This window comes from Pipistrellus kuhlii, unplaced genomic scaffold (assembly GCF_014108245.1).
Source record: "Pipistrellus kuhlii isolate mPipKuh1 unplaced genomic scaffold, mPipKuh1.p scaffold_m20_p_10, whole genome shotgun sequence".
Taxonomy (NCBI): Eukaryota; Metazoa; Chordata; class Mammalia; order Chiroptera; family Vespertilionidae; genus Pipistrellus; species Pipistrellus kuhlii.
Genome location: NW_023425405.1, coordinates 51,192,053 through 51,264,141, shown reverse-complemented (window position 1 = coordinate 51,264,141; position 72,089 = coordinate 51,192,053). Strand labels below are relative to the sequence as shown.

Here is a 72,089-nt window from a genome sequence, read left to right as displayed (position 1 = left end):
CTTCCCACAAAAGTTATCTTTTTAAAAAATATATTTTTATTTATTTCAGAGAGGGAGGGAGAAGGGGAGAGTGAGAGAAACATCAATGATGAGAGAGAACCATTGATTGGCTGCCTCCTGCATGCCCCATACTGGGGTTGAGCCAACAACGCAGGCACGTGCCCTCACTGGGAATCGAACGGTGACCTCCTGCTTCAGTTGATGCTCAACTACTGAGCCACGTGGACCAGGCACAAGAGTTATCTTTGCAGTGCTTTCCCTCACACTTTCCAGTCACTGGTTTCAGATTTTCAGAAGCCTGTGGTATTTTTAAAATCTACAGATACTCAAGTGTCTAAGGCACCAGGCAAAGAGAATAACCTTAAATCGAGGCACTTAAAAGCACGCATGGATTTGGCAAGACTGTACAACAGTAATCAGTACCATAAATATATTTTTTAAATGATGCTATTACTATTTGGTTATACTTTTCCTTTGTATATGACTCATTTATCACATACTATCTGTGAAACTGATAGGATCAGATAACCTCATTTTAGAAATAACAACAGGGAGAAATGAAAGCAGGGAGAAAGAAACTCATTTGTACAGCATTGCTCTTGCCTTAAATTGTGTGTTGTTTTTTTGTTTTGTTTTGTTTTTTTACTCAGCATTTGCAATGAAAAACCAAGCCTGGTATACTATATTAGTGCCAGAGTCTTAGTTCAGGAATAGAAAAAGAAACACCTAGAAAAAAACACACACACAGGAAACACAGTAATTACTATATTAATTTTGTCTCCTCAAAGGAGCTAATCTTAGCTGAAAATCTAACTCCAAGTTGGTCTTAGAGAAGACTGTTGGTTCATGGAGTTGTTGTCAGAACTGGAACAGTTTATTGAAGTACCTGATGGATGTTCCTTTTTTAATGGCCAAAAAACCAGAACCAATTTTCACCTGGTGTTATTACACAGAGGTCATAACTAAAAACAAGAGAGAGAAGTTGACTTAATAAGTTCTTGTTGACTCTTTTGATGTTAAAGTTCAATGATAGGTGCATTGATGTTTCCTGGTATTATCTTTGATTTACTTTCTTAATATAAAGGTTTTATTGAAATATAATTCATATACTATACAACTCAGCCTTTTAAAGTGTACATTGTTAGTACATTCACAGAGTTTTGTAACCATCATCACAATCAATTTTAATACATTTTAATCACCTCAAAAAAGAAGCACCGTACCCACTAGCAGTCATTCTCCATTTACTTCCTACCATTCCCACCTTAGGTTTAGGTAATCACTAATCTACTTTCTGTGTCTATAGATTTACCAAATCTAGATATTTAATATAAAGGAGATTATGAAACATGCTTTTTTTGTTTTGACTGGCCTTTCACATAAACTTAGTATAATGTTTTCAAGGTTCATTCATGTTGTAGTACTTCAATCTTTGTTGTTGTTAATCCTCACCTGAGGATATTTTTTTCCATTGATTTTTTTTTTTTTTTTTAGAGTAGAAGCAAAGGAGGAAATGAAAAAGAGAGAGAAAGAGGAACAGAGAGAGAGAGAAAGAGGGAAACATCAATGTGAGAGAGACACATTGATTGGTTGCCTCCCACTCTCGCCCCAACTAGGGGCAGGAGAAAGAAACTGCAACCTAAGTACATGCCCTTGACTCAGAATTGAACCCACTGCACTTCCATGTGTGGGCCAATATTCTAGCCACTGAACACAGCAGACAGGCGTATACCACATTTTAATCCATTCATCAATTGGTGGATCTTGTTGTTGCTGGTGTTGGGGTTCTTGGGTTCTTCAAGATAGAAATCAAGAGGAAACCCTGGGGAAATTTCCAAACAGATTTATAAGGTTACTAGAGGCCCGGTGGACAAAATTCATGCATGGGGGTAAGGGGATGTGTGTCCTTGAGCCCTCTCCAATCTGGGACCCCTCGAGGGATGTCCAACTGCCCTCTCACAATCCAGGACTGCCAGCTCCCAACTGCTCACCTGCCTGCCTTCCTGATTGCCCCTAACTGCTTCTGCCTGCCAGCCTGATCACCCCCTAACTACTACCATGCCAGCCTGATTGATGTCTAATTGCTCCCCTGTCAGCCTGTTTGCCCTCACCTTTCCTCCTCTGCCAGCCTGGTCACCCTTAACTGTCCTCCCCTGCAGGGTTGATCGCTTCCAACTGCCCTCCCTTGCAGGCCTGGCCCCTTCCAACTGCCCTCCCCTGCTGGCCATCTTGTGGTGGCCATCTTGTGTCCACATAGGAGCAGGATCTTTGACCACATGGGGGCAGCCATCTTGTATGTTGGAGCGATGAACAATCTGCGTATCACCCTTTTATTAGATAGGATGCTCCAGCACAAGGGAGGCAGAACAGAGGAAAGGACAGTCCTCTGAACTGGTTTGGGGGCTGACCCTGTTTGGATGCTTTTATAAGATGGGGACAAAGTGGGCTTGTACGAAAAGGTGGGCTTTTTGAAAATGACAGGCTTGTGGAATTTTCCATGCCAGGGTAAGAAAAGCAAGCCATTGGGAGGGAGATGAAATTCTGCATTTTTTATTTTTCAGCAGGGCGTGGAGGGGTGGTGACATTCTTGCCATCAGCTTATCCCTCTGGCCACCTAGTCTTAACTTGCCTTCCAGGCCACCCGATGTTTTCTATTTCAGGGCCAAGTCCCTATACTGTCTCATTGTGTTGTGCCTATTTTTTGTTTATTATGAATAATGCTGCTATAAACCTTTTTACTAGTTTCTGTGTGGATGTAGATTTCCAATTCTCATATACTAAGAGTGAAATTACTGGATCATAAGGTAACCCGGTGTTTAATCTTTTGAGTAACTGCCAGACTTTGCCAAAGCAGCTGTGCCATTTTACATTCCCACCAGCAGTAGATGATAAATCTGATTTCTCCATGTCCTCAGCAACACACCTTGTTCCCTTATGATTATAGCTATCCTCGTAGTAGAAAGTAGCACCTCACTTTCATTTAAATTTACAATATGCTTTTGATTTACCTGTTCCTGATGGCTAATGATATTGAACATATTTTGCTGTGCTTATTGACTTTACTATTTCCTTTGTAGAAATGTCTATTCAGATCATTTGCTCATTTTTTTAAACTTTATTTTTATTGTTGACACTATTACAGATGTCCCCATCCCCCCCCCCCCGTACACATGCCCCCACCCGCTTTGCCCACCTCCACCCAGGCCTGCTTCTTTGGGTCCTTTGCTCATTTTTAAATTGAATTCCCAATTCTTGTTCATTATTCTACATGTCTATGCTTATTTGAGTATCACATGGTCATGATTACTGTAACTTTGCATGTAGTAACATTTAAAATCTGTGAGACCTTCAACTTTGTCCTTTTTTTGAAATTGTTTCCGTTATTCAGGGTCCCTTGCATTTCCAAATTAGGATCGGTTTGTCAATTTCTACAACAAAGTAGCCAGCTGACATTTAGATGAAGATTGTGTTGATTCAGCAGGTCGATTTGGGGAGTAGTGCCACCTTAACAACATTGTCTTTGATCCATGAACACGGATGCTTCTTCAACTATTTTAAAGTTTCTTTCAATAACGTTTTGTGGTTTTCAGAGTACAAGTTTTATAATTCTGTTGTTAACTTTATTCTTAAGAACTTTATCCTTTTAGGTGTTATTATATCAATAAATGGAATTTTTTCAATGGGGGAAATAAAGGGACATGTGTAATACTTTCAAGAATAAAGATTTTTTTAAAAAAAGAAAAGGAAAAAAAAGAAATTTTTCTTTATATCATTTTCAGATTGTTTATTGAAAATGTATGGAAATATAATTGAATCAAAACAATAATGAGACACCATCTCACACCTTTCAAAATGGCTATCAACAACAAATCAACAAACGACAAGTGCTGGCCAGGATGTGGAGAAAAAGGAATCCTCCTGCACTGCTGGTGGGAATGCAGACTGGTGCAGCCACTGTGGAAGACTGCACATGTGGGATATAATGATCAACATAATTTGATGAACAAGAATAGATGGGTCTAGAGACAAATGGTAGGGGATGGGGAGCTAGAGAGCAACCAAAGGACTTGTGTGCATGCATATTAGCATAACCAATGGACACAGACACTGGGCTGTGGGGGCTTGTTCAGGGCGGGAATGGCCGGAGGGGGGGTGTCAATTGGGGAAAAAGGAGACATATGTAAAACTTTAGATAATAAAAAAGAAATATAATTGAATTCTGTATAGTTGACTTACTAGTACTTTTGTTCTAAGGTTACATGCTAATAACAGAAAACAACCACAAGAAATACTGTTTGTTCTAAATAGATTGTACTCATGAAATTGCACATTGTAGTTCAAGCCGTGGCTTTTTTTTTTTTTTTTTTTTTTTTTTTTTTTTTTTTTTTTGTCTTGAGGACTGAAATATCTGATAAAAAGCAGATGCATAATGTAAAGGTTTTAAAATAATATCACATCAATCTCATAGATGGCTTTTGGTGTTCAAGTACTCCTGGAATAGGTGAATAGCATTGTCTATTGTATTTGTACTTCATTTTCTCTAGCAATAGCTAACAATTAGGTAACAACTGCACCCTAATTCTCTTCCTCCAGGTCTGGACACAGATGTCAATTCCTTGACCCATCTTTGCATGGCTGTCCTTCTGCATTTACTTAGTAACATATCACCTCTTTAATTGCCTTGATCACACATTACAATCTGTAATCACCTCACTTGTTTGCTGTCTATCTCTGCCCTATAGTGTGAATTTATGAGAACAGGGATTTCCCCCTGTATTTTTTTTTTTTTTTTTTTTTACTCCAGAATCTACAATGACTAATATACACTAGTTTTTGGTGCACACGTGAATCAATGGATTTCCCAACTACAAAGATAGAACATAGACAACTATTAAACATGCGAAGCAATAAACAAATGACACTGACATCACACTTATGTGTGAATGTAGAAATCAGTGTCATGCCAATGAATTTAAAAAGAAGGGAAAAAGGAATTATACAGATATGATTATGATGGGTCAGACTCATTAGCTAATGCTTCAACTCCTTACATGAGCCTCAAAGTTAGTTTGCTATAAAAATGATTTGTTAGTCCATACTATGAATCTTAAGAGTTGCCCTTCAATAGTTGAACTTTGTGGTCACTGCAGGAAAGTTCATAAGAGAATTTTAAAAAACCTGACTGCATTTAGGACCTAGGAATTCTAGTTGTCAGAATACCAGTCTTTTGATGATTTAGTCCAGTTAATTAGACACTTTGAAATCTTGCATTTTATTCTGCAGTTTCTATATCCAGATCTGTGTAACTTCAAAATATTCTCAACTATATTAGCATAGTTGGTGAAGACCAAATATTTCAAGAATTCACAATATGACCAACATATTTCACTAACATAAATGTGAAATTTGTAGAGAGTTCCAGGAAATTTGAAGAAAAGGGATACAGCTTTTAATCATGGATTATCAGTATATTTAACTTGTGATTTGCAGAATCACAGGATTGACTTTAGAGGGTAGGGCCACAAAGAAACAAATAAACCTTTATTGAACTTTGTAGGCAAGCAGATGGCTGTTCTTGCTTACAGAAATCCTGCGTTAATTTGGATTGCTGGATCCATTTTCCTTCCAAGACGAGCAAAGGCCTGGAAGCATAATAATCACTCACCAGTGATAAACGTTTTAACAACTTGAACTCTTGTGTTTTAGAAAATTTAGAAAGCCAAGTTGATTCAAGAAAGTTTTTCCTAAATACAATTTTATCCAGATTGATTAGGGAACATGAATTTTCTCTAAAAGTGAGCCAGGAAAAGATACAGGCAGGAGCTAAATTACTTTGTCTCTGAAGGAATTCTGAATTCTAAAAATTTCACATGGTTCCTGGCACATGAATGCTTGATAATCATTGGAAGAGATAGAGAACATGATCTTGAAAGTAAATTGGGTACCTTCAGCTTTGACCTCACGGCATCCTAAGTGTTGAGGATGACCTCAAGTGGAAATGGTCACTGTTTTGGAGGCTTTGCTTAGTAAGGAAGTCTTGAGTAAGTGCTGTTCTGGCTAACATCTCTTCCTATTATCTACCCAAGAGTAGCCAATGTTATAGTTGTACTTCCTGTCGTGACTTATTAAATAGAGTCATGCAATTTCTTCCATATCTTACAACAATCCCCTTCCCCCGCCCCCCATGTGATTTGCTTGATTTTCATCTGCTCTATTGATGTTGGACATGAAGGAGGACCAAGATATTGACCTGATGTCTTAACACATCAAGAGTTTTCCAAGGAAGAAATACCTCCTAAGGTAAGTGTCCTTAAGTTAGGGGCAAATTTTGGAAGAGGCAGGCTGATTTTTTCTTCTTCTTTTTCCCCCTAAATGTATTTTATTGATTTTTTTTGCAGAAAGAAAGGGAGAAGGATAGAGAGCTAGAAACATTGATGATGAGAGAAACATTGACCAGCTGCCTCCTGCACTGGGGATGTGCCCGCAACCAATATACATGCCCTTGACTGGAATCGAACTCGGGACCTTTCAGTCCATAGGCTGACGCTCTATCCACTGAGCCAAACTGGTTTCGGCATGATTTCTTCTTGTTAACAACCCTGGTGGCTGTGGAGATGGAAAGTGGTGGGGACAAGAAGAGGATTGTGAAATGTTGCGGTGGAAGAAGGGGTTATTTAGCTAAACCTAGTGGTTCCTAATATATCCCTTTAAGCCAGCTAGGAATCATTTTCAACTTAGCTTCCATGGCACCTCAGAAATCAAGGTATGGATAATTTCCTAACATTCTGCAAACCTGATAGTTTTGTTTGGCTTGGTAAGCTCACCCCAAAACTGTAAGATTCTACTTATTGAAGAAGATCCTGGAACCGACACCAATATCTATGGCCCCTTTTCAGATCATTTTTATTCTAACAGTAAATTGAGAATTGAGATCTAAATAATTAATAATCAGTAAGCTATCTCCTCTTGTTTCCCAAGGAATTCCCATCACCCATTCTGATATAACTATAGGACTTCCTCCACTTTCTTTGATAGCCAGAACTCTCAAATGCTTCAAAAGATCCCCAAAACCACCTGGGCGCATTTTTCTCATAGGACCAGCCAGTAAGAACTATGATACTAAATTAAACTTAAACAAAATGAGCCCAACACTGCCCTGGGAGTTACAGTTGAGGAGCCTTGGCCTTGACCTTGAAATGGGGCAAGGAAAAATCCCCAGGCTGCAGCTCTTGCTTCTTGAGAAGATGCTTATGCAAGTTTCTTGAGAAAGGTTTCCAAGGAAACCATATAACTTCAATTTCTCTTTTTCTTAACCGTGTTAAGTACACCGGCTATTGCTTGACGTTCTCATTTGAAGGCAGGAACTGCTGAAGAAAAGTGCTTGCCTGAAACACACCCACAGAGCCAGCAATCATTTTTATGCTTCCTTCACTGAATGTCAGCTGCATAATCTGCTGGAGGGAACTCAATGACCTGGGTTTATTTGTGGGGTGAAAGATAGGGACAATTAACTTCTTCACTTGGTTGACTTGCTTTTCTTCCCTGTCATTGGGATGGCTCTTAATGAATGATAGTGATGTTCAGATTGAGGAGTTGTGTCTTATCACTTGGATCCTATGTACATTAGACTATGTAGAAAATGTGAATGAATTTATGTATATTTTTAAACATGCAGAGATATATGTGAGCAAGAAAATCATACAAAACTTGGCCAAATGTTTCCATACCTGTAGGGAACGGCTATAGGGTCAAGCCTTGGATAGACCCTACATGACCCTGGCCACAAGATCTACATCTGCAGTGGGTGATCCCAGTTACCCATGAAGATTCAGCCACCAAACTCTTGATGGAACTGTTGGGCAATAAGCACTCTCTTCTCACAGAGGAGCTTAAGTGAGTGGGATGTACCTCTCCAGCTGGTGATGGCCATCTTTGCCCCAGATGAAGAGAGTCCCCGTGAGAAAGAAGTCAAGGAAGGGAAGTGGAACTGAAATGATATTGTTTGTTTCTAGGTATCAGCTGAGCCTGAAGCTACGTTCGCCTCTTTACGTCCCAGTTCAAATTTCTGTCACTAGCAACCTAAAGCATACTGACGAATGCACGAGCATATCGCTGTTGTTCTTAAAAAGTATTCATGCCCTTCTATTATATTCAGACTAAATCCAACCTCTTCTGCTCAGCTTCAAGACCTTTTATGATCCTGCTGGTTTTAGCCTTTGCTTCCACTCTTTTGCCATAGAGCTGACACTTCTGTTTTGCCTCATTTTGCAGTTTTACAGCTCATTGCCTTTGTCTATGACACTCGTGCCCTCACTCCATCTGGAATGCTCTAACATGTTGAGATCCTATGTATTCCTCAAGACCACACTCAAGTGTTACCTTCGTTAGGAAATCTTTCCTGGTTTCTTAGTCAGAATTAACTTTTGCCACCTTTGTATGTTCTTGATTACTTATACCTCTATTTCAGCACATGGCAATCTGTCTAGTCCAGAGGTCATCTTTATATCCCTGCTCCTACTCCCAAGGCCAGAATAGGAATCAGTAGATCATGGTCCATCATCGTTTTCCTCTAAGACAGTCAAGTGTGAATGTGCTGGTCCCTTCCACTAGATGGTGCTTATTTCTGTTTCCCAGGATCACCGAGTAGGGCTTGAGGGCACACAGTAGACACTGAATAAAATTCCTTTGAACAGAGTGGATCTGCTCTCACTTTGAAATACTTTTTACAGTGATTTCCATATAGATCTTGGTGGTACTCAACCCTTTTCAACTACCAGTTTCAGTGAAAGGCTCTCTCTCATAGCTGCTATACCAGAGTGGCAGCTCTGGACCTGGGACTGTATTCTCTTTAATGTTTCTTGTAGTTTCCATTTGCCTTGAACTTGCATATTTGAATAAACTAGGAGGTAGAAGAGAGGGAACGAGAAGAAAAAGTGGGATTTCCATTTTATGAAACAGAATTCCGTGGGAGCCCCCTTTCTCTTCTTGTCATCTTCATCGTCATTGTCATCATTGCCATCACCATCATCATCATCACCATCATCAGTGCCCTAATGCCTGCTGGGGTACCTGGCACAGCTCTAAGATCCATGAAAAAAACAAGCTTACATTTAAAAGTGAGATTTTCTACATTAATATGTAAAACACACAAGAGCATTAGTTATATCTCTGTATTTGTATATACACGTCAAACTTTTTGGTCTGAGTTTCCCTGATGAGTCTGAAACTAGCCGACTTTGTACACATAGATTATTCACAAATCCTGCTGGTATTTGTGACTCTGCTGATTTTAGATTCAACTAACAACGCTAAGTAGCTACTCTGTGCTGGGCACTATACTAAGCTCTTTCACACATATGAATTTCTTTGTGTTTTATTTTTTAATCTTCAAAACAACTCTAAAATGTATTATCTATTTCTACATAACTAATTACTCTAAAGCATTGTGGCTTAAAATCATAACATTGATTATCTCACAGTGTCCATGGATTGGGATTCTGGGCCTGGCTTACCTGGGTTCTCTGGCTCTGGGTCTTTCAGAGGCTCAACTTGAAAAGATGCATTTCCTAACTCACTTATGTGGTTACGGGCAGAATTCAGTGCTGCTGGTCAGAAATTTTCTCAGGTTCCTTGCCTCATAGACCCCTCCATGGAGCAGCTCGCGATGTGGCAAGTAGCTTGATGATGTTGAGCAAGTGAGAAAGGGGCAGAGAATGCTGTTTTCTTCCAAAATGAGAGGTTGCCTTCTCTGTTTTCCAGAACCATGGGTTGGAGAGAGCAGATACAAGGGCGTGTCAGGGGTTTGCAGTGGTTTGTGGCCAGAGGATTTCTCCTGAAAGCCCTCAGTGGTTACAGGGCTGGTGGTTTTGTAGCACAGGTGCGTGGTGAAGGGAAAGGCGCCAGGTGGGATGTGCCAGGGACCAGTCTGGCTTTGGCTACCAAAACAGCTGGTGATCGAAGGTGCTGTTCAGCCGCAAGCCTTGTACATGGCTGGAAAATAGTGGGGATAATGGTGGGTGCATCTCTGCAGCATAGAGACCCATTTTAACTCGGAAGCACAATCAAAAGAATTCTGAGTTTGATTGTCTGAATATAAAACTTCTCCGATGGCTGTTCATCTGCTGTGAGATAAGAGAAGTGCTGCTGAGATGCTGCAATGGTTCTCCGCTCCTGTCCCTGTTATTTTCTCTAAGTGCATATGGACTCATTCAGAGCCCAGCAGGCAGTGAGACTTAATCTGTACTAAGGAGTGAATGCTAAGGGAAAAAATCCAACATTCGGTAGAAGTGAAAATGAAGCAGTTTGCACCTCCAAAGGGGGTTTTAACTGTGAGTGAGAGAGCTCAGCATGGCCACAGGGGCAGGCGGTAGGAGGTTTGCAGAGCTGTGAAGAACTGGGCCAGGTGAGGCATCTGTCACTAGCTGAACAAACAGCAGCCCTGAGGCCTCCTGCTCCAAAAGCCTGGCCACTTTGGTTGGGGGGGAGGGTGGGTATAGATCAGCCAGCCTCAGCGCACAACAGATCACAGTCCGGTGGGGTCAGCTGAAATAGGAAGCTTCGACAGTCATTTTTATGCCAAGAAGTTACAACAACGGCTTTGATGCCAGTGCTTGATAATTATTGACTTCTCATGGTTAATTTCTCTTTGAGAAACATAATTTTCTGAGCTTTTCATGAGACTTGATGAAAACTAAAGGATCCAGTGAGCATGCAGACTGCATTTCACCAAAAAAAGGCTTATTTTCTTCCCTTGGTAAGAAATTCAAATAGAAAGCCAAGTTTCCCCAAAAACCAAAGAGAAAAAAATAAAAATGAATGCAATGTAAAAAAACCACTATCAACAGTTTAGTGTGAGTATATTCTCCCAGCCTTTTAATGCGTATACAAACCTATATTTTAACTTGAGTGTGACTGTGAAGTAACACTGTCCTAGAACCACCTCGTTTTGCTCCTGCACAGGTCATAGATCTCCATGGTTGTCAATACATTGATGTGTCTGAACTTATCAAGGGCTTCATTGCAGTTCATGGTATACATGTGATTTAATTAACTAGTTCCCTATTGAGGGACTTCTAGGCTGTTTCCAAGTTTTTTAAATATATATATATTTTATTGATTTTTTACAGGGAGGAAGAGAGTTAGAAACATCGATGAGAGAGAATCATCGATCAGCTGCCTCTTGCACACCCCCTACTGGGGATGTGCAGGCAACCAAGGTACATGCCCTTGACCAGAATCGAACCTGGGACCTTTCAGTCCGCAGGCCAACGCTCTATCCACTGAGCCAAATCGGTTTTGGCAGTTTCCAAGTTTTGGTTATTATAAAGACTGCTGGTAACTTTTTGCCCATAAGTCTTTGCATACTTGTCCACCAATCTCTGAAGGATTAATTCTTGGGTGTAGACTTGCTAGATTAGAAGATATATACCTTCTTAATTTTGATAAAATTTTACAAAATGCCATGAACGAATTTTACCAACTTGCTCTGCTTTCATCAGCATGATAGACTGCCCTTTCTTTCAAATTATTAACAACCCCAGCATTACCAATCTTTGCTAATCTGATGGTGAAAGGAATGTAAATTATTTTAATTCGCATTTCTTAAATTAGTAGTGATTTGGGGTCTACTGTCATATACTGACTAGGCACATGAATTTTTTTTGGTGGGAATTCAATATTTTCCAATGAAGTAGCCATCTTTTTCTTGTTGGGTTTTTAGAGCTTTTTGTATATCAAGAATACTAACACTTTGTCATGTATTTTGCATGCAATTAAATCTTTTTGGTAACAGCAGAAAACATCAAATAGGTTGACTTACAAACACTGTGGGATTCCTCCATGCCTCTCACCCAAAAAAGAACCCCACAAAAGTTTTGGTTATTGACACTTAATAATAGGTTTCCTAGGGGAGCCATAACAAAATATCACAACCCAGGTGGCTTAAAGCAATACACATGTGTTCTCTCACAGTCCTGGAGGGCAGAAGTCTGAAAACAAGGTGTTGGTAGGGTTTTGTTCCCATGGAACCTTCTGGTGAAGATCCTCCCTCTCCTGCTTCAGCTTCTGGGAGCCCCAGGTGTTCCCTGTAGACTTGTCGACACAGCTCCGTCACGTGGTTTTCTCCCTCATCCTTTGTTAGGTGTACCGGTCATGTTGGATTAAGGTGCGCCGTCCTGACATCATCTTAACTTAATTGCAGGCGTACCTCAGATAGTGTGGGCTCAGGTCCAGAATACCGCTATCCACTATCCGTTGAGTATCCCAATAAAGTAGGCTCAGTTGGTTGTAACATCTTGTAAACCAGAAGATTTCAGTTTCGATCTCAGTTTCGGTAGGTATGTGTGTGGAAGGCGGCAATGTATGGATATCTCTCTCACATCGATATTTCTCTGTCTCTCCCTCCCTTACCCCTCCTTCTCTTTCTTAAAAAAAAAAAAATCATAAAAACATCCTTAGGTGAGGTTTAAAAAATTGCAACATCTGTGAAGCACAATAAAATAAGAGGTGTATCTGTACTACTGTAAGACCTATTTCCAAACAAGATCACATTCACAGATACCATGGGTTAGAATTTCAGTATATCTTTTGGGGGACACAATTCAACCCACAGCAGCCCCCATTATGAAGTGTCTGTTATTGCTTGCAAACTATGTTGTTAACGACTGGGACTAGATCAGTCCTGTTCCATATTCTGACTTGAAGTACTTTAACCAGTGTCTGGTAGGAAGTGGCCCCTCAAAAAAGATTTCCTGAAAGAATTTGAGTTTCAGGACTATGTGCCCCTTCAGATATTAAAATATGTATACAAGAGAACACAAGACATCAGATTTGATTTTATTTAAATCCACATTCAATAATTTGTAATTAATATGCAAATGTAAGTGGGGATAACTGGATTTCCGGAAGAGGGAACGTCTCAGCTTTCTGAATGGGGCTTGGGCCCGGTGCGTTCTTTAGGCTCCTGGCACCTGTCCTGCAAACAGGTCTAAGAATATGCAGACACACTCCCAGACATGTATGATCCAGAATCGTTAAGCTGGATTAAGTAGAAAATAAGACAGCAGAGCCTTTAACAATAGAAATTTATTTTATTTCTTATTCATATTGTAAAATACAATTGACATTTATGTCATAGTCACATAGAGCCGAGCTCATCAAATGAAGGTCAAATAAAGTATCTTGCTTCAGAAACTTAACTTCCTAAGTTATTTTTTTGTACTTGCTTCCAAAAATAATTTCCAATTACTTAGGACTAACAGCCTCCAAATTATGCTGCAGAATTCCTATATTTAAGGTTTTAAAAAATAATTTACCTCCTGTAAAAGATACATTTAATAAAACACCTATCCTTCATTACCACAGAGGATTATACATTCCATTTCTGGGCATGGTCCTTGTAATGAAATGCATATTCCTCTGTGAGGGACAGAACGTGGTTGTAAAAGATGAGCTGTAAAGAAAGTGTTTAATCAATACCTTATGTGTCAGGGGAAAGGCTCAATGGGCAAGGCAGCAGTTCCACATACGCCTTCAAAGGCATGCAGGGCTTTTCGAACCCTGTATGTTAGAACCACCCAGAATACTTAGAAAAATACTGATGTCTGGGCCACATCCCAAATGAATTAATTCATAGCCTGAGATTGGTGCTCAGGCAGCGTATTTTACTTTATTTATAAAATATATCTTTATTGATTTCAGAGAGGAAGGGAGAGATAGGGACATTAATGATGAAAGAAAATCATCGATCGGCAGCCTTCTGCACTCCCCCAAACCTAGGGTCAAGCCTACAACCCAGGGATATTCCCTAACCAGGAATCGAACCATGACCTCCTAGTTCATAGGTCAACGCTCAACCACTGAGCTACACCGGCTGGTCCAGGCTGTGCATTTTAAAAAGTGTCCCTAATGATTCCTATTTGTACCCAGAGTTAAGAAGCACATAGCATTTGCATACACAGAAGAAAGGTTTGGGTTACACCAAACCAGGTATCTACTTAGAAAAATTGAAATTTTATATATAATTATTTCTAATATAAATAGACACGGTTAACAAAGTTATCCTTTGTAAAGTATTACCTAGAAGTAATTTTAATATATTTTATAAATAACGATCTTTCTCAAAGGTTAACCAACACTTCCAATAAATAGCAAAGTAATTAAGAAATGGTAATAGTTTTTGAAAAAGACATTTCAATTGTGTTTTGAAAACCTGAAGAATGTGTCAAAGTTTAATAGTTCTTTAGACTGAGCGGTGGATAGGGCAAGTAGTGTTCTTCCTAACTCAGGTACTTTTTAGATAGCAAATATCTTCTTCCGTTAAAAACAAAGAAAAAGAAAAAGCTACCCAGACCAAAATTTAAAACCAACATATTTGGAACTAATTCATAATTTCTAGAATGTCTCATTTAATAATATACTTAAAAAAACAAAATAACAACAACAAAAAACTGCTTCAAATATCTTTACAAATAAACGCCAAAAATCCAAGTAACCCTACTGGAGAAATTCTTTCTCAACTAATTTTTGAATCTAGAGTAAAGGGGTTCTTGAAAATTTCACAACTCTGGGTAAAAAGCTGTGGGAGGGAGGCTGGAGGGAGAAGAGAGGCAGGGAGAAAGGGAGGGAAAAAATATGAAAAATGTGTCCCTTTACTTGCTTCTTGGTTCTATGCTGGACAAGGCTAATAATTTACTCTGTGGACGGAGTGGGGACAAAGGGTCTCATCTCTCTTGTTCCTATTTATAATCTTGGAACCAGCCCGCAGAGAAGGGCCAAGGCACAAAGGTTCAGGTTTTCTATTCTGTGTTTGTGCGTCGCAGTTGGATCTCATTGCAAAAGACACTGAAAAGAGGATCTCACTTTCCTTCCTTTTAGTGTCTCCCTGGTATCTGCAGACAACGAGGGGATGTTTGAAAATACTGTTAGGGGTAAGACAAAGACTACAACGAGCGCATTATTTTCTGTAAAGAGCTTGAGGAACACAAGGATAACCAAAATTGAGAGTAAACTCACATGAAAATAGATGTCACAAATTATTCCAAAGAATTTCCAGAAGCACTCAATAATAAGATAGTCAAAACATCAGGCACAACTAGGAACTGATGAGTCTGTGTAAACATAGAATATCCTCCAAAATCACGGAGACAAATGAGATAGAAACAAATCTGCAAATAGGCCTAGAACCAAACTATCCTTAAACAATCAGACATGCCAATATTTTTCTTCAGTGAAGAGCTCAGCTAGGGAAAGAGCTATATATATTGGGAGTGCCAGCTTTCATAATGTCCTATTACAATTTAAATCCAACATTGATGATTGACATGCTAATTTAAAGCTTTGGAACACTAACTTGTTTTTTTTCTAGCCCAGAGCATTAGGCGGAATGTTTCTCTCCTTGCTTGATGCCGAGAACAAGATGCAGGAACCAGTTAAACTGCACAGTCCATCCTTTGTCTCTGCAAACTTCAATCTGATCGAGAAAATACTTCTTAGCATCCTCCTCACTTTTCCCCACGGTCAGGGCATCCCGAATGTACTCAATATCTTCTTTGCTTGTTAGCTGGGGCATTCCCGTCATCAGCATCATGGAGAACAAGATGATCAGGAGGTTTGTGTGATGACGGAGGGCCAGATAAGCCTTAGCACAGACGTCCTGAATAAAGAAAAACATGCTGTTACTGTGGTCACGGTAACTAAAGAGGCTAGCGATAGTGGGTCCTGGAATTCACATGGCATCACACTGTCTGTGGGAAGAAACCAGCATACACAGGTAGGGCCCCTGCCTCCGATGAAAAGTCTGATGAGAACAGAAACTGTTTTTGTAATCTCTTAAGCACCTTCATGTAGATACATATATCCAGGTGTGCTCAAGGAAAACTAAGTGATACGGTGAAGGTTCATCTTATTTCTTACTCTATATTCCCAAGTGCACGGATTTTGTACACCATTCCTCTGGTGTTTAATAAGCATGTAAAAATGTTTGAGTTAAAAATCAGGTATGAAACAACCATTTGGGTAACTGTACACAAAATACTTTTTAAAAAAGAATATAAGTTTGCAGGCCAAAAAGTTAATAGTGATTTTGTCTTTTTACACTTAGATGATCTCTTCTATGTCATTTGCATGTGGCAGGGTAACTGCAGTGATAATGGAGGTCATGCCTGTGTCACTCTGTGTATGCATCACCCTATTCAAAGACAACTCATGGAGTATTCTGGCACTTTTAGGTAGGCGATATCTATAATAATAAAAGCATAATATGCTAATTAAACTGGACAGCCAAACAACCTTCTGGACGTCATTCCGGACGTACTTCTGACAAAGCTGAGGTGGTGAAGGCTGAGGCAGAGGTGGTTAGGAGCGATCAGCCAGGCAGGTGAGTGGTTGGGGCGACCAGGCAGGAAAACGAGTGGTTAGGAACATCAGACAGGCAGGCAGAGTGGTTGGGTGATCAGGCATGCAGGTGAGCAGTTAGGGGTAATCACAAGTCAGGCAAGTGGTTAGGAGTGATCAGGCAGGCAGGCGAGTAGTTAGGGGCAATCAGGCAGGCAGGCAAAGGTGGTCAGGGTGATCAGGCAGGCAGGTAGATGGGTTAGAGGTGATCAGGCAGGCAGGCAGAGGTGGTTAGGGGTGATCAAGCAGACAGGCATCCCCTGAGGGGTGCCGGATTGTGAGAGGGTGTAGTCCTGGCTGAGGGACCCTTCTCTATCCTGTGCACAAATTTTGCGCACTGGGCCTCTAATATATACCTCTCTTTTCCCTACATGGAGGGTAGATGGGCTCTGTGGGAGACTCCACAGACAGAAGATAGCGGTTCCTGCCGCAGCCCAGACATCATTTGTCCCCTGGAAGTGGCCCCAGTGCATTAGGCTCTTGCATTCTTAATGATTCCACCGACAGGCAGGAAATCATCTTGTCTTGCTCATTTATAGGACTCACTGAGGTCTCTCTCCTTTTTTGCTAATTACACAGGTTAACGGCAGACTTCACCCCAGGCAACATACTCATTAATTTGCCAATTCGCACAATTTTCGCAAAAGCGTAGATGAGAATGCCTTTTGATTTTGAATTAAATTACATTCTGATTTTTAATTACTTTCTATCCTTCTATACACAGGAGCTCCAAGCAATTCCCCTCTCCCCGCCACCACACACACACACACACACACACACACACACACACACACACACCACTATCTGAGACCTCTGTGTGACCAAACAGAAATTTTTTGAGGAGGATAATTAACCTGGGGTGAAGTTATTATAATGCCAATCTACAGGTGCCCAGTAAGGATGTGTTAAGTGGCAACACAGTGATTCACCAATCGCAGTAGCAGTGCAGGAAGAAACAAAGGAACTGCCTTGCCTCTCTTGAAGGCCATCTCACCGAGATGAGGAATTTCTTCTGGCTCTAATTTATTTGGTTAGTTCTGATTTTTATATACAAGAGTCAGTTCTATGAGAAAAAAATGTCATCCTACACTTGTCAGACGCAATGTTTAAATTCTGACTGGCTATGCAGACTTAGATACTTGGTGCAGATTTACTTATGTTTTATGCAAAGGTAGTGTGGAGCAGTGGTTAAAAGTAGATACTCACACCTCGCTGCCTGGATTCAAAGCTTGGCTTTATTTCGGACAAGTTTCTTGTCACAGAAGTTACTTAACCTTTCTTAACATCAGTTTGCTCATCTGCGGAATAATAATAATAATAATAATAACAATACCCCTTACATATGGTTGTCGTGATATTTAAGTGCTATGTAAGTGGTTGGCCATCCTATATAATAAAAGCCGAATATGCTAAGTGTCCGACCGTTCATTCATCTGGTCAGTTGCTATGACATGCACTGACCACCAGGGGGGCAGTCACGCTGACCAGTAGGTTAGCTTGTCGCTGGGATCCGGCTGCTCAGGACTGGGTGAAATGGGTCAGACACGCCCTGGAGTCCTTACGCAGTGCCCCCCCACCCCCACCCCCGGCCCTGATTGTGCACTAGTGGAAACCTGGCCTGTGGGAATCAGGCTGAAATCGGCTGTCCAACAACCCCCGAGGGATGCCAGATTGTGAGAGGGTGCAGGCCTGGGCCTCTAGTTATTAATAATGTGAGAAGTTGCATTATTGGTCACATACTTCTCAAGGCTGAGAGGTCACCATCCCATCTGGACCACCTGTGAGAAATGCCTCCTCAGGCAGTGAAGACCTAGGAGGTGAGGTGGGTTGGAGTAGGAGACAAGCCTCACTCCAACCAGGGGGTTATGCTGGCCCATTGAAGTGGGAAAGAAGATGGGCACACAGAGCACAAAGGCTGCATATGCAAGTGGTTGCATTGCTGTGAGGGGCACAGTGAGTGCTTGCTCCAACCACTCAAGCCTCAGAGATATCGTTTCTGCCCCTTGTACTCAGCCTTCCTCCTGTGAGAACGTCCTGGCCATGCTGCTCCAGCCCAAGGCCTGTGGTCTGAGGGACCACGAGGATGTGGGCTGGGGAGCTCGAGGGGAAGCCCAGAAGAGAAGTTACTGGCTGTAGCAACAGACTTTTCCCTTCTGCCTAAGCTGGCCAGCACTGACCTCACACACCCTCCTTTCTGTCCTTCTCAGAGGCCTGTTGAAGGCTTTCTGTTATTCAGTAGAGAAGAAGGGGTAGAGGATCAATCTGATGTCAGGGACATGGCTAATGTACTTGCTGATGCGTGTGAATGTGGGGAACACTGTAGTTTTGTTAGTGTCCTTAGTTGGAACACTACCCTTTAGGAGCTAATAGATTGAGCTTACATCGTACACCTGTTCTTAATTCATAGTTGATTCAAGTGCATCTAGTACCAACGGAACAATTGCTTTTACAAACCACTGCTCCCACCATTCTTGAGGACAGAGGCACTCCTTACCATTTCAGTGTTAAAACATTGACTTGATTTGTTAACTGGCCCAACGTATCGGTCCACTAAATTGAAAAGAAATGACTTTCCATGTACAATCTACTCATTTCTTAACAACCAGCTGTGGTTGCCTTGGACTGTGGGGTCTTCAAACTACGGCCAGCGGGCCACATGCGGCCCGCAGAGGAGTCTGATCCGGCCCGCCAGGTTTTTTGGGCAGTGAGCGCAGCCGAGGTGTTACAGTAGGAATTAGTAGTTCATATAGTCCGACCCTCCAGCTCTCTGAGGGACCGTGATCTGGCCCCCACTTTAAAAAGTTTGAGGACGCCTGGACTTTACGGTCATGTGGAATAGGCCTATTTTTTCTTTAAACTCCTCCATTCTCATCTCGAAATATAATTACTGCACAAAAATGAGGAAGTAATCTCAGAATCATAAAACAGAAACCCCTGGAGCCGATTCTAGGGCTGAGGTGAGAGAGACAAGAAAAACAAATACTCATCAATGAAAAGAAATGTTCTCACCCATCGACCTTTCCTTAAATAATCATGTTGCCTCTGTCTGTAGAGGATGGAGAGAGTGGAGGAAAATAGTATTTCAGGGGATTTTATTTCCATTTTTATAAAAACCAATGAATTGGTGAGGACTAGGCAATGTCTTTTTAGAAGTTATTTTGGCAAAATAGAATAGGTCACTAATTAGCAGACCTAATAACACTTCGGTAAATCTGAAGTAAGAGCGTATCTGACTCTCGGCCATGCATTTTTCAGTGTGAATTAGGATTCTTATCTTTAAGGACTTCTTAAAAATGATTCTCAGACTAGCTCTGTCTACTAGAGGAAGGGCTGAACTGCCATCTTCTCAAATATTTAGCTAGAAGCTCATTATAAAGGTAAAGGTTACAATTAAACTGTTCTATTTTAGTCAAATACTCTAAATAGACTAGACCGTCTGTGGAGGTGTGTGCTATTTATCTTCTAACCTTGTTCCAAAAAAGGATTGCAGGTGGATTATTTGGACACCTAAGCATCAAAACAACATTAATTAGAAGTGGGTAAGAAAATGAAAGGGACTAGCAAAGGAAATGACCTTCAATGAGTTTGGGAAAGAGACTAAACCTATATGTCATAAATCCTATACACTTGCTATGAGTGGTCAATCTTCAAATATATCTGCAGCCAAAAGAAAAATTGAATTTGTTACTACATCCAGTGTTCAGAAGATAAAAAAAAAAAAATGTTTGTTTAGCTTTCCTAGAGACTGAGACCTGACAGAAAATTTGTAAGAGGAACTTTATGAAAGTACACTCTGTAACGTAGTGAACAGTGTCCTCAATGATATCCCGGTGGTAGACAAAACAATTCTCTAGAAGAAACTAAACATTGAGAGAATGGTGCCGGTTGGAAGGTTATTCTCGATAAATGTTGCAAGTATCAGGGGTCTAACGTCTTATTTACTGACATGGCGTGCTGTTCAACACGTAGCCAGTCCAAGGCCATCTCTCAGCGATACGTTTATATCTTCCCAGAAGAGTGATAAAACTCAGTGAGCTTATCCAAGTCCTAACAACTCTACAGCCCCAGGCAAGCCTGCATCAGGCGAGCGGTCCCACCAACACAGCTGAACTCCTACAGACGGCTGATGCCGGACCCTTCTCTGAGCACATCTTCCGATGCTGGCACAGAGTGAAGCGCAGATTCTCAGCCCTGGATGGCGGAGGCTGAGCTTGATGGTGGGCTAGGGTACAAATCCCGGGAGAGAATCCTTTGTCAAAGTCATGAGCACTTTGACAGATAAACTGTAATTTCTCTGTTGACCTGTATGAGGCCTTTATTACGGCATCTTGTGATTAATCAACTGTGCTCCAAAAACCTTTTTGCTTTGTTCTCTACCCACCCGAATCCAGCCCAGGCACTGCTTCAGATTGGACCCACATCTCCTTACTTGATGCCAATTCCAATACATACTCCCATGTATCCTATGTTCCATCCACACTGGACAACTGTGCTTTTGTTCCTTAATACTGATACTAAATACCAACTTCACCTCCTTGCTCATGTTTTGGTCATGATCCAGAGTGGGGAAGGAACACCCAGGTAGAAAGAATAACATGAGCAAGGGCATGAAGTTAAATGTGGAATATTCCTATAGTCCAACATAGGACAAAATGAAATTAAACCCAGCCCTTACGGCCCATTTTCTATCCCCTAGGATTTAATTGCTAGTCTCATCCATCTCTGACCGATGCAGGATTTGCCCTCTACTGTTCATTTCTTCATTCCCCAAGTTCCCTCCCGTGTGCTTATATGTCTCGGGCTCCATGGGAGGGATGCAGGCAAGATTGGTCCCTGTTGCACAGAGCTTACTCTGGGAAGGGCTAGGTGAAGAGCAGGCTAGCACAAATAATTACATGCTGTGACAGATGCTATGAAGGCAACAGGCAGGGGGCTGTGGCAAAGAGTAACACGAGGAACCTAATTTAGAAGACTGCTCTGACAAACAACATTTAAGCTGGGCCCTAAAGGGCAGCGAGGAACAGCTGGATGGGGAAGGTGGGCAGGAAGGCCACTGTGACCGGAGTGAACGTAGGGAGGGTGCCATGGCACAGGGCCCTGCGGGGCAAGATTAGACAGACTTTATTCCAAGTGAGATGGGAAGTCACTGAGCGATTTAAGGGAGTGATATGGTATTTACTTCTTATCTTGAGTTTTTAGCCAAGTTTTGGTCAATTTGCAACCTTCTAAAACACCAGATATTTAGTACAATGAAAGAAAAACTCTAAAATGTTGCCAATGTTTTGTTTTTTTTTGAAAGTGGGACCCTGGTGTGGGTTTTTTTGTTTGTTTGTTTGTTTGTTTTTTTTAATCCCCCTGATATTTTCAATGTTAGTTTTTAAAGAAGCAGTTACTATGTTTAAAATAAGACAAAACTCACTATGACTGTTCAATGAAATTGAAAACAAAATGGTTCTAAAATAAATTACCAGTGGACAAAACACTGTGTGTGTTTTGTTTTTAAAATCCCTTCAGAAAGGGAGATATTTTTCTAAGGAGAATTTACTTTTCAAATTGTCGTCGTTGAAATATATCTGTTTAGCTCCCTGGTGTAGGCTGCTTCTCCAAAGGCTAACAGACATTCTTGGTTTTGTGTCTCCTTGTCCGTATGGGATAGTTTGTTCCTGAACGCTCCACTAGTCTAGAAATAAATGATGAGTGTGGTCCTTGGCCAAACAGGCTCCCTTGGAAAGAAGAGAGAGATGCAATAAAGGAGCACCGTCCCCTTTCAGCCCCTCTGACTGCCCCCCCCCCTTCCCCCCTTTGCTGGCCACTTGCTGGGAATATTTTTAAGACTTTGTGGAGAAGGTTCACCTTTGTCCTTAACAAAAGTGGGTCAACTTTCCCCGACCCTTTCTAACAAGTTATTCAGATGCGCTGCATGCATTAATCAACCTTGTCCACTCAAAATTAGCGATTCGCTGGAAATGAGGACACCTCTAATTCCAACGTAAACATATACAACGTTTCCCAGCTCACCTAAAAATGGCAGCTTTATTACCCAGGATCCTGAGGTGCTATTGAGAGAGTTTAGAGATGTGCTTCCTGAGCCTGAAGGACTTCATCTCAGGAAGGGAACGTAACATGAAGATACGGAAGATGTTCCAAGAGGCTTAGTGGTACGTGAGGAAAAACTGTCAAAGGGTCCGAGTTAGTTAAAGGTGAAAAAACTCGCTGCTCATCTTTGTCAGGCTGGAAGCTTTAGAAATTCAGCATACTGGATAACTGTACACGTACATGTACATGTGTCTGGCTTCTTTCCTACTGTGAGTGAGGAGGGTGGGGACCAGTGCAGAGAGGAGGCGCAGACAAGGAGGCAGGCAGAGCAGGGACCCTCGCTTGCTCCTTAACCAGAACAAGCATGTGTTTTCATGGTTTATATGTGTCATGCCAGGAAGGGCTCCTTCACTTGAAAGTGTTCAGAGTGTGTAGACCTGCTGTGATGTGTTTGACTTCCTTCGACAGTCCAGGCGCTGGGGTAAGCATTCTACACATTTCATTTAAATAATCCCTAAAAAATAACATGACACAGGTCCTAGTATTCCCACTTTACAGATGAGCAAACAGGGGTTCTGAAAGGATAAATAATTTGTATCACACAAACAGCTACTAAATAGCAGGGCCGGGACTCAAATTCAAGTCTGTCTGCTCCAAAGCCCATCCTTCCAACCACAACGCCACGCTGGATCTGTGCTTAAGGCTCAACGAGCACATGTTCACAGGCCCTGAAACAGCGCGCCAATAGCCAAAGCACAGATCTCAGCAACAGAGTCCAACGAAATGTATGAAAGTGTGTTTTCAGTGGGGCCCGCCGCCAAGATGCCACTTTTCTTAAAGAGGCTTTCACGGTGTAAGAAACAAGTTTTGGCCACAAAGGATGGAAAGAGGCTTCCAGACAGAGAGGAGAGCTTGTGCAAAGGATCTCCGCAAAGATCTCTTGGTCTGGGTGGAAGCTGCCTGGAGGGGAGGCAACCTGCTCTTGGCCTCTCCACACCCCAAATCTTTTCACCAAGGAACGTTTTAAAATGCAAGACAACGATAAAGAGGACTACTCAGAGGGAGGGTGGGGATAAAAGGGAGAGACCAACCAAAGAACTTATGGTCATACATAGGAGCCTAACCAGTGGTGGAGGACAATAGGGGGATGGGGGCATGAGTGGAGGGGGTTTGGAGATTGGAATGGAGAGGCTGAGGACAAATATGGGATACCTTAATCAATAAAGAAATTAAAAAATAATAAAATAAAGAGGACTAAAGGGGAAGTTTTCCCGGGATTTGAGGGTTGACATGGGCACTTTGGGGTCTACAGGGTGTGATCAGCCAGGATAGAGGGACAATCACTGGGGGAAACCATGAACAAAAAGGAAGAGAAACAAGGAGAGCCAGCCAGGGAGGTCAATCCCTAGTGCCTACTTCTTTAAATGGCACTATGGCTGCCTTGTTTGTTCAAAGCTAGTCATAGAAACCTCTTCAAAGAGGTGATGTGCCGTGTTTTCCCTCCTTTAAATGGTAAAATTCCTTCAGGTACCCTATTCTTTTCTTCCTTTCTTTTGTCATTTTTGTGGAACCATTTTTCTCTTCTAGGAAGTTGTCAAAACATAGGATTTTTTAACTTTAAAGAAAAACAGGACTGCAACTTGTCAAATCCCTGGAAATAGTCTGAACCCAGAAGAGTTTACACAGAAAAACACACCTTGAAAACCCCGAGACCATCTGGCCAGGAGACCTCCGTCTCTCTGACAACACTCCCGCAACGGTGGGAGGGCTAGTCCTGTGATCACTGAAGTGAAAACCGGGCAGGAGAACAAACAAGAGCGGGCAGGTTTCAAAACAACATAGTCTAGTTCCTGTTTTACTGAGCTTCAGACCCGTGTCACCTCCCAAGGATAACATGGGCCTGAGAAGGGACTCAGGAAAAAGGCTTGTTCCTAAAACGCTGACTACAAATCGAGACACGCTAAGGGAGGGGGCTATGTGAGGGGAGCCCAAGACGTACACTGGAAGCGATCACTCACGGCCTCTTGTTCCATTTTGTGTTTGCGTGGCTACAGCATCGGCCTATTACAGCAGTAACCACAATTTCTCTGAGTTATGCGCATTTGCGGTTATTAGGTTTGCAAGCATGAGAATCGTCCTCCTCAGGCACTGAAAATACCTGATGGTCAGAAGTGGGTGCAGCCCAGGAAGGGATGGAAAAGAAGCTGGAATGTCCACGCCCCCAGGGAGCTGGGTAGACCCAGGTAGAAACTTATTTGCAGGTCAGCAGGACAAGCCAGCACTCTTCCCAGGACCTGTAGTCAAGCTGACAGGATTTCAAATGAGAGAAGGGACCTTCTTTTACAAAAATGAGAAAAGCACACAGTGGTGCCACAAGAATTCCTGTGTGAATAAAGTGATAAATATTCACCTGTAGCAAAAATCAAGAGAAGTCTCCAATTGCCCTGACCGGATAGCTCGGATTGGTTAGGCGTAGGGGTGTCGAACTCAATCAGAGAAGGGGCCAAAATCTAAAATCCAGCCTAAATCGCGGGCCGAATGGTTTACTGAACAGTCATAAACTGTCATTGTGATGGAAATGCAGCGGAGTGCAGTGATGACAGCGCGGTGTGGGCCACATTGCAAGGCCTGGCGGGACGGATTTGGCCCGCGGGCCTTGTGTTTGACACATGTGGGTTAGAGCGTCATCCCAATACTCCAAGGTTGTGGGTGTAATCCTTGGTCAGGGCACATACAAGGATCAGCCAATGGCCTTGGCGGGTGTGGCTCAATTGGTTGAGCATTGCCCCATGGACTGAAGAGGCGCCAGTTTGATTCCTGGTTGGGGCACATGCCCAAATTTTGGGTTCTGTCCCTGGTCAGGGTGTGTATGAGAGGCAACTGATTGGTTTCTCTCTCTCTCTCTCTCTCTCTCTCTCTCTCTCAAGTCAATAAAAATGTATTTTTCAAAAGAATCAACCAATGAATGCATGAATGATGCATAAATAAGTGGAATAACAAATCGATGTTTCTCTTTTCCTCTTTCTTTCTAAAAATCAGTAAATAAAAAAAGAGAAGCCTGCAATCATTTGAGAATCCTGAAAAATCTATGTAAAATTTGGACTTTCTCGGCAATATCTTGGATAGACAAACATTCAACCAAACCGGCTTGCTCTTCCTTCCAGCGCCTCCCCCTGCAGGTGCCAGTTCCTGCTGATGTTCTCCAGCTGCCAGCCCCCGGGATTGCGGAACATGTTTACTTGCTGTTTGGTTTTAGGTAGGAGGGTTACTGAGAAGCGTCATTTTGCACTTGGGGAAGGAATGAAGAAGACGGGTGGGGGGTTGGGGGTGGGTCATGCCAGAGAGGGTGGGCAGAGGTGAGAAGAGCCTCAAAGTGGAAGGAAAGCCGAGGGCAGCTGTGCGCTGCAGGCACCACCTGCTTGTTTACGGTAGGTGATCATCATGAGGCCAATTACCTGAAATTTCTGGAAGTGTAGGCTTGTCTTCTTTCCAGAAGTCCCCATCACAAACAGGAAGTCCGGGGTTAGCACAAATGGCACTCTCTCCTTATTAATGCCCAGGAAGCTTTTGTAATTCCCAAGAATGTGCCCAAAGTCAATATGAAATAGATTTCCTTAAAAGAAGAAAATGTCTGACATCATTACACTGGCATAAGTGCTTGTAACAATACTCTGGCTTGTTTACTTCTCAAGACGTGTTTTTAAGTTGCCTGACAATGAACTATCTTGGGTGACAGAGCTATTTTTACACTGTTTTATCAGCTGGTGATATTTTTCGTTTCAGCAGGTGTGTGTAGTTAATGGCCACAAAGCACTCTTTGAACCAAGTGTGTTTTCTTTACCCTTCCTGTGTTCTTTAAATGAGAGTCAAATGTTATTAAAAAAAATTCTTGCCTCAGAATTATTCTTAGAAATATAAATCAAAACTCTGGTTAATATGACTTCATTATGCCCAAGACTCTCTTAGACACTTTGTGTAATTCAAGATAGACTGATGTTTCAGTCCACTTGGGGGAGGGACATTACCTTTTACTTTTGAGTAGCATGTTAGAAGTAAATCATTTGAATTTCCTTTGGGTCAATTTCTTCCATCACAATTGTCACCATCACCATCACAATTACCATCATCTCTTCTCATTTGTATAGCTTTTTCATATGTAGGATCAATACATTATTGATTCTCATAGAAAGAAAAGTGGTTTACCCAGATATAGTGCTTTGTCCAGACTCTACTCTTAAGTTGGTCCAAATTTCCTTTTTTTTAAAAATCTTTATTGTTGAAAGTATTACATATGTTCTTCTTTTCCTCTATTAACCCCTTCTAATCCACCCAAGCCCCCTGCCCCAGGCCTTCACCAACCTATTATTCTTGTCCATGGGTTATGCATATACACATACAAGTTCTTTGATTAATCTCTTCCCACCTACCCACCCATCCACCCCTGCCTTCCCTCTGAGATTAGACAGTCTGTTCCATTCTTCTATGTCTCTGGATCTATTTTGTTTATCAATTTATTTTATTCATTAAATTCCACACATGAGTGAAATCATGTGATACTTATTTTTCTCTGACTGGTTTATTTTGCTTAGCATAATACTCTCCAGGTTCCTTCATGCTGTCACTAAGAGTAAGAGAACCTTCTTTTTTATTGCTGCATAGTATTCCATGATGTAAATGCACCACAGTTTTATTGATCTGAATTCCTTAGACAAAAATTTCTTGGCATGGTAGCCAATACTGACCACTGTCAGAGTGGACAGTGAACTAGTGAGCAGAGGTAGGTTGGGGAGACACAGCATTTTAGATTTAAAGGTCTATATCTGCCGAAACCCGTTTGGCTCAGTGGATAGAGTGTTGGCCTGCGGACTGAAAGGTCCCAGGTTCGATTCTGGTCAAGGGCGTGTACCGTGGTTGTGGGCACATCCCCAGAAGTGGGTGTGCAGGAGGCAGCTGATTGATGTTTCTCTCTCGTGGATGTTTTTAACTATCTCTCTTCCTTCCTCTCTGTAAAAAATCAATAAAATTAAAAAAATAAATAAAGGTCTATATCTGTGAGTTCTTTTGTTTGCTTTTCTATAACATTTGACACTGTTGATCGTGCCCACCTTCTTCACTAGCTTCTGGGATATGATCTTATCCTAGCTACTCTCTGACTTATATTTCTTAAGTCTCATTTCCTACATTCCTCACTCCTGTGCAATCTAGGGCGACCACAGAATCCGTGTCCCTGTATGATAATGACTTCTAGAAATGTGCTCCAACCTTGCATTCCATTTGAAAAAATCCCTCTGTGCTGGGGGAGGTGGAGTTAGTGCTCAGTGGGTACAGAGTTTCAGTTGGGGAACATGAGCAAGTTTTGGGAAGGAATGGTGGTGATGGCCGCACAACAATGCAAATGTACATAATGTCACTAAAGTGCATTTACAACAGGTTAAAGTGGCATATTTCATGTTATATGTATTTTACCACAATTTTTTTTTAAAAGGTTGTAATAAATAAACTCACCTGTCTCTGTAATCATAATGTTGTCGTTGTGCCGGTCGCCTATTCCAAGAACAAAGGTTGCCACACAGTAGCCAGCACAGGAATAAACAAATCTCTCCACAGCTGCCTGAAACTAATTCAGATGCATCTGAATGTTAGTTGTGTTCTAACCACAGAGAGCAGCATGAACCTATCGCAAATGGCTTTCCACAAGACCTCATTCTGGGAACCATTTTCAGAGAGCAAACTAGTTGTGTGTTGTTCCATCAACATTATACCTGTTAAGTGCCAACTTTCTCGTCGCTCTACTTACATCTTAGGCAAAGATTCAATGATTCACAAGAGCAGGAGGAGAAAACAAGAGAGGCAAAGGGCAACATCAATGTAATCAAAGGGGTCACTTCCCCTCCAGGTGTCACTTGTCAACAACTACACAGAACTCGGGATTTCTTCGTCATTGGTGAACATGTGTTAAAATGTGACGGGGTCACAATCCATATGTAGAACAGACTAATAAGTTAAGGTGACCAGACGTCCTGCTTTTGGTGGGACAGCCCCGATTTTTAACAATTTGTCCCGTGTCCCAGGACGCGGGACAAATTGTTAAAAAGTGGGATGTCTGGTCACCTTCTAATAAGTGCTATACTAATTACATTGCCTTCCCCAAAGCCTGCTAACCATGTCAATGAGAAGCACTAATAAATCCTGTGCAGAACTTTTATTAAACGACAGCCCACGGCTTGCGAAGGATTCAGCACATGTACTTCAGGGGAATGTGAAACTCACATGTTCAGCATCCACAATTTGCCATTTAGGTTAGACTGACGTGCTAAATGAGTAAGCGCTTTATAGGGTGTGTGCTGTTTCCCAGGTAGGAAGACGTTTATGCATGGTAACTAATTTTTTTTTCTGCTGAACAACAAACATGGACTGTCATAAAAAGGGCTACTACATTATTTCACAGAAACCAAATTGGACGCAAAGCGTGCCTGATAACCAAATGAAAAGCACATGCTCGTGGAGTTCTGAACAGAGCCTGTCTGCTTTACACCGCGACGGTAGGCCACCACGGGGAGGTGCCTGCAACCCTCACGGCCTCACGGACAAAGCGCCTCACGACATACACCAGGAGGCATGCCGCTGGCAGATCCTTTAGAAAACGTGACATCGATATTGCCACGTAAAAGGACAACTTCAAGAGCCTTCGGAGTGGGGAGAAGCGGGAGCCCACCTTTTCTTCGATGGGGCATTTTTCTTTAAGCCAGTGGTTCAGGACTTCATCTTTAAATGCTCCCGTGTTGCCCACGGTGCTCTGCTGGATTTTGGCAATTGTTGTGGCATCTTTCACAATCTCGATCATTCCTACAAGAGGAGGCACACCGTTGGATGGAGACTGGGGCCTCGTGCCGGGCCAAGAGGAAAAATGGCTATGTCTTTTTGTTGACTGGAGGGCAGAGAGCTACTTGCCAGGCTTATGCTGTTGTTTTTCTTAAGAAATAAGAGGAAACAAAAGGAGGAGAATGTGGAAGCTGGGTGGCACAAGCTTAATATTACTGCGTGAACAGAGGAAAGGGTTGGCTTTGAAAGGTATTAAGTAAAAGCATTTATGGGCTGAGCATATCCCTCCTTTTTTGGCAACCTGTGCCTTTTCCTTTATTTTTTTAAGTTATAGGCCAAATGAAATGATTTTGTATCGTTCTCAAATCAGAAACTTGAATAAAAATGTTTGATTGGCCCAGCTGTCGTGGCTCAGTGGTTGAGCGTTGACCTATGAACCAGAAGGTCAAGGTTCGATTCTCTTAACAGGGCACATGCCCTGATTTCTGGACCTAGCCCCACTGTAGGACTTGCAGGAGGCAGCCAATCAATTATTCTCTTTCATCATTGATGCTTCTATCCCGCTCTCCCTCTCCCTCCCTCTCAGAAATAAATATAAATATATATGAAAAAATGTTTGATTGAAATAAAATGTTAAATATTCATAAAAGTGTCTAAAAGTAGAGTATGTAATAGCTTTAATAATGTGAATTCTGGGATATTAAAAGAAGTGACAGAATTTCTATTTTTAAATGTTATATGTGAGGGAGAAGTTCAGTGTGCCATGTAACAGTTAAAGTTTACAGGTGGAAAAGTAAAGAGGGAGGAGCAAGTTCTAACTAAAATCATTTCCATGTATAGTAACAAGGCTTTGAATCATGCATTCATTTATCTTCAATATATCCATATTAAATTGAGAGTCACATTCACCAGCCTTGGAACACTTTCTTCCTTTTTATGGATAAAGATTGTAGTAGTAATTTGTCAGTTAGCAAATGCCTACACTGAAGGAATTATGATCTTTTAAAAGTAACTGAGTGATACACCCACCTCCTGAAGTAAGCACATACCTATTTTGTCACCAGTTGAAATGCAACCATATGGCAGGAGGCACAAATCCAAAGATTCAATCTCCCAGATGGACTCCATGATTCGTAGAATCTGGGTATCAAAACACAAAAAGGTTTCCATTATAAATGTATATATTTATTCTTCTGGAAAAAATCTTATCTGATAACACATTTTTTACACAAAATATATTAAAAAAAAACATTTTTATTTATTTATCAACCTGGTACTCTGAAGTTTCCATTCCTTGGGAGCCTATTAATTTTCGTCCCTGATACTTACCTTGGGGAAGAAGATAAATGGATTTCTTTTGAGATAGGTTTTAGCCCCAATTCATCTCTTCCACTCCAGTTATGTATATTTTACCACAATAATAAAAAAAAAATTCCATTCTACACATAAGGCACTCTTGGGCTATAACCAAGACAACAATAGCAGCAATCACAACGACAGCTAACATTTACTGGGTGCTGTTTTATGTGATCTTTTGCATTTACCTTATAGTGTGGATGTAATTATTATTCACATTCTGCAGGTGAAGACACTAAGGCTTAGAGAGCTTAAATAACTTGTCCTTATCTGCCAAGCAAAGTGCCTTAACAATAAGACAAAATACATAAGGTTCAAGTGCAAACTTTGCCTCAAAATGAGAAGAAAATGAGTGACATTTTGTGGTTTTCAGTTATATGTTCAAATAATTCAAAAAAGGTTACCGATTTGTTGGAAATTAAATGAACTTTCAAAAGGTTTTGAACTTTCAAAAGAACTTTCTTTTTATTTTTAATAAAACTTTATTTCCAGGGAAAAATACATTCTTGAAAAGAGAGCAAAAGGTATTATTGTTTCCATATTAGAAATAAGCAAAAACAGGAACATAGAGGGAATTGAGAACAGGTCCTTAGTTTTAAATAGTCTACATTTATAGCACTGTGGTTTGCCTATTTTAAGTAAATCATATTAAATATTAGAAATTATGTTACCTCTACAATATTGAACATCTAAAATATAGAGGATATCACTAAAGTTTATCCAGACATGTTAGAACATACAAAAATGATTAACACTGGATACCTTCATCATTCATCTCCTCTAGCAATCAGTTTCCGCTTGTTATTTAACTACATGGTTTCTACAGTCACCCCTCTGTTCATCTTGTTTCCCCTTCCTATTAAATAATTCACTTGAGTTTGTATTATGTGGATGTGTATCAAAGATGATGTATCTAAGAAAAGCACCCATGCATACCGTATGTAGCTATGTCTATAAATATGAATAAAAGTGAATGCTTGGAGATAAATACATCTACGTTCTGTGTTACCAAACTAGAAATGGGACATATAGGTGAGGGAAGTATATCCGACTATTTGAACATGTTGGATATGCATCCTCTCAGGAATGACAGAACTATGATGCTCACTAGAATGCATATCTAATTGTCCACAGCCATAATCCCCCAGTGAAACTATTGTGTAATCATTGTTCATCATACAAGATAGGAGAATGGGAATAGAGTCAGTAGAAGGCATTTTTTAAATATATATAATATACTAGAAATATTTTTTCAGATAATTGAAAAAAATCCTTCACAGTAGCATACCTGTAAAATAAGCATGTCTTGGCGCAAATCATCGCCATGTTTAAAAATAATTCCAATTGTCTCATTTGATAGAGCTGTAGGATCGGCACATTTAAACTCAAGCCACAGGGGTTTTTTCTTAGAGGCCATCACTTTACACTTTTCAACCTAGAAAGAAACAGTCAGATGTTTTTATACATAATGAACACATCCTCTTGTGAAGTATCAATACAAATAACTGGGACAAACTCCTAGTTGGAAAATGATTTTCAATGATTTAGGTAAAAAATACAGAAAGTATTCTCATCAAATCTGAAAATGCTAGTGAGAGTAAATTCACAACACTTAAATCAGTGGTTCCCAAAGTGTGTTCCAAGGAACCTTAAGTGTCTGTGAGGATGCCTAAAGCTGTAGCAGATCCCATCCTCTGTACATCCCATTCTCAAAGGATTCTGCTACAGAGCAATTTGGTTTATATATTTGGGCTCCCTCTAAGATTCAAGTTAAAAAAAAAAAAAAAGAATTCTACTGCTACCACAATGTCTAAAATCTATTATTGCAGAATCAGATGCAATAGGCCAAATATAATAAGATAAAAAATAACTGCAGTAAACAGAAATCTAGCACTCAGGTACAACACCTCCTCCCTCCAAAAACAACTCCGTACATCTAAATAATCTCAAGAAACTTTGTGGAAAATGTGACTTAGCAGACACTCACTTCAAATAAAAAATATCTTAGGAGTTCTGGCCAAAAGTGATTTCACCATGCATCAAAAATGTGACGTATCTAAGATGTATTTAAGCATAACAAAAAAGTAAAAATAAGCAAACACAATCCAAAACTGTATTAATATGCTATTATTCCTAACAGTCTCTCCTGACTAAGGATAGAGGAAAGTGTGTCTTTTCACTATAGGGCCAGTTTACTGCGAATTGGATATAAAATAAACTTGAAGAGAGGAGCATCCCCTTCTTTCCAGGGGAAATATCTTTCAAAAATAAAGGTGGAATAAAGAGTTTGACAGACAAACAAAATATGAAAGAATTTCTTGCCAGAAAACTTGCACTTTAAAGAAACATTTAAGGCTGAAGGAAAATGATGCCAGATGGAAACTCGGACTCATACAAAGTAATGAAGAGCTCCAATAATGGAAAATGTGTGGGTAAATATTAAAAAATGTTGAATCTATTAAACCTGTTAAATCTATTTTTAACTGTTCAAAGCGAAATAATAATAATATATTGGGTTTACAACATTATGTAGAAATTAAAAGCATAACAAAAAAGTATAAAAATGGGAGGAGGTTAATGGAAATATATTATTGTAAGATTCTTCTTAAGCATATATGAAATGGTTTATTATTTGAATTAATCAAGAGTGTGATTTTGATGTAAGGACAAATATTTAGATCAATGGAACAAAATAGAGAATGTAGATATAGATCCACATGGTCAGATGATATTTGACAAAAGTACTGCCAACATATTTTTTGTTAAGGTTTAAAGAATTTTTTTGAGCCAAGGGTCGAGGAACTGGCTCAAAAGCAAAACCTCAGAGGACCAAAAAAATGCTCTAGGAATAGCAGTGTTGCAGTCCTGTTTATACATTTAGAATTAAAGGGAGAAAATGTGAAATCCATTGGTGGTGGGCTAAGGAGGCAGGAGAAAGCAAAGCAGAGAAATCTCTAGGATCAGAGAAAAAGGAAAATGGAGAGAGACATACTTTTACATTAGTGGGTATAGGATAGGTAACATTGAACAATTACAACAAACAGAGATCGTATGTGGGGAACTAGATAACAACAAACTTCCTGGTAGTTGTGCTATGTCCAGTGAGTATGTTTCTGAGGGGTTTGACAAAAAAATTTACTCTGACGTTTTTAAGGTATGTTATCCTAGATGCACAAGAACACTGAACAGGTCTTGCTTAAGGTAAAGATTAACTTTTTACTAAAGAAGTTATAACTCCCTGCCATGACCTGCCCAGGTGGGAATTAATGATCTGTGTGGTTACTTTCAGTCATTGAGTTTGTCGCGCTTGCCACAAAGCCCCCCTTTGTTCACATACCACTGAAGAGAGATTTACTTGCTCAAGGTCAGGCCATAAGTGGCAGAGACCTGATTAGAAACTCAGATTTGTCTGGTTTAGTGCTGATTTAGTTTGCTGTATCATGTGGGCCCCTGGCATCAGGCTATCCAACCTGCATAATTTCTCTTTGCAGAGGTTTGCGACCACTCCCCAGCCTCAGGCCACCTTGGGTACAGCCCCTGACAAAACCACTGCCTCTTGAACCGTGGTCAGCCTTATCATTGGTCAGTGCCCGCAGAGCTGACCTTGGCCCCTGGGAACAGCAGACCCCAGGGAGACCTCAGCCGCCTTTGTTTGCCAACATATTTAAAGGACAGTCTTTTCAACAGATGGTGCTGAAAAAGTTGGATATTCAGATTTAAAAAATGAAACCTGACCTTTATCTCACCCCATACACAAAAATCAATTCCAAGTAGATCAAAGACTTAAATGTAAGCATTAAAACTATATAATTTTTAGAAAAATATTTGTTATATTGACTTAGGCAGTATTTCTCAACTTTGGCACTGTTGACATTTTGGGATGGATACTATTTTGTTGGGGTGTGTGTGTGGGGCGCTGTCCATACCTTGTAGGATATTTAGCAGAATTCCTGGCCCTACTAGATGTTAGCAGCATTTTCCTAATTATAACAATCAAGGGACATTATAAACTATCCCTTGGTGTGTGTGTGGAAGGAGGGTGGGGGTCACCCCAGGTTGAACACTATTGGATTAAGCAAATATTTCTTAGGATGCAAAATGCCTGAGCCATAAAAAAAGCTGACAATAAAAAATGAAAGCCTTCTGCTCCTTGAAATATACTACTAGGAAACTGAAAAGGCAAGCCACAGATCGGGAGCAAATATTTGTAAAATGTGTACTTGATAAATAATTTGTGTCTAGAATATATAAATAACTCATAAATAAAAATAAGAAGGCAACCTACATTAAAAATGAATAAAAGATGTAAATAGAAATGTCTCAAGAGAAGATGAAAAAATAGGCATATGAGAAGATGTTTAACATCATTAGGGAAATGCAAATAAAAACAACAATGGAATACCACTTTTCTTTTTAATAACAAGTGTTGGCTAGAATGTGGAACAGTTGGAACTCACATATATACTGCTGGTGGGAATCCTATATAATAAAAGCCTAATATGCAAATTGACTGAACTGCAGAATAAACGGTGGAATAACTGGTCGCTATGATAGCCACTGACCACCAGGGGACAGACACTCAATGCAGGAGCTTCCCCCAGCCTGCAGGCCCCAGGCCAGCCAAGGCAGGTGCTGAGGGGGGGAAGGGGAATGTAAGGGAGGGACCAGTCACCCCATAGATCAGCCCTGATCACTAGCCAGGCCTAGGGAACCTACCCATGACAATGAATGGTACTGTCACTTTAAAAAACATAAAATGACACACATGCACCATTTGACCCAACTATCTCATTGTTAAATGTTTACTAAAAATAGAATGGAAAACAAATTGTGGCATACCTATACAAAGAAATACTTGCAGTAATAAAAAGAACATACCACAGATATACACAGCAACATGAGTAGATCTTAAAAGCATTATGCTAAGTAAAAGAATCCAGATACAAAAACTACATATAGTATGATTCCACTTCATAGAATTCTAGAAAAGGTAAGATTATATAATATGGGAAAAGGAAATGACTGACTAAAAAAGGAAAGAACTTTTTCTATGGAAATGTTCTGTATCTTATTGTGGTGATGAACTGTACATTTAAATGGACACATTTTATTGCATGTAAGTGATTCCCCATGAAAGTTGATTTAAAACAAAATGTGTGGGAGATTGACTGGCGATGAGGCTTTCAGTATCCAGTCTTTAGAGAAGGGCTTGGCACACATTTTCAAGACCTGAAGAGCATGTGGGGACATCGAGGCGATACCTACCACCAGGGCTCCTGCTATCAGTCCAGGATCGTACGGAACTCGAAAGCTCTTGGGGAGATTCAAATTCTGTAGGTTTTCAAGCTTTTGCTTAAGTTGTGAAATAACTGTAATTGTCAAAAGCACACAAGAGTTATATGAGTTCAAGAAATTACCAATAGTATCTACAACATTTCCTGAAACCATCTGGTGTAGTGTAGGGGAGGAGAAAAGGGTGTCTGTCTTCGAGGAACTAACCATTTCAGGTCACAAGATAAGTCAGGTTTACCGGGAGCAATACACTCATTTACACCTACCACAACAAGGGTTAGAAACAGGGGAATAGGAATGGAATAGCAAGGCAATCAGGTAGAGAGGATGTTTTAAGGATAATGCTAAGAAATTGATACTGTGGTTTTCTTTCTAGCATGTAAACTGCCATCTGACTTGGGGAACAGACATTTGAAGACCAGATTAAATAGAATTTGGTTAGGGTTCTGCAAAATCTTTTCAAAAGACTAAGGCTGTGTGGAGATTATTGAACAGCTTCAAAAATTTTAAAGCAAAATAGATAAATTAAAAATTACTCCCTGTATAACAGACAGGCTGGAGGCCAGTACATATGTTCCCCTTTACTTATAATAAAAATACAAGTAAGATAAGTATTATCACTATTATTTTTAGGACAGAGCATTATTGGTGTATTGGAAAAGAATAAAAGAGAAAAAGTGGAAATTCTAAGTAATCAGTTTAAAATACTGGCTGAATATATTAGTGAGTGTCCGTTATGAGTCATAATGCTGTGTCTAAGTATATGAACAAGAGTAAGACATATTTTCTAGCATCAATACTTATACAGTTTAGGAGACCAGAAAGATGTGTTGATGACTATAATTTAATACAATATCAACAATGGGAATTCAGAGAAAGAGTGATTAATTTTCTTAGGGCAGGGACAGGATTTATTTTTTAAAAAATATATTTTTATTGATTTCCAAAAGGAAGGGAGAGGGGGAGAGAGAGAGAAATATCAATGATGAAAGAGTTAATACATTACTAGTATTGATTGGCTGCCTTCTACAAGTCCCCTATTGGGAATCAAACCATGACCTCCTGGTTCATAGGTTAACAATCAACCGCTGAGCAAAGGACAGGATTTCTTGGGCAAAGGACAGGATTTCTTAGTGATAAGAAAACAATATTGGAAATGTCTTTAGAGAAGAGGTGACATACAATGTTTTATAAGAAGTATCCTGACATATACAATACATATATAATATACTAGTAGCCCTGCACATGAACTTGTGTGCCAATGGCTCTCTGTGGGGCCTGGCTACTTCGCGCCCACTGCCCAGAGGCTCTCTGCGGCCCACAGGCCCATCCATGGCCCGGTGCAAAACGCTTGCCTGTCACCACAGCCGGCGATAAAGCAAGCATTCCGCCAGGTCGCTCACACTGCCCCCTCTCAGTGGCCACCCCCCTGGGACAGGGGGACTCCTGTGGGGCTGAGAGGAGTGGGTGCCACCATCTTGTGGCTATAGACACTGCCATCTTTGGGATGGAGTGGTGGTTAATTTGCATATGGTCCTTCTATTAGATAGATAGGATGATATATACACATGTATGTATATATAGTTATGCCCAAAATTTTAAATAGCTTATCAATAATTCATTACTTTAAAAGACTGAAAATTATATGCATATATTGAAAGATAGGGAAAAAAAGGTGAATATTTGAAAATAACTTATCTTTGTGTGCATGTGTGCACAATTGTTCTTGAAACACAGATGTTTCATCTGCATAATGCTTTAAATTTTTTTTAGAGTTTAATATCTATAATAAACTCATCATTAAATATATATATATATATATTTTTTTAAAAAATATGTGTATATTTTTAAAACTATGTTAACTTGTAAAGGGAGACCTGTAAATTTGCTTGCGCCATGAAGGCAGAAGATAAAAATATATATTTTTTTTTTTTTGCTGCTTTTAGGAATGTACGAATTGCCTTGGAGAAGGAAGAAGAAGCACAGGGTTAGAGATGAAGAAATTTGGAAAGAGAACCAAGAAAATACAGCTACCATACCTTGGGAGCTGACGTCATACTTTTCGGCAGAGAGCGATTTGATATCAATGGTAACTTTCTGTAGCATCTCAATGACTTGGACCTGCTGGGTGAAGTCATGCAGCATGGCGGTGCCACAGCCCCTGAGGTAGGCTTCCAGGATCACGGCGAACCTCTGCTGATAGTGCCGCGACTGGGCTATCTCACTTCTCAGGAACCAAAACAAGAAGTGACCGATTCTTTTGTTCTGAGAGCGGGAACAAGACGGTTAACATTACTGTGACTGATGCTCTAGGTCTACCAGCCAATTCCCAATAATTTCTAAAATGCCATGCTACTACCAAAGAAGTACTTACTCTTAAGCCACGCTTCAGCAGAAATCTGGCGAGGGCGCTGTCATGGTAAGGCTCAAATTTCACAGCCTGAAGGAGGAACACATTGGCATTTGTAGGGCTGCATTCCATGTTGGTTAATCAGGGAAGGAAAAGTGGAGAAACACTGGTGCTCTGCCTTGGTGGGCTTTATGGGTAGGGTGATGAGACTCTCACCAGTCACTTAAGTTCAGTCCTTTCTTTTCAAGGACACTCTCCGCCAAAGTGAACCACTTGCTTAAGGACCAGGAGTAGAAGCCAGAATTCCTGACTCACAGTCATGTGCTGCTGATAACGTCAGGGGAAGGAGGGGAAGGCCTTTGTTCCCATCAAGGGCTTACTTGATTGATTGGAAGGATAGAAGGGAAAGGTGGAGATGGCTATAACCAATCTGTAAAAGTGGAAGGTAAGTGAGGTTGTGGGAGAGAAAACAGACAGTGGAGATCTAGCACCTGTGAGGAGAAAAATATGTGTACATGTGAAGATCCTAAAAATCTTTTCACTGCTCTTCAGCTCAAGATGTGTGTCTGTCATGCCACGGGCAAGTCTGAGCTGGCTCACTGGTTCTTACTGCAAGGAAACAGCAGGCCTGGACCCATCCATACCATGTGATCACAACTCCCTGATACCCTGCGGTGTGTACAGAGCTTTCTGCCGGAAGCCTCTTACTTTATAAGCTTCCCCAGGTTTCATAGTGTTTGGTAGTGTTCACATCACTTGAAGATAGAGATGCTGACTTTGATATTAGATTTATGACTTAATACAAAGAACCCAATAAAATGTGATAAATCCTAGTGGGTCATGATATCTGTTGTATCATTCCCTGTACTTTTCTGTAACTCTGCAATAGTCCATGATTTTAAAAGGAGCCAGACTAACCAATTTGGTTTGGTTATCATATACTATGCATATATAAAGTATAGGGAAGATATCATGTCATGCACAAACATGAAAAGGGGAGGCTTAAGGTTAAATATCTCAAAGTATTTCCTTTATAAATAGACATGGCCTATCATTTTTTCAGATGAAACGAGAGAAATTTCCATTTCAATTTATGTTTTCACATCATAAAGGGCCTGGTGCTTTTTGGTATGATTTCCACTTCTTTCTCTGATTTTCCAGTTTGGAAGTGATCAATACTGACTTGCTAATATTTCATTATCCCCATACTTGCAAAGATGCTTTCCATGGTCAAATAGGACCAGTTGTAGCTCCAGTTGAGGGCGTGGTAATTTCGCCACCAGTACTCACTTCAGAAATGTCTTAATTTTCTAACCCTAATGTCAGTTTTTCCAACCTGAATGTCTCAAATAATTTTACAAATGACTGCTCTTCACATTTACAACCACAAACTCAAAGCTCATATTACTTATTGACCTTATCTCACGTAAAAACACTTCCAAGAAAACCATTCATTTTCCAATTCTTCAAAGTTTACTTGTGGAAATGACAATGCAAAAGAATCCGAGGTGGCCTTGGGACTTAGAACACATTCATGCAAATTTGGTTTATGTTCTGTTTGTTGTGAGAGCTAGAAAGCTGAAGATAATTGTGTTATTCTAAAATGTTCGTGAGTGGCATGCTAGTATCTGCTCTCATGGCCAGAGAAAAATATTGGAAATATTTGATAGATGAAGGCAAAGGCCAAATGTATTATTTCAAGTATCTGCTTCATGGAAGGAGAAGATTCAGAGTTAAAGTGCAGAGTATCCAGAATGCTCATCAGAAAACTCCAGGGCCTCTCTGTCAATCAGATAATAATTAGACAGTTTAGAGCCTAACACTGAACCTGGGAAATCCTAATGATCTCAGGCTCAACATCACCTATTCGAGACTGTCTCTGCCGAAACCGATTTGGCTCAGTGGTAGAGCGTTGGTCTGCGGACTGAGGGGTCCCAGGTTCAATTCCGGTGAAGGGCATGTACATGGGTTGCGGGCACATCCCCGGTAGGGGGTGTGCAAGAGGCAGCTGGTCAATGTTTCTCTCTCATCGACGTTTCTAGCTCTCTATCTCTCTCCCTTCCTCTCTGTAAGAAATCAATCAAATTTATAAAAAAACAAAAAAAAAACAAAAAACTGTCTCTGGCTTTTTCAATCTAAATTAAGTGTCCCCAGGACCCCTAACTGTTTTCTCATAGTACTCTGTAGTTTTTCAAAAGTATTCACCACAATTTGTTATTAAATATCTGCTTGTATGTACGCCATGTAATGTTAGGAAAACTGTGCTTATGGGAATACTTTGTTCTAATTCGGCTTCTCCATGAACCACAAGCTACCCGAGGGCAGAGACCGGCTCTGTTTTTATCACTGCTCTACATCCAGCATCCAGGACAGTGGAAGCGCCATGTCCTTGTTGGTGAATTAATGAATAAACACTTCTGCACTCTAAAATAGAATTTCTACTCCAATTTCTTTACTTTCTTGTCAAGCAGCATGATCTAATTTGAGATTGGCTACAGTGAGCTGAAGAACCGCTCTCCTTTGTTTAACTTCCTAAGAAAACCTTAGGAAGTTAACGATGTAGTCTCTCTTGACCCAGGGAAAGGAATGAGAACAGGAGGGGAAACGCAGTGCCAGGCCTGTCTGAAAAGAGGGGCTTTCAGAGTCCCATCCAGGTATGAGGTATGAGTCATGAATTGTGAGAGAATAACCTTTTCTCTCTAGGACAGTGGTCAGCAAATTGAGGCTTGTGAGCCACATGTGGCTCTTTGGCCCCTTGAGTGTGGCTCTTCCACAAAATACCATGGCCTGGGCGAGTCTATTTGAAAGAAGTGGCGTTAGAAGAAGTTTAAGTTTAAAAAATTTGGCTCTCAAAAGAAATTTCAATTGTTGTACTATTGATATTTGGCTCTGTTGACTAATGAGTGTAAGAAGCGGTTATAGGGTTAAGCCTTGGACTGACCTGCTGGCAAAGTCACAAACAAGTCCCAGCTTGGAGGGCACAGCCCTCTACGCATAATTAAGCTTGATCCTGTGACTGCTCCCTAGACCCTTCCTGGGTAGCTAGTGGGCTGTGGGAGGGGCAGTAAGTGCTGCCACAAGTATCTTAATTTCAGTCTTTGAAAGTATGGGGCACATTAGTTAGCCTCTCTCTGACAATTAAAATATTAATTTGACCTCCACCGTAGTCATTGGGAGAGTTAAGAGTGATAATACACAACAAGCATGTATATCACTTGGAACCTGACACAAGGGAGCATTCCATATATTGAATTTATCACTCACACAATAAATGAGAACAAAGTGTTCCCATAGGGCCGGTTTTCCTAAAAAGTGGAAATATTACCATCTTCAAAGTGCCTGCCAGAAGACCCATAAGGACAATAAAATATATATATATATGGATCCGTGTACTACTTTCGGAGGTGATCTCTTCAGATCTGCTTTGACAGATCCTGATGCTCTGGGCAAAGGGAACTGGATGACCACCGAATGGGGCGCCTGTGCAAATGCAAACCAATCCCTGGAGAAGAGGCTCTGTCAGTAGCCCGGGCGCCCCCTACCTGGACCAGCTGCAGCAGGTAATTCAGCACGTCATCGTCCTCCAGACTCTCCAGTTTCTGAACCGCGATGGCTCTCACGTTTTCATCCGAAAAGTTGCAGTCCAGGAGCTGCATGGTCAGCCCGACGTCCAGAGCACTTTGATCCCAGACCTCCCTCCTGGCTAGCAGCTGGTACGTCTTCGCCACCATTTCTTGCTGTCCCCACTTCACCGAGCTGAACAGCTTGGGGTACGCTTTCGGATGCTTCAGGCTCTCGTACCTGAAGTGCCAGAGCAGTTCCTTGTCCTCGGCCGTGAGCGGGTTCAGCGGGTCGGTGGCTATGATGGCCTCCAGTTGCTTCCGGAGCTGGTTGGGCATCTCCGCCCGGACCCGGTCCCCTTCCGGGTCGGAGGAGGGCCGATGCTTGGGCAGGGCTATGGGGTGGCAGTAGTTGTCCAGGAGGATGCAGATGGACATGGAGCTGTCCTTGTCCGGGTTGGTGGCGGACGTGAGCTTGTCGGCGTTGAAGCTGCCTTGGTCCTCCCCTTTGCCCGAGATCTGCCACATGTGCAGCACGTACTCGCCGTGGCGCAGCAGGAACCGGTGGTCGATGAGCAGCAGGTTCACGTAGTACAAAAGCTGAGCTTTGCCCTTGGACTCCGGGGTCTCCGCGGAGGCCTTCCCGGAGAGCGCCGGGGCCTTGCCGCAGTAGATCTGCAGGTTCAGCAGGGCCCCCTTGGGCAGGTCCTTGATCTTGATGCTGAACTCCAGCCACACGTTCCAGAGCACCTCCTCCGTGAAGGGCTTGGGGCTGGTCCTCCGCTGGCAGAGCACCTGCTGCCCGTGCTGGATGTTGGCCTCCACGAACACCGTGAGGTCGGCGTTCCGGGGCAGCACGGGGATGTCGATGCCCCTGATCTTGACCCTGAACTTGCGGTCGCAGTCCCACAGGGACACGGTGAACACGCTCTCGTGGTCCTTGCCGTGGATGGTGAGCTGCTCGTGGTAGCCGGTGACGCCGGTGCAGTCGTCCACCAGCGGCCACTCCTCCTTGCGCACGGCGTCGCGCGCGGGGTCGGGCGGCGTGTCCAGCACCAGGTGGATCTCCTCGCCGTGCTTGAGGCAGTGCCGCACCCACTGGAAGTTCTTGAGCGGCGTCTCCCCGACCAGGTACTCGTCGCGGCCGCACACGCGCAGCACGAAGTCCCGCTCGCTCTGGCTCTCGGGGATGTCCATCAGCGACTTCTTCTTGGCCATCTTGGCGAAGAAGCCGCGCAGGACGGCGCCCGGCGTGTCGTCGGCCGAGACCTTGACGGTCTGGCTGGTGGTGCCGCGGTGCAGGACGATGAAGATGCAGTGGTTGGGGGCGATCTTCCGCAGCAGGTACTCGGGGAGCGGCTTGGAGGTCACCCAGGGGTGCATGGCGTAGAGCTGCGGGTCGCGGCCCGCCACCTCGGCCAGGCGCGGCGTGACCAGGCGGCGGCGCGTGAACTCGAGCTCGTCGTCGTGCACGTTGCTGACGTCGGTGACGTCGTAGCCCATGAGGGCGGTGAGCTGGCGCTGGAAGGCCAGCGTGTCCTCCGAGGGGCAGCGCCGCTGCACCACGTGGATCTGGCCGGGGCTGCGGCGCAGCGCCTGCCAGTAGCGCAGGCAGTCCAGCGTCTGCACCACCTGGTGCCGGTCGTAGATCTCGTACCACTGGCCCTTCTTCTGGTAGAGCAGCTGGAAGTGGTCGGGGCCGAGCCGCTGGTAGAAGTCGGCCGCCGAGCTGGTCTCCAGCGCGCGGAGCCACACCTGCGCCTTCATCTGCTCCACGTTCCCGTGGCCGGCCACGTGCAGCAGCGCCGTCTCCGGGGCCTTGCCGCTGCCTCCGCCGCTGCTGCTGGCGCTGCTGCGCTGGCTGGTGGGCAGCACGAACTCGATGGGGATGAGCTCCATGGAGGACAGGCTGGCCGCGGAGGAGCCTCGGGGCTTCATCCTCCGGCGCCTGCAGCGGTTGTCCTCTCTCAGCACCACGGGCGGCGGCTGCTCATGGCTGCTCTCCAGCTCCATGCCCTGCAGCACCTGGGAGCAGCGGAGAAACAGAGGGCTCTGTCACAGGGGAAGGCGCTTTCCGGTTTGCTTTTTTTTTTTTTTGGCTGCGAGATGGCAGAAGAAGGGGTTGGGAGAAGGACTGGGACGCGCTCACGGGGATACAGGAGCTTTGGAGTCGGGACCCAAGCCATGCATCTGATCCCGCCACTTAGGGTCTGGTGACATGAGCTCGTTAACCTCGGAGCCGGTTTCCCGTCTGTCAAATGGAGTGGTTATACAGCTGAGGGTGGAGGTGAGAATTGAATAAGGTTTATATATATATATTCAGTATGGATGATGGGTTTATGGGGGTTCAGTAATCATTCTCTCTACTCTCATTGTGTTTGAGAATTTAATTGGATCGAGGAGACATGTGAGGCACTCATCCAGCATGGTGTCTGACATATTATCATGACTCAAAGTGCTACTTGTTTTTAAGCATCCTGAAAGGCATGGGTGAGTGAAACAGTCCCGTTAAAAGATCAGCTCCTCGTTTGCAAGATGCACTGCGAAATGCTAACACACGCCTCTTTGAAAACAGGCCTCTGACTTACTTCCTTTTTGTTCGGTCTCACACTTATTGGGACCCAGATGCTTTACTCAGCCTCAGGGCATATTCTCTGTGTTCAAACTTTCTGGTTCAGGAATCTACTCCCTGGTCAACTTCCTGTCTCCCACCCCCCCCCCCCCCCCCATTATTTTTCTTACTAGTTAGGAAAGGTGATATCAGAATCGGTAGTTTCAACCAAGAACATTTGCAGTCATTCAACATTTTGAATCATGAAATTCTGGTTGTCGTTGCTATATTAGGGCAGTGTCTTCGGGGAGTCACCCAAGGCAGCACTCTCTGAATAGGAACATCCAGGTAGTTTTAATTTTGTTCCAGTTCATTCCACCTCCCTCTGCGTTAGACAGTGGAGGAGCCATAGGATGGAAGGAAGGATTTCTGGGCTCCAGTAACCTGCTGTTTGGATCCCAGTTCATTATTTAACTCCTTTTTTTTTTTTTTTTTTTTTGCTCTAATATTTTCATCTCTATAACAAGAATTCAAAAGTTTCTTCTCATCAGTGTATTCACTTTTGCTGTAAATACAGGATGCCTCAAAAAAGCATATACACACGTTAACAGCTGATAGCTCAATTTTGAAAGTGAAATGTATTTTAACAAACACCGCCTTTATAATTATTCAAAGTGTGTGTATACATTTTTGAGGGATACCCTATATTTAAGGAGTTCCTCCCCTGCACAGAGCATTTAAGTATAAATTTGACATACTGCAGTGAGACAAATTTCGAATAATTATTGAAATACTAAAATATTAAGTTGAAATATAAATAAGGCATTTTTCTTTTAATATTTAGCATCACTGTTGTAAGATAGTATATTTTAAATAAGAAACAACTTCTGACACAAAAATTAATGTTTCAGAAAATATCACTCTTTTAAATGACTAATGTTAAGGAGACTCATAACTAATTATTTCTTCAAGAAACAGTGGAGCATTTGACAGACACCAAAAGAAGAGTTTGATTACAAGATAAGGAAAGCAAATTTCATTAGAGCCAAACTTCTGTTCAAATCTTAGCTTAAAGTTACTTTTAAAGCCAACATCCCCTCTCAAAATATTATGAAGTTCTACTTAGTGAATACATGAAACCAACTGTCCTGATTCACTGTCTCTTGCAGCTTAAAACAATCATTAGTAATATTGCTACATTATAGAATATCTAACAAAGAAGAGAACTGTAAGATATATTAAACTGACACTTGAAATAAAATAGGTGTGCATTTAGGCAGTGTACAAATACACAGCAAAAACTTCAGTCTCAGTGGCCCCAAACAGTCTTTCAAGATACAAAATGCAGAAAACAGGCAGACTGAATACTCACTGCTATCCTTCATGGTCAAGGTTATGAAGTGTTCGCCTTTTGGAGAAGACATTAGAAACACTGGTGAGTACAATAATGGCCAGGCATGCACTGGTAAAACCGTGAAGCCTGGCAGGGACAGACTCCTGTGTTCTTCTTCCTCCCAAAAACAAACAAACAAAAAACTGATGCACCTGCAAAGCTATTGCTGGAACCTCGTGGATACCCACTCATGTAGGTTGCACTAGACAACAAAACAGAGACCTTCAGGGGTAGTATCCACCCAAGAACTGATTGCAGTTCCAGATAAAAATACTCTAGCTGAGAAGGAAGTGTTACTATTCAGAGTCAGACCCAACAAAAGGCAAAAAATAGAAAGGGGGGAAAAAAATACCTGATAAAGCAGTGGAGGTGATGCCGCTGAAGGATCATTTGTTTAGTTTCTGAAAACAATAAATTCGAACCTACCCAGTGTGCCTCTAAACTCTTCCGCTTTTCTGGGTCTCCCTCCGTATCCAGATGCAGAGGAAGTGTTGCAGTTACCAGGAAGGAAGTTTTAACCAAGTTGATTATACGTGTGATTGCTCATTTTAAAAGTGTCAGAAATGCATTTCCTGTGAATAGCACAGAGCGGAGTGCGAGCGTGAGCTGTGTTTACCATATTTTAAACTCTTTGAACTAATTTTTTAATAATTGTGAGAGGCTGAAACAAATTAAAATTACATAGATCCACACAAAAAAATACACATTCATGAGTCATAAACACACGGAATATTTTCTAGTTAGTTCTAAGTAGAACAGGCTTACCAGTTACAACATTAGAGAGAAACAGCCCAGTAGGAAGGTATTTAAAGGATAAATCCTTTAGTCCTGAAAAGTCCATTCAATTAATTTTCCCTCCTGGGAATTCAAATGATCCCTTGTTCATACACTGTACCAGAGGGGGTGGGAGAAGAGAAATTAGTGATCTCAGGCACTGAGTTATCAAGCTGAACATTTTCAAAAATGAGGTCTGGAGCTCACTTCCTTAGGTTGGTGAGATAGTTCTCTATTTTTTCAGAACATGTAGGGTGTAAAATAGCACTGACTGAAATGGAAAGTACAGTGAGTCTGTGTGTGTGTGTGTGTGTGTGTGTGTGTGTGTGTGTGTTTGTGTGTGTGTTTGTGTGTGTGTGTGTCTGTGTGCGTGTTGGGGTGGACACTTACTGTGAGCAATTATTTTAGACAAAACAGGAGGGTTTTGGTTTCATGGGAAAATTAGGGAGCTGAGCACTGTCACACAATCAGAGAGGTAGTCACTGGAACACGGCTCCTGATTGTGATGAGAGTCAAGAACCCGTGGGAAAGCCATCCTAAATAAATTTTCCCAAGCACACTCAGATCCTGAACCAGTGTTCTCTTTTCTCCATCCCAGGGTTCCTATACCAGAGATCATCTTCCAGTCTGGGTTATCATGGACTCCAGTTGAGCCCCAAAGACAACAGGTAGGATGGCATTGGCCTTACAGGTATATAATGAAAAGTTCTCTGAATCGCTCTGACATCAAGATAAATGATTCATAGGGTCTATCTCCTTTCACACAGGCCCCTCCAATTTCAGCTTTCCACAAATTATACTTAATAGTTGACATCAGCAGTCAAACTATTAAATTCAAAGGAGGTGTCCCCAATATTTAGAGGGAGCTTATTAGCACCCCAAAATATATTCCTATGTAGAAATACTCCCTTAGGAGGCTTGCAGCTTGAGAAGCCTCAAAGCTGGCCCTTTTGTTTGGTTCTGAAGGAGGGACCAAAGAATCACACTGCAGGAACTTGCCAAGATGTGCTTCAGACAGAGTATGTGGGAGGGCTCATTGGGGAAGGTGAGCTGGATGGGAGTTTGTGGCAAGCAGGGCTGACCACAGAGGGACTGTGAGCTTGGCCAGCTCTGTTCTCCAGACAAGTCAATAGATTCTGCCTCTCAACAGATTCTTTCTACAGCTCAATACTACCCAGGAGCCAAGTCCCAGCCTGACACACACTCTCTTTGTCTCTCTCTGTCTCTCTCTCTCTCTGTCTCTCTCTCTCTCTCTGTCTCTCTCCCTCTCTCTCTCTCTCTCTCTCTCTCTCTCTCTCTCTCTCTCTCTCACACACACACACACACACACTCTCTCTCTCTCTCTCTCTCTCTTTCTCTTTATTTCAGAAATGCTAGACTCAGGCTCTTGGGTCTCCTTGCTGCTCTAGGAACTACTCAGCTGAGTTGAAGTATGCAAAGTTGTCTGTTCTATGACTTAACTTGCAAATACTTCAGCTTTATTGGTGATTAGATAATAAAAGTACCCTGCTCTTCCTCAAATCCTAATATAGTCATGAAAATTTGACTACATGTAGTAAATGTTTCAAGGGAGAAACAATGGCCAGTGTCTCCTTCCTCTATGTGGACACTTCCTCCATGGAGAGGAATGCTTTACTATTAGAGCCCCTTTTGTCTCCAGGTTTTTAGGTTAGAAGATCCCTAGAACTCATCATTATCCTGTTTTTATCAATGTGTTTCTCTCTTCTTTTTTTTCTCTTCTGTGAATCTCCATGCATCTAGTATAATGTTTTTACATCAAGTAGCCATACGCTACATTGTATTTGGAAAAAAATACAATCAAATTGTCCTCTATATCACATGCAACTATCACAGGAACGAGAAGATGAAACAGATTAGAAAATAAGAGCACAGTTAGATGTGTCAATGGTCAATAAACAGATTAAGAATGAATTGTTTGCTGTGAGAAATGATGTTTGTTATGGCCTAGAAAGAGAATGTTTGTGGTCTAGCTGGAGAGAGAAGACACACAGATGGGAAAAAATAAGATGTGCAATGTGATAGGCCAAGTGGTTTAAGTATATAATATTTGTTACATACTACAGTGGTTAACTGAAATAGATCACTTTGGGTGTAATAACATTTTTAAAAATTATGCAGAAAGAGACCCAGGATTTAAGGCAATAGGAAAGTCTTCAAGCCAAAAATGTGAACAAACAAACAAACAAACAAAAACAGTTTAAGAAATAGTGAATGGATACATTTACTGAAATAGAGTGTTTGTAGAAGACAACAGTAGAAGATATGAAAAAGACATGGAAAGATAGGCATGTGCTTCCCAAACTTATTTCATGTCTCAGCACAGGCAAATAGTAACAACATTTGTATGGCATACTGGGTGCAATGAACTGCCCCCACCCCTTCATATATGGAAATTCTAACCCCCAGTGTAATGGCATAGTAAGTAGGGCCTTTGGGAGATAACTAGGTCAGGAGGGTGGAGCCCTCGTAAATGAGATTCATGTCTTCATAAAAGGGACCTCAGAGAGCTCCCTGGCCCTCTTCCTGCCATGTGAGGGTACAGATATAGCTGTCTGCAATCCAGAAGAGGGCCCTCACGAGAGAATCTGACCTTGTCTGTACCCTGATCTCAGATTTCCAGTCTTCAGAACTAGGAGAAATAAATTCCTGTTGTTTGTATGTCATTCAGTCTATGGCACTTTGTTATAGCAGCCGAACTCACTATGACACTGTGGTGAAGTGAAGAGTCTTTTCAAAGCTTGAGATAATGTCTGCATCCCCAAGGGCCCTGAACTCCTTTGGGCACACTGGTTGGGGAGCTGTGCTGTTGGTTATTGCTCCTGGGTAAGGGAGCAGTCTGATTCAGACATGTGTGTATCTCAGCTTGAAAACCACTAGAATCCATCTTGTCATGTATTTTTTAGTTCAGTCTCAGATAGCTTATACAATGTGAGCAAAAAGACTAAAAGGCATTTTAATATACTCTCACAATTTAGTTGACCTTCATACCTTGCTTTGTTGTCTGGTCATGAATTCCAGTCTTTAGGAAGCTTTTTGGTCTGTATATGAAAGAGAAGCATCCTGGTACTGTAGAATATCTAGCAATCGTCAGACCTGGGTTTACCTCTGCTCATTCTCCGGGCCTAATATATATGCTAATTCATCTCTTTCAGCTTCCTAATCTACCAAAGGGATAACAACTACCTTATTTATCTCACAGGAAGTTGTCATAAATCTTCCATTTTTAATGAAAAGTAAACTCATCTAACTATTCTCTATGCAAGCTGTTGTGTTGGATATGCTAGAGGACATGCAATCCCGGGTATCACATACCAACACAACAGTCAGAGGAGAAGAGGCATGTCAGCCTGCATGTTTCTTTTTCAGAGAAAAGAAAACTTTTGAAGAAGCCTTCTGGGTTCTCTCATATCTCTGGCCAGAAGTGGGACAGTGCCCATCTATCTCTCAGCCAATTACTGGGAAGGGGGAGGAAGAATTACATGAGTGGTTTGAGCTAATCAGGACCATCCCTGTTGAGTTCCTGGCTGGCAGAAAACGGTGGACAGCAGAGCTTTATTGATACAGCAGAGTCAACACTTCACAACTTTCTGGAAAATGTTTTCATATAAATTGATTTATAAATATCCAAATTCCTTAGGATGACACAACAGACCCTTTACGGTCTATTCCATACGGTCTATCCTTAATGCTTAGCCTAACCTTCCAAATTGCTTCCATGTTTGAACTAAATTAATTTCTGCTCTCACGTTAGCTGTGCTCTCCACACCTCCGTGTCACCACGTGCTGCTTTCTTCCTCTGCTCCATCTCCTCCCCTTATTCTTTTCTCTCCTCTTGCTCCCCATTCCCTCCTCCCTCAGTCATTTGAGAACCCCTCTTCTACTCACTTTGCATAACCTCCTCTGGGAGGGCTTTCTGGTTTAGGGAAGCACAAGGTTAGGGAAGCTTTTTCCAGCATTAGTCACCACCACCACCAAGAGCAAACTTCCATAGCACTAGCTATGGGCCTTATATTGTCCTGAGCACTTTAATACATTAATTTACTCAGTCCTTGCAACATCCCAAGGAGAGGGGCACTATTATTATGCCCATTTACAGATGAAGAAAGTAAGGCACAAAGAAGTCAAGTGGCTTGCCCCAGGTCCCACTGCTGGTAAGTGGTCGTTGTCATAGCACTTCTCCCAGGGGAGACTAGCTGTTTACTGCTTCCAGCCTGTGAGCCCTTGGGGACAGTGACTGCTCTATTCATCACTGAATTCCCCAAGGCCTACCATGGTCTTTTTTTGAAAGTCAGTGGATTCCCTTGTATTACCAGGAAGCAGTGGGAATATGAAACTCCTGAAGGCCCAGATCAAACCCAAGCCCAGGCATCCCTTCTTTCCCATCTAACCACCACCCCAAAGCCCTGCAGTCTGCCTCCTCCTGAAACCTTAGAACAGGAAACTTGGAAGGGAAACGGTGTGCAGTGTGGAACGTGGAAAGGGACCCAGTTTGATTAGCATTATAGGAAACGAGGTAAGGAACAAAGACTGTACCACAAGCTTGTGATCGAGAACTCTCCCATATAATCGATACGCAGACTCGTCTCTGGGATCCTGGTTTTAGAATGATTGGCAGATGATCAAGTATTTGTATCTAACTCTCTACTTACACAGCTACCTAATCAGTTACCTGTCTATCTACCTCTTACACACATACCATAACGCTGACAAAACTGTTGCAATAGCGAGTTTCCAAATCGAAGATGGAATTCATCCGTGGGATTTTTCCTGTTCGAGGGCATTGCAGAGGGCCCTAGAAGAAACGGAGCCTTAGACCTCTTGAAGGAGCCTGCTCTCACAGCCTTGGTCCTGAGGCCCTGGGGCGACATCAGAATAGAAGCTGCCTCTTAAGTCTTTACATGGAACATTGTTCTTTCCAAAGCCCTGGGATCTTGTCTTAGAGTCTGACAGGATTCACATCCCTATAGAAAGGAGCCAAGAGGATTCCCTGCCTCTGCAAGTCAGAAAAAAGGGCGCAGGAGTGTTGACTGGAGATAGGTAAGAGTACGGGTGCTGGCCCTGAGCCAAGCTCTTCCCTTGCTCCAGATGCAGTGAGGCCACAGCCTGCAGGGCTTTCTTTTGTGGCTTGAGGGAACCTTGCCAGAGGCACCCGGCCTCCTGGAAGGCTGACCCACAGGGCCAGAGGGAGTGTGTAGGGGGGTGGGGATCTCAGTGGGCTCTGAGGGAGGGCTAGACCAGTGGCTTGGGTCTAGGGCTGTACCCACCTTCCTCTGTACCTAGGAGGAATTTTCTTCTCCTCCAAAGCTGCAATACCTATTTCATGGGTTCTCTCTCTGTCTCTCTCTCTCTCTCTCTCTCTCTCTCTCTCTCTCTCTCTCTCTCTCTCTTTTAATTAGTTGACATACAATATTATATTAGTTTCCAACATACAACATAGTGATTTGACATACTCCTTATCATGTGATCACCACAATAAGTCTTGTAACCATCTGTCACCAAAGTTATTATAATAATATTGACTTCCCTATGTTGTACATTACATCTCCATGACTTTTCTTTATATATATATAAATGTAGGTTTGTACGTCTTACACCCTTTCACCTGAGAGTTTTCTGCAGATAGGATGTGTCTCAGTGAAGGCAAGTGCCTTTGGCATCTGCCCACCCCTTGCCTGGGCAAGAAGCATTCTGGGGCAGTTTCTAAACAATTAGGAACAGGGTGAGAGTAGAGATGGGACTAGAGTACATCTATAGAGCTGGCCTTTTTTTTTTTTTTTTTTTTTTTTTTTTTTAGATTAACAGCTCTATTGAAGTATACATTATATACCATCCCCTTCAGTTTTTTTTTTTTTTTAATCTTCATCCGAGAATATTTTTTCCATTGATTTTTTTAGAGAGAGTGGAAAGGAAAGAGAGAGACAGAAATACCGATGTGAGAGAGACACATTGGTTGGTTGCCTCTTGCATACCCCTGACCAGAGCTGAGAGCCTGCAACCAAGGTACATGTCCTTGACCGGATGGAATTGAACCCGAGACACTTCAATCTGCAGGCTGATCCTATGCCCATTGAGCCAAACCTGCTAGGGCCCCTTCAGTTTTAACCTATCACAGAGTTCTTTGAGGCACATGCAGAAGTCTTAATGTATTCCTCACGGTATACTGTGTTAATCACCAGAACAAAATTTCAGTGGTTTATATCTTTCTCATATCACAGTCCCAAGCTGGTTGGGTGGGGTGGCACTGTGTTAAGCATTTACTCAGGATCCAGCTCCTTTCAACTAGTGGTCCAGTGGGTTCTTACTCCTTGGAGTCCATGTGGACCATGAGCACCATGTTGCTGTAGTCAAATTCATTGTCATACCAGGAAATGAACTTGATAAAGGGGTCATTGAAGGCAATGGCAGCCCCAGCATTGAAGTGGAGGAGTGGGTGTCACTGTTAAAGTTGCAGGAGACAACTGGTCCCCCTTGAGGGGGGGCTCTCTGCTGCCTGCTTTACTATCTTCTTGATGTCATCATATTTGGCAGCTTTTTACAGGTGACAGGGCAGACCCCACACATTGGCGGTGAGGTCATGGAAGGCAATGCCAGTGAGCTTCCCATTCAGCTCAGGGATGACTTTGCTCCCATTCAGCTCAGGGATGACTTTGCTCCCATTCAGCTCAGGGATGACTTTGCTCCCATTCAGCTCAGGGATGACTTTGCTTGCAGCATCAGTAGAAGCAGAAATGATGTTCTGGGCTTGGTCATCATGCCATAGCTTTCCAGAGGGGCTATTCATGGTCTTCTGGGTGACAGTGATGGCATGGACTGTGGTCATGAGTCCCTCCATGATGCCAAAGTTTAAAATAGATGACTTTGCTCAGAGAAAGAGCAAACATTTTATCTGTTTGAGGTATACAATTACAGAGCATAATAGATAATTTCTTTTTCAAGCAATTTTTAAATGAGGTATAATTTTCAGAGTTTTAGATTTTAGTAAAAATATTTTTTTTTCTTTTCTCATAAATAAAAATGGTTCCTCTTTGCCTGCAGGGATTTTGTGTGGCTTTTCTTAGAACTGCCTCCCTCATAATGATATTAAAATAACTGGGATTCATGCCAGATGATCTTTTTCTCCTTTTGTTTCCTCAGTTCTGCTTTAAAAATTCTATGATTATCACATTTTTAAAAATTTAATCTAATTATCACATTTAAATTACAGTATTAGTGTATTTGCCACAAAGGCCAAGTTTCACTGTGATATATCCTCTGCCCCAATATGAACAAGTGGATAAAGATGACAGCTTCATTCATGGGAGACAGTAGGTTATGAGTCTTTCCTCTCTTGCTGTACATGTTGCTCCAAATGGTGATGTTAATTATGATAATGATGATGATGCTTTTTCTCCTCTTTCTCCTTCCACCTCTTCTTTTCTTCTCTTCTCCCCTCTCTCTTTTTCCATGTGTATTTATGCAATTGTACAGTGCACAACTGGTGGCTTCCCCAAATGGCAGACTCAGAGGATTGACTGTTAGATGGTTGCTATGGGGAGTGCGATGCTGTTTGGACTTGAAGATTGCAGCTTTAGAAACCGAAATGTAGAAGTGAACGGACTTGAGATGGAAGGTTCCACGTCTCAGTTTATGTTCCTCTAACACAGCAGTCTCTAAAAATGAGACCGTAAATTCTAGAACATTGCAGTTCCAAGAAAGAAACTCAGAAATCTTTGAGGTCAGTCCTTTAACTGTGGAGGCTGCTGGGAGAGGGGAGGGTAAGAGAGCAGTGGTGGAGTGGTAGCATCTGGTTCCTTCTCATGCTTTAATCTGATTGGCTCTACTTTAATCTGGTGTATGTTTTAGGCTGCTTTACTGTGGAAAACCACTCCACCAGGCCAGTATAGTTATTTCACAAACCGAAGCCCCAGTTCTCAGTTTGGTTTTCATATGACAGGCAATAGAAAGCCTTTGAGCACTCTTTATTTTATTAATTAACTTCTTTATTGATTAAGGTATCACATATTTGTCCTCAACCCCCCATTCCAATCCCCACCCCCACTCCCACACTCATGCCCCCACCCCCCTATTGTTCTTGACCACTGGTTAGGCTCATATGTGTGCACATAAGTCCTTTGGTTGATCTCTCCCTTTTATCCCCACCCTCCCTTTGAGATCCAACAGTCTGACCCATGGCTCCTTATCTCTGGGTCTGTTTTTGTTCATCAGTCTATGTTGTTCACCATTTCCCCTAGATGAGTGAGATCATGTCCAACTAGAAATATACTTATAAGAATCAAAAATAAGACAAACAATAATCATTATGCTGAAAGGCATATGAATCAGTCTGTAGTGAGCTTTTTTTCTGGGCCACCAGTTCTTTTGAGACCCAATTTCAATGTCAAACAGTTCCTTATGTGTACTTGTCAGCTATGATATTTCAGTTCTAGATGGTGGGCAAATGGTGGTAATGCAGGTCCAACCCTCTCTGGTTTGGTCCTGGGCAACCTGCAGTGATACACAGCTGCTGACTTCTATTATAGTAAGGTGTCATCAGCGACTTCCATCTCTGGACTGCTTCTCTTTTGTCTTTATGGTTGGAGTAGTCCTGTCAATTCCTCTCTGTTGCCAGAATCCACATAGTCTCAGAGTTGTTTTCTGAAAATATACAAACATATTCTCCACCAAAAGTTAATAAAGGAATATTTTCTATAAATTTGACTTGGGATCCTTTTTCATTTTTTTGCCCAAATGATTTTCCTCTGGTTTGTTTTGACAACATGTGTATTTTTCATGGGTGTCTTGCTGATAGCATTACAATTATTGTAATTTTCTAAACCACAAATTTTCTAGATGTAATTTACTTTCAGGATATTTTTCCTTACATGATATTCTTCTACTTTCCCCCCTTTTTGATTTAAATATTAGGAGGTTTTTGAAAATTTTATAATGTAGTCTTAATAGCTTTTAAATTTTAATTTTTTGCACTATAATATGACTGCTTTAGGTTCATTTCCTGTTGTGAGGTTTTATCCTGAGATGAACTACCAATAAAAATTTTAGTTAACACTTTAGGAACAGTTTTTTGTCAAGCGCAATTAGTTTTTCTAGGATATTCACTTATTTCAAATATATACATATTGGAGTAATATCAGAGGAATGGTGGATGGGAAGTCCCCTGGGTCTCTCCACTTGAAATTTCAACAATTGAACAGCTATAATTCAACAAAGGATTCCCTGCTTAATACACTAACATGTCTGAGAAATCCATGCATTGAGTCACCTGAAGGTGGGCAAATGGGAGTGACCCGGGGAGGTGGGAAGGGAAAAGAGCTGGGCCAGGGCCAGGGCCACAGCCTGGAGCTGGAGGCCCACAGCTCACACTGAGTCTCAGCCCAAAGAGGGGAGGAATCAGGTTGCTGCTGGCACCCCCTTCATCCTGGAAGAGCAGAGAGATAGTGAGCATTGCTGCAGGAGTGGGCAGAGCGCGCTGTAGCTGAACCCAAGGATCTTGGTTGCCTGACAGTAGCCATTCCAGACAGGGAAACAAAGCTACAGAGCCTGGCCTCCTCCCCTCCCCCTCTCAGCTCACCTGCCCTCACAATTTGCATCATCCCTTTGGGTTCATCCTTCAGCTGTTTCCTAGAAAAGAGGGACTCTGGCAAAGAGGCAGCCTCCCTGAGACAGCCTGCAGGGGTAGTGCCAAGAGGCAGAATGATTTCCTGGCTGCTTCTGGGAGAGCAGATCCTTGCGGTCTGGGGAAACAAAGCTCTCCTCAAACCACATTCTTCTCACACTAAATCTGGAAGTCTAGCCGCAGGCCTGTTCTGAGGAACAGACACCCAGAACCAGTTAGACTGGGAGAGGGAGAGGGGGAGACACAGGGAGGGAACACACACAAGTGAAAAAGACTTGGGTTACTATCTCCTTTACCAGGGACTTATTTGCTCATAGAGACAACATAGGCTGTCAACTATAGAAAAAAGGATTTTGGCTTTTAAATCTAGGGATATTATTTTCTCTAAAACTAGCAGAAAACTTAAAAAAAGAAAAGAAAATAGGTCACAGAAGTTACAGCAAATTTTATAAATTATAAACGATGTTAAACAGTAAGAGTTGCTGTTGGACCATTTTAGGAACTTCTTGTGGTTTCTCACTAGTCCTATCACAAATCTTCTGCTGGATCTGAATCTATTGGTCATTTTCTTTCTAGAAAATACAGTATGTTCTTCCCCCTTATTCTCAGGTTAAACTTTTCATGGTTTCAGTTACCTGAGGTCAATCATGGTCAGAAAATATTAAATGGAAAATCCAGGAATAAGCAATTCATAAATTTTAAGTTGTGAGCCATACTGATTGGGCGATGAAATCTCACCGTATCCTGCTCTATCCTGCCCAGGACATGAATCATCCCTCAGTCCAGTGTCTCCAGGCTGTTGACTTTCCCCACCTGTTAGGCACTTTGTAGTCACCAGGTTGGTTATCAGATTGACTGTTGTGGCCTCACAGTGCTTGTGTTCAAGAACCCCTTATTTTACTAAATAATGGCCTCAAAATGCAAGAGGAGTGATGCTAGCAATTCGAATCTGAATAACAAAGAGGAGTCATAAAGTGCTTTCTTTAAGTGAAAAGGTGAGTACAGTACAATAAACTATTCTGAGAGAGTGAGTCCACATTTTATTAGAGTATGTTGTCACAGTTGTTCTATTAGTTCTTATTGTTAATCTCTTATTGTGCCTAATTTATAAATTAAATTTCAAAATAGGTATGTGTGTAAAGGGGAAATATAGCATATGTAGGGTTTCTTACTATCCATGGTTTCAGGTACCCACTGGTAATCTTGGAACATGTCCCGTGGATATTGGAGGACTACTAAATACTGTCTTGGTTCTCTTGGCACCAGCTCTTCTCTGACTCTCTTCCAAGTCTTCTTGACTCCTTTTTCTCTGCCAGTCCCTTAAAGAGTGTTTTCTCTTCCTAGGTATAGTCACCAGCTCTTTTCTTACTTTATGCTTTTTTTTTTTTTAATCTCACATCCTTTCAGGGTATTAATTATCACCGATACACACATGATCTCAAATCTACACACCCAATTCTTTTCTCCTAAAGTTCGTATCCATATTCCCAGCTGCCTACTGCACAGGCAACTTGAACTCAATATGTCTAAAACCAAATTTGCAGTCTTCCCACCCAGTGCCTCATTCTCCACCAAACTTGTTCTCCTCTTAGTTGATGGCATCGACCTCTACTCAGCCAACTGGGCTTTCCCCTTCCCACCTCCCATATCCAGTTTGTCTCTGAATTGTGGACACTCTGCTTTTTGACATTTTTTTTTAAATCTTTATTGTTGAAAGCATTACATAGGTCCTCCTTTCCCCACACCATTCACCTCTTCCAGTCCACTCCTGTCCTCCTCCCCACCTCCCAGGTCCTCACCACCCCGTAGTCTATGGGTTAGGCATATATGCATACAAGTTCATTGGTTGATATCTTCCCACCCATCCTCCCCTGCCTTCCCTCTGAGGTTCAACAGTCTGTTCATGCTTCTGACATTTTTCTATTCATTTTTTCATTCATTTATTCATGCATTAATTCATACATTTATTCATTTAGAAAGTGACTTTATTCTGTGCCAGGCCCTTGGGGTAATGGCAATGAACAAAACAAAGTCCATTCCCTTAGAGCTTATATCTAATAGGGGGAAAGTAGACAGTGGACAAATAAATGCGTAATAGTATCTGGTATTAGTGCTAAGAGGAAAAATGAAGCAGAGTAAGGGAACGAAGAGGAAAAGAAGGGAGTTGCCATTTCAGATGCATTGACTAGAGAAGACATTTCGGACGAGGTCACAAATGAAAAGACACCTAAGTAAGTGAGGGAATGGAGTGTCTGATCCTAACCCTGCTTCTGCATTCTCAATGTCTCTGCCTCGCCCTGGTCTCCATCACTGCTCTCCCAAGAGTTTTCTGGCTCCATACTTTTAACTTCACATTTCTTGGTCTCCTATAACCTCTCATTCTTTTCACACCCTGCAGTGCCCACCTCATGGTCCAGTACACTGAACTCCTCAAGTTCTCTGAACGTACCACACTTTTCATTTCCTTAGACATGTTTTCTTGTTGTTCCTTTTGCCTGGAATATCTCTTTCTGAACGCCACTGCTGGGTGATCATTAGGTATTCTTTCCATATCCTTGTAAACTGCCTTATTTTTTTTTTCTCAAACAAGGCAAATAGGGTTGAGTCATTGAATAAAATTCAGTCTAAATTTTACTTTTTGTGTGACATCTCCTTTGAAATACCACAAAAATTTACTTTTTTCCCATCCTCAATACTGCCAAACATTTTTTTTTTTTTTACTAGAATCTATTGCAGGGGTTAGTAAACATTTTCTCTAATGGACCAGAAAGTAAATATTTTAGGCTTTGTGGACCATATGGAATCTGTCGCAACTACTCAGCTCTGCCACTGTAGCGTGAAGACAGTCACAGACAACACGTAATGAATGAGCATGACTGTGTTCCAGGAAATTTGTTTTCAGAAACAGGAGGCAAGGCATAGTTTGCCGATCCCTAATCTGTTGCCATTTTGTATTGCATTGTGATTATTCATTTCTTATTCTGCTTCCACAACCAAATTATGAGTTCTTTGAGGATAAGAACCCAGTGGTCATATATTGTTTTTCTCAAAGATGGCCATAATGACATCTCCCATCCCCCCTACTCCTCTGCAGTTTGATCTGCCACAGCCCTACTAGAGGTGGGGTCTAAGCCTAACTTCCCTCCCTTGAACCCAGGGTGGCTTGCAACTTGCTTATCGCCACAGAACATTGGGGAAGTGAGGCCCTGTGGTTCAGAACCTAAGCGTGAAAAGGCCATGCTCCTTGGCTCTCTTGTAACACTCACTCTGGACATGTCTCCTCTGGGAGCCCAGCCACTGTTCTGTCAGAAATCCAAAACACACAGAGGGGCCATGTTCAGATGGACAGTTCCAGCTGACCCCTAGTTGAGTCATTCCAGTGCAGATACCAGACAGGTTTGTCAGGAGCCTTCCCATGGTTCCAGCCCCCACTCCCTTTCCTGTTGTCCCAGCTCCTCAGCTGAGGCCCCAGAGTGGAGTTGAACCAGAGAGGAGTTGCTGCCCCCAACTAGCCATGATCAAACTGTGAACCTGTGCACAAAGCAAATGATTATTGCTCCATTGTATTGATCCATTATGTGTTTTCTACTGAGCTATAATTAACATATAATGTTGTTTATACTAGGTAAGTATACAACGTGTTGCTTTGATACACTTATATATTGCAAATGATTTCCTCCACAGCTGGTAGCTTACACAACTACGGCATCACATAATTACCATTTCTTTTTGTGGTGAGAATGTTTAAGGTCTATTTCTTTAGAAACTTTCAGCTATAGCTGAAAGTTTCTAAAGAAATAGACCTTAAACATTCTCACCACAAATATATATATAGTATCATGAACTATAATTGCTATGCTTTATATTCGATACCATTATGTCTTGAGATGGTTTGTTACACAGTAAAAGAAAATTGAAATAACCCTTGTTATGAGATTTTGCTTTTATTTTTAACATCAAAGCAACAACAAAAATAGGAACCTGAATGTCATATTGTCTATGTGTGATTTTTGTATTAAACTACTTTGCATGTGTTATACTGGACATAATTTAACAGTAATCCAAGTCCTAGGGGCCTTAAACTAACATTTTGAGATGCTTTAACCAGGAATACATCTTCTAGGAAGAACTGGTTGGTTAATCAGCATTTAAACCTCTTACTAAAAATCCACATTCCAAAGAGGTGAACACTAGTGTTGTAAATATAGGTATGTAAGTCTGCTTATTAATTACTGGTATAAGCGATGTTTTGCTAATAATATGCAATATATATATATACTTAAAAGCCTAAGCGACTGTTCGACTGTTGAATCATTTGACCATTCGACCAGTAGCTATGATGCACACTGACCACCAGGGGGCAGATGCTCAATGCACAGGCATGGAAACATGAAACATACTGATGAATCTCAGAGGGAAGAGGGGAGAGGATTGGGCCGGAAGAGATTAATCAAAGATCTTATATGCATACTAGAGGCCTGGTGCATGGGTGCAGCCCCTTAGCCTGGCCTGGGGAGTTAGGCTGAAACCAGCAGTCTGACATCCCCTGGGGGGTCCTGGATTGTGAGAGGCCACAGGGAAGGCCGAGGTACCCCACCGGTGCACAAACCTGTGCACCAGGCTTCTAGTACACAATAATATTTCATTGATGAAATTTATAGTTTTTTTAAATATGTGATAAACTAGGAAGAGTTGGTGGACCTTACCTCTCTTGAGTAACTAAACCATAAGAATCATCAGGCACAGCAACAACACATATTTTGAACTAGGAAAAAGGTCTAGAATTTCATTTGGTTCTGCGTTCCCTGCTTAGTGAAGGACCAGACCACCTAGTGCCACCTAATAAAACTAGAAGTTCTGCTGAGTTTGCTCTCAGAATACCATTCATCTGCCTCAGAGGGAACGCTTCTTGCAAGGTGACTGCTGGAGTACAGTGTCTAGGACAAAGAGCAGGAAATTCTCTTAGACTAACCAGGCTTTGTTTCTGATTACTCCTAAATTCCTATACATGGCAAGATTTATTCTAAGATTTTCTACAGTAACATTCACCCGGTAGTGAGTTTGTGGAGGTGACAGCCTTACTTAACTTTTAACCTGACAATGTTTTGATTGTTCAAATTAGCTTAGGCTGGTTTGCAAAACCGAAATATTGGTGTCTCTGACCTCTAGAGGTGATTAAACTACTTTTCAGCTTACATTGGGTTTTATTTCAGGAAAAAAGGAGATCTTTTTGTCAGGCAATGTGTCAAGTGGGGGTAATTGGATACACAATACATTTTACAGAGTTCATTAGTCAGCATCACACTAAATTATTTCTGTGAGTTCTCCAGGAGGGTGACACAGACTCTGCCGAGTGTAGGGTTTGGAGCGAGGCAGGTTGGTTAATGAGCAAAGACAAGGAGACACCCTGTGAGATTCATGAATAGCATCACTTCACCCAGAATAATCACTTGTGTACCTCTACATGCCATATGGTTTTGCTCTGCATGTTGTTGAAAGACAAGTTTTGATTGCAGATGCTAATGGATGTGGAATTGGCATTTCACTTTCTGGATGTGCTGTTTGTTTGAGAGCAAAGTAAGTGAAAAGTGCTGCCGCGTGTTAATGGCCTGCAGCCATTCTGACAGAGAACTCTGCCCCCCCCCCCCCGCCCCCTAATGTACTTGATTACCAATCAGCCAGCCCTTCTTTAAGAGCCACTCCCCCTCTAACCCCTAAACCCCGGCTGCAGAGAACAAAGAGCCACAAGTTAATCACTTTGGCCCAGCTGCTGCCTTCTCTTCTGAGGTGCAGCTGTGTCCTCCACATCTGCGGAGATGTCCCCCAGGCATCTCAAAACCAATGGTCCAAAGCCGAACACGTCACTCCCCCTGCTCAACTCCCCCTTCTTCCTGTGCTCCCTATTTCAGTAAATGCCACCACCATCTGCCCAGATGCACACGTCAGAAACCTTGGGGTTCTCTTTGACCTGTTTCACAAGCTGCATCCAACCGACCTCGCGTTCTGTTGATTCTAACTTTAAAACAATGCTCAGAATACACCCACTCCACTCTTCCCCACAGCCGTAACACAGTCCAGGTTGCCAGGATGTCATTCCTGGATGACCTAATACTACCTAATGCTATCCTCTTGCTGTAGGGTATTTGTTGACATAAAAACAAAATTATTTTATTCCTGTATTTTTAAGTGTTCCTTTTCCACATTAAGCATATATAATAGTATCAACAGTAACTATCTACCATAAAGAATGGGAAGAGCAGGATCTACAATGTTCAATATAAACTGTGGGATTGAGTTATTTTATGAGTAGTGAATTGCCTGACATGAGTCTGCATAGCTACCTGGCCAGGAATTCCACGGGTCTGCCTGGATGATCCTGAAGGTAGGGTTCACTTCAGCTTACATATATGGGACCAGTCTGAGTTTTCTACCCAAATAGGACTCCTAGTACTATAATGGAGATTTCAGAAATTTCCAGAAATTTTGTTGGCAGAAATCTACCCTTCTCCCTGCTCCCGGATCTGGGGTTGCCTATCATCATCTTCCCATGCAATCTTTTTAAAAAATTTATTTTTATTGATTTCAGAGAGGAAAGGAGAGGTATATATATAGAGAAACATCGATGATGAGTGAGAATCATTGATTGGCTGCCTCCTACCTCCTGCATGCCCCACACTAGGAATTGACCCTGTAACCCAGGCATGTGCCCTGACTGGGAATTGAACCGTGACCTTGTTCATAGGTTGATGCTCAACCACTGAACCACGCCAGCTGGGCTTCCCGTTTAGTCTTTCTCTTCCTTCCTTTCATTTCATGATCCCACTCTTCCTGGGGAGTTATCATGTGGATTGAGAATGGGAGCTGGATGGAGGACTTGGTTCATAGTAGTCATGTTATGCAAGAATTATGACGTCAGAGGGCATGTTATGAATTTTTGTTTTGTGCTCGTTGGTATTTAGAAAATAAGAGAACAAAAAATTCTTGACTTTGTTCCCATAACTTTACCCATGGATGGTGAAATGGATTATGAAAAATACAACTTATTTAGGACAGGAATAATAGCAGAAAAGACTTTACCCAAGACTAAAAATACAACTTCCCATTCCTCCTGAACCCCAGTGTTTGGTGAGAAGAGTGACAGAGGCGAGTAGACTACCATGGCCCAGGCTCAGCTTTCTGGAAGTACCAGAGAGGCAATGGGACCCCCGAAGGAAACTGCTCAGGCTGTATCCAGTTAGAGGGAGCACAAGCACCCTCCCAAAGATGCCCAGGCCCCTCGTGATCTGTGGGAAGAGGCTAATAAACATAATTCTATTAGTTAATACATAACAAAAGGCTTCAAATATTTTATCTCCCTCAGGGGATAGGGGGGGATTTTTCTTTTACTGTTAAGCAAACCCGTCTCTAGTCTTGGGATTTTAGTCCTGAAGGTGAGGCCGGGAAGAGGAGGCTAAGAGGGCCTTTCCTGGCTCTCCAGTGGATAGGCTCAGCTGCCGGTGCTGTCAGCAGGGCAGGTAAAGTTTGGTACCGTTTCATTGCACCAGCTCTCTTCTCTTCTCTGTGTGTTCGAAAAAAGTTAGAAACTGTTACTATTAAGTTTGTCAAGAATGGAGGATAATCTGATTTTTTTTTTAAATTTAATGGCACCAGGACTTAATATTTTTACTACCGTTTCAGGTTAGATGTGGTTCTTTATACTCTTAAATAGAGATGAGGTAAATTTGATTGTGATGTACAGTGAATATTTTCAAATCATGGGAATAGAGAATGAAAACAAATCTCCTAGTCATTCTTTGATTTGTGATCTGAGTAGCTAACTTCCTGACCCTCTCCCCCCTCAAACTCTTAAATTTATATATCTTGTTTATATACTTACTAATTTGTGAAATTCTTAAGAGTAACTTATTAGGTAAGATTGCCCACAGATGTGAAAAAAAATTAACTGTGAAGTTGTTCTTGCTTACTAATAATTTGTGTGTATGCAATATATACACACTACACACAGTATATATATGGCAATCACTTTTAGATATAGCTAATGTCTGCATTAATGTGGAAAGCCAAGTATGTAGATACAATTGCAAACTTAATAAGTATGTGCTATTGTAAACATTTCCCTACAAAACCACTTTCTTTTGTGGTTGAGTCTCAAGTACCATGAGACTGCTGATCTGTTTTATTCAAATTCTTGTTTTAATAGAAACTCCTATGATTGCATCACACATCAGTGGCAGAGTGTTCCTCCAGGCTCGGCCTGATGACAGGGACGGCCTGAGCTTCGGGGAAGGTGATTCTGGGTTAAGTGTCTCAGTGCGACCACCAGGTAGGGTGCAGCTCTTTCCAGAAGAAATGAAGTCCTGATAGGATGAAAAAAAAAAAAAAAAAAAAAAAGGCCAAGTAAAGATCTCTGCATAAATTTGAACTTAACAATGTGAATAAGATATGGATGTGTGAGTAAGTGTAAATAGAATGTTTGTAGCAAGGAGTACATGTTAAATGCACTAGAAAAGCTAGTGATTAAGGAGTCATGAGGTAAATTCTTTTCTAAAATGAATATGTAATTGCATATGTAGAATTGTGAGATATCTTTGGTGTAATTATTTATAGCTTTTCTGGGCATATGTTTCATTTCTCAATGAATCTAAAAATCCACTAGATTGTAAGATGCACCATTATTTTATGCTCCACAAGAAAGAAAATAGTATAAGTGAACTCTGAAGTAATGCTTTATAACATGCTTTTTATTTTATATGTATTGAAAGAGTTCCTAGGTTAGTTTAGACATAGATTTTTACTTTCTATCAATTTAGTGCAGCAATTTCCATAAAAAAACTCATAATTGCTTTATACTCTTTTAAAAAAATTTGATTTCAGAGAGGAAGGGAGAGGGAGAGATTGAAAATCATTGATGAGAGAGAATCATTGATCAGCTGCCTCCTGCATGCCCCTTACTGAGAGTAGAGCTTGAAACCCAGGCATGTGTCCTGACTGGGAGTCAAACCATGACCTTCTTAATCAAAGGTTAACACTCAACCATTGAACCACACCAGCTAGGCTGATTTATACTCTTTAAAAAAATTCTTTATTATTTAAAGTATTACATAAGTCTCCTTTCCCCCCCAATGACCTCTACCTGGCTGCTCTCACCCCCAGCACATGCCCTCACCCGCCTACTGTCTATGTTCATTGTTTATGCTCATATGCATACATACTGGTAAAATCCTTTGGTTGATCTCTCCCCTTCTCCCCTGCCTTCTCTCTTAGGTTGGATGATCTGTTTTGTGTTTCTGGCTCTATTTTTGTTTATCAGTTTAGGTTGATCATTATATCCCACAAATGAGTGAGATCATGTGATATTTATCTTTCTCTCACTGGCTTATTTTGCTTAACATAATGCTCTCCAGTCCCATCCATGCTGTTGCAAATAGTAGGAGATCCTTCTTTTTTATAGCAGCATAGTATTCCATTGTACAGATGTACCACAGTTTTTTAATCCACTCATCTGCTGATGGGCAATTAGGCTGTTTCCAAATTTTAGCTATTTTAAATTGTGCTGCTATGAACATAGGGGTGCATATGTCCTTTCTGATTACTGTTTCTGATTTCTCTGAATATATTTCTAGAAGGGATTACTGGATCAAATGGAAGTTACATTTTTAATTTTTTGAGGAAACTCCATTCTGTTTTCCATTGTTTTCCTGCACCAGTCTGCATTCCCACCAGCAGTGCATGAGGGTTCCTTTTCCTTCACATCCTCGCCAGCATTTGTGGTTTGTTGATTTTTTGATGATAGCCATTCTGACAGGTGTAAGGTGTTACCTTATTGTTGTTTTAATTTGCATTTATTGGATGATTAGTGATTTTGAGCATGTTTTCATATGTCAGCCTTGTGTATGTCCTCTTTCAAAAAGTGCCTATTTAGGTTCTTTGCCCACTTTTTTTATTGATTGTTTATCTTCCTTTGTTAAGTTGTATGAGATCTCTATAAATTTTGGAGATGAAATCCTTATTGGAGATAACATTGACAAATATGTTCTCCCATGCAGTGGGCTTTCTTGTTGTTTTGTTGATGGTTTCTTTTGCTGTGCAGAAGCTTTTTATTTTGATATAGTCCCATTTGTTTATTTTATACTCTTAAAAATTATTGACGAGCCCCAAAAGCTTTAGTTTATGTGAACTTCATTTATTGTACTTACAGGATTAGAAATTAAAGCTGAGAAGTTAAACAATATTTAATAGCTACTTTAAAACAATAGCAAACCCATTCACGTTTTATGTTAAATTAAATAACATATTTTATAAATATATTTTTAAAAAATTAGTGTGAAGAGTAGCATTGTTTCACATTTTTCCAAATCTTTTAAATATTTATAATTAGCTTAATAGAATTTAGCTGGATTCTTATATCTATTTCTGCATTCAGTCTGTTGTATTATGTTGTTTTGATGGAAGTATATGAAAATAGAAAATCTGGCCTTTATCTGGTAAGATCTATCTACCTATCTATCTTGCATAGCTGTAAGATCCATAGGTCAGGAAAATGGAGGCATAAGTGGTGGTCTTTTTTATTAACATTGATTTCATAAAATTATATTAACCTCTACTTAGAAATGTTGCCATTATCAACTTCTATAACTGGCATTTAGAGTGACTTGACCTTTGACACCGTGTCCTTTCTCCCACTCTGAAGAGGAAAATGATTGTGGGCGATAGTGCAAGCTAAGTAGAGGACATTTGAAGAAGAAAACATGGCAATTTGGTATTTAGATGAAGCACAGTTTAATCAAGATTAATCATGCATATATGCTATCATTTTGCTAATAATATTTTGAAGAATGCAAGTAAACTTATTTTACCCACATTTTGACTGAGAAATGAAGATATTAGCAGGGAGTTATAAAAAGCAGGCAGCATTAAAAGTAAATGCATTTTTTATTTTATTTTTGTTATACTGTTGTTTTCAAAATAATTATGCTTTTTAATTCATGACATTCATTCAAAGAAGTGTAATTCTGCATGGTTCATGGGGACTGATGCAGTCATTTCCTTTTTCCAGTGTTTTATAGTTATTGTTTGTGAAATTACTTTTGAAACTGAGTCCTTTCTAAAATGCCCTGGGTAATTAATTTTACCATAGATTCAGGTGGTAAATAGCAAATCCATTAGTGTTTGGGACAGAACCAAGAGAAATGTGGTGGATATTTTTTTGTTGAAAAATTTTCAAGAAGTGATTTGGATGTTCATGAAATCTCATAGCTCACTCATTCAGTCACTCAGTAGCATAGGTCAGGCTCCTTAGAAACAGATATTGAGCTGGGCTCTCATTCTCTCACAGCAGTCAGCCTGTGGCTGTGGCTGCTCAGGGAAGAGGGAAATGCCCAGGCACTCAGGTCCTCTGCACGAGGTGGCAAAACCCAGAGTTTGGTAGACCCAGAGGAGTGCCCTGAAGACGAATGGAGGGGTAGGTCCATAGGGAATCAAAAGCCCTTAAAGGGATGCACAGAAACAAGACAAGACTAAAAAGGATGTGATCAGGAAGGAGAATCGGCGGTGTTCACTACACTCAACAAATACTTATTCATTACCTACTAGGTGCTAGTTACTGTTTCAAGCTCTAAGGATTCAGCGGAGTGTAAGACTGTGGGGCTTCTGTGCTAGTAGGGGAGACAATGACGAAGGTAATGTATGGATCACTTATAGTAACACAGTGATACATATTATGAAGATTATGAAGCAGAGTAAGGGAGCAGATAATGATTTGGGCCACTAGATTAGGTAGGGTAGTCAGGGTAAGTTAAATAAACAAATTAAGTTTAAAAAAACAAAAGCATTTAATTTCCATGGGGCCAGCCTTTGGGAAGTACTGGCATTGTGTATTGTTTCTCCCTAACCCTGGGAACTTCTTTCCTTGGAGCTCATAGAAGGGAAGTGAGCCTCTTATTTGAATAAAAACATCACAATAGGTATTCTTGACATAGGAATAACAAACATAAAATAAATGGTCTTTCAGTTTTTTCCTCTCTGAATTTTTCCCCTAAATGTTTTGAAGTCAGATATTTGAGGAAGCAAAGGAGAAAAAAAAAATTAGGTCTGTGTGTTAAGAATTCTGATAGTGTACATTGGTTAAGTTTCTCAATTCTGATTAAGGAATTTAAAAACAATCTAGGTTACTTGGGGGAGAATGAGTAGACAAGGAGGGAAACAAAGGCATCTGGCTTGTAAAACTACCTTTGTTGTTTTAAACTAGGGGTGTCGAACTCAATCAGAGAAGAGGCCAAAATCTAAAATCCAGCCTAAATCGCGGGCCGAATGGTTTACTGAACAGTCATAAACTGTCATTGTGATGGAAACGCAGCGGAGTGCAGTGATGACAGCGCGGTGCGGGCCACATTGCAAGGCCTGGGGGGACGGATTTGGCCCGCGGGCCTTGTGTTTGACACATGTGTTTTAAACCAAAGAACTGGAGAATCTAAATAACACAATAGACTTTAGAAAGAAACGTGCATGATGAGGTTCCAGTGGCGCAGAGGTGACAATCCAGGTCAAATAATAGACCTTCTGTTTCAGAGGTGGCTAGACTCCTGTCACTGATTCAAGCTTAAACCCACAAGTGACTGCCCATCCATTTAGGGTAGGAAATAGTCTCTGAAGAAAGTGTGTTACCCTCTTCTTTAGGAGAGAAGAAACCTTTTTAAATCACACCCTTTGCCGAAACCGGTTTGGCTCAGTGGTGGAGTGTCGGTCTGCGGACTGAGAGGTCCCGGGTTCGATTCCGGTAAAGGGCATGTGCCTTGGTTGCGGGCATGTCCCCGGTAGGGGGTGTGCAAGAGGCAGCTGGTCGATGTTTCTCTCTCATCGACGTTTCTAGCTCTCTAGCTCTCTCCCTTCCTCTCTGTAAAAAATCAACAAAATATATTTTAAAAAATAAATAAATAAAATAAAATAAAATCACACTCTTTGCAGGCCAAGCGCCTCAGGAATATCAGAGCTTATTATGAAAATGCAGATTCTTAGAGGGATTTGGCTTTTAATCAAGCACTTATGCACAATTTAAATACTAGAACTCCTGCTGCTTCTGGCCCCCACCGTCATGGGGTAATAGAAAAATATGAACTGAGAGTAAGATACAGACACATGCGATGAATTAAAAGAGAAATTGCTGTTACCTGGAGGAAGGGGACGGACAGTTTCCTGGACTAGAATGGGAACTGAGGCTTCGCCTGAGTTTGGGTAACTGCGGCAAAGGGGAGGTGGCGTTCCTGGAGCCAGGAATGGCTGGCCTGGTGAAGTGCGTAGCGGGCAGTGACTCTAGCTCAGGGAGGACGTGACTGCTCTTAGGTTTCTGACCCACCTGTGATGCAGATCAACCAAGAGACGTGTTTTCACTTCTAAATAGCAGTCCCTCAGCCCTGATTTCCAATGCACAACCAGGACAGCTTTGGAGAAGAATTTCACCACAGATAGAGGATTTTGCTTGGTGCTCGCTTGACACTGAGTAAGCTAAAACCACCGGTTTTCTGCCTTCTGTCAGGTCAGCTGTTGTCTGCATTCAAGTAGACGTGTGAGAATTTGGTGGAATTTCAGGCTGGAATTTTGCTCTTCTCACCTCTTGAGATACCTGTATTTACACCTGGAAAACAGCCCACCCTACACTACCCTCCCCTAGGGCAGGGCAGCATGGCAGGGCCAGCACTTAACATACCAGGTGGGTTGCCCGTTCTGGCAGCCTCTGGGGTGATGGCATGAAGCAGGAAATCAGATGTTATTAAATAGCAGAAGTGCGTGGACCAGCTGCTGGGTCAGTGAGTGGGTTGGTACTTCCCCTAGCAGGCCACCTAGATGTTGTCAATCAACTGAACAATAAGCATTTAACGACTAACCCTGCTGTTGATGCAGGCTGTCAGTCTCCTTCTTGGATTTTTATTGATAGGTGATGCTATTTGAGGCATATAAGAGCTGAGAGCCTAATGCTTATTTTTCTGGGGCCTGGGCTCTGTCCAAGATGGATGCCACCCTCCTGGCCCCCACCACCACGGGGTAGGAGAAAAACATGATGAACCGAGAGTAAGATACAGACACACGCAATGGTCATGAAGGTGTGTTGCCCAATGTCCCTCCCAGGAAGGACTTGTGGTCCCAGCTCCTGGCGTGCAGGTGGTTGTCAGCTGTCAGCCTTTCAGCGTCTCTCCGAGGTGCAGAAAATCATGTCCACATCCAATGACAGGTGTATAAAAGCCTGGCGATTTGGCCCAGTTCCATCCACTCAGCTGGGCCTCCCAGTCCTGCTTCTGTCACAGGTGCTGATGCTAAGGGCGTTCTCTCATAAACAAGGCAACCCAAGTTTCAGAGGCTGCTTCCTGGAGAACCCAACTGGCAACACGAATTTGAATTTCAGATCAACGACAGGCATACCTCGTTTTATTGCGCTTCCCTTTATTTTGCTTCACAGGTGTTGTGGTTTTTACAAATGGAAGGCAAGACCCTCCGCCAACAGGAAGATTATGACTCAGTTTATTGCTGTGGTCTGGAACCAAACCCACAATATTTCCAAAGTCTGCCTATACTTAGATCTTGGGGAAGCAATAACTTCTTTTCTGTAAGACTCGACTTTCTTATGGGAACAGTAGTAACTTCATTGGGTTGTTGTGAGTGCACTTAGTTTAATATCTAGTGCAGAATAATCACTCACAAATATTAGATTTTAAAACCTTGGGCAAGTTATTTAACTTTGGTGAGCCTTGGATCCCTTCAAAATGAGAACAATAGCACTTGTCTCTCCGAATGTTGATAAGAATTGTGTAACATAATGTATGTGTGTTAGGTACTCAATAGAAATGTTCCCCACCCCGCCCCTTATTTTCTCTATAAGGTATCAATATAACTTTACATAGTGATTTTGAAAAATAATTCCTGTTTATTTTTTCTCTCTCTCTTTTTTTTTTTTTTTTGCTTGCCCTTTATCCGAGTAAGAGGGCCCTTGTATCTGGAGGAGGAAAACTGAGTGTGGAGCAGCAGGTGGGGCTCTTCCTTCACAGCTCCAAGGTCAGCTTTTCTGAGCAGCTCACCCCGACTGATCAACCTATTCCCCAAACCATTCACACGACCTCTGACTCCCCTCTTTTTTTCCCTTGACTCACTTCTGTAATCCTTATAATGATAAATTCTAGTGGATTACAGGTTTTTTACTTTTATACTGTAAGTCACGGAGAAGCAGGGATGGTATCTGTTTTTTTTTTTGTTGTTTTGTTTTGTTTTGTTTTCAAAGAGCATATATCTGGCTGAACATGAGTATTCCCTGGAAGTGTTTACTGGTTACTGTACTAGTTAACAGTGACTAACTCTTTTAACCATTGCCGAGTCTTGCTGGATACCTGTGAGAGAGACCCTAGGAATTCCTGCTGAATGGGCAAGAAATCTGAGAGCCAGAGGGGGTCTTCTGAGGTCCCCTCACCTAACTAACTCTGTCCTCTCACCCACAAAGAAACTTTGCTTCTGGTCAGCTCTCTTTTCAGATAACGGCATTGAAAGCTCCATGTGGAAATTTGGTTCCCCCATCGTTATCATGACTTCTCTGTATTATCACTTGATACTCTTTGTTTCTGATTTAATTTTAAAGCTTGGTCAACTCTAGGAACATTGTCTTACACTGACACCTACTGGGCAGGTGGAAAAAATAACTGAAACATATAATACTAGTGTTGGTCTTCCTCATTGCATTCATCTTAAGGTTTTTTTGTGTGTTTTTTTTTCTTTTCTTACAACGATCCCAGTTTTAAGCTTTAATTTCCCTCTTATACTAAACTTAAAGGTCCATATTATATCTTAGATGTCTTGGGTGTGATGATTTTATCCAATTAAAATGCTTAAAGGCCAAAGTGCTTTTAAACAATGCTATTCCACAGATCACTCAGTGCTTAATGATGACCAAT

The 72,089-nt window shown here is 41.6% G+C and overlaps 1 protein-coding gene across 3 annotated transcripts; it reads right to left on the bottom strand.

Moving 5' to 3' along the window:
- Window positions 1-13,774: 13,774 nt before the first annotated feature.
- On the bottom strand, window positions 13,775-46,258 carry PIK3CG (phosphatidylinositol-4,5-bisphosphate 3-kinase catalytic subunit gamma). Of its 3 annotated transcripts, none has more exons than XM_036429722.2 (11): window positions 46,179-46,258; window positions 41,791-43,833; window positions 38,273-38,338; window positions 37,938-38,163; window positions 35,872-35,975; window positions 31,895-32,041; window positions 30,300-30,390; window positions 29,144-29,274; window positions 27,934-28,045; window positions 25,884-26,041; window positions 13,775-15,652 (listed from the first exon to the last, which is right to left on the bottom strand). In XM_036429722.2, the coding sequence occupies exons 2-11, from the start codon at window positions 43,819-43,821 to the stop codon at window positions 15,374-15,376; spliced, it is 3,345 nt and encodes a 1,114-aa protein (XP_036285615.1). In that variant the 5' UTR covers window positions 43,822-43,833; window positions 46,179-46,258; the 3' UTR covers window positions 13,775-15,373. The 3 variants fall into 3 exon arrangements, with proteins under 3 accessions (XP_036285615.1, XP_036285613.1, XP_036285614.1); XM_036429720.2 differs by having other exon boundaries at window positions 46,105-46,241; XM_036429721.2 differs by having other exon boundaries at window positions 45,732-46,239.
- Between the last annotated feature and the right edge of the window lie 25,831 nt (window positions 46,259-72,089).

Bases quoted from the DNA above. Each gene is read 5' to 3' on its own strand.
- PIK3CG (XM_036429722.2), bottom strand. From the start codon at position 43,821: ATGGAGCTGGAGAGCAGCCATGAGCAGCCGCCGCCCGTGGTGCTGAGA. The intron at 38,164-38,272 runs GTAAGTACTTCT...TCCCGCTCTCAG, and splicing joins TGCTGAAGCGTGGCTTAAGA to AACAAAAGAATCGGTCACTT. The intron at 32,042-35,871 runs GTAGGTATCGCC...GTTTCTTTCTAG, and splicing joins TGATAGCAGGAGCCCTGGTG to GTTGAAAAGTGTAAAGTGAT.